Below are 71720 nucleotides of genomic sequence, written 5' to 3' on the forward strand. Positions count from 1 at the left end.
GAGTCTACTTCATCGTCATCATGAAGGCTGTGAGAATATCTCTCTCTCTCTCTCTCTCTCTCGTCTCTCTCTCTCATCTCTCTCTCGCTCTCTCTCTCTCTCTCTCCTAATTTCTAGAGTCTAACATCTCTTAAATGTATTTGTTTACGTATCCCCAGCAACAATCTTTATTGGCAAAACTACACATAATATACACAGATATACTTAGATATACTTGATGCCTTTATATTCACTTACATATACACATTATATAATATGTATGTGTATGTGTATGTATATATATATATATATATATATATATATTATAAAGATATATATATATATATATATATATATATATATATATATATATATTGTGACAGCACCTGAGAGCATTGAACTTTAGTTCTAGATAAGGATTTGAACTCATGTCTGGACTCTTTCTTGGTTACAACCACACAGGATTATTAACCACTTTTGGATAATGCCATGTGGGGGACCCAACTGTCACTGACTCTCAAGCAAAAGAAAAAAAAAGTCAGTATCAATATGTGCTTGTAACTAGAGAGCTTCCTGGATATGAGTTATTACCTGCCTAGGAAGCTGTTAGCTCAGTCTTCTCACGGCGTCAATAACCTCGTCGTTGCGACGCCAGTAAGAATTAACAAATCAATCAATCAATCAGTCCTTCTCAATTAACTGACTGTTACATAAACCTGTGTACATATTATACTTAAAATGTACCTTACAGTATCATTTATACTGAATGAATATTTGACACAAACAGCATGTGGGCAAATAGGCATCTCTGACAACCATGTGGGCCTAATAAGGGTTTTATCTTTAAGTGTAATTAGTGAGCTGAAACTAGGACCTACCTACTACATTCAAAATAAAATCCTACTTAGGAAATGAGGTTGAATTCTGTCATTACAATATAAATAAATAAATTGTTTATCTTCTTAATTCTTCTTGATTTTCTCCCCTTTAGGTATTGTTTCCTGGCGCTTATTGGGGTCTAGGCGAGGCTGTCGCGTTACCCTTCTAAGAGATGTTGACAGGGATGTGAAGATCAAATATTCGTAAGTGAAAATCAAAACTCAATTTACGAACTGGATTTGAATAATTAAGGTTTCTTTATACGTAGGCCTGATAACCTCTTCCTTAAGAAGGTTATCCATATAAATGTAAACTTTTTACATTTTCTTAACTTTACTAGACAAATGCGGTAAGTAAAAAACAACTCTAAACCATTTCAGTTCTGCGTAACTTTGTAGATTTCAATGCTTCAGAAGAGCCGAGTATAATTTGGGCAGACTTATTTCCACTTAATTATTCAATTCACAACTTTTCCCAGGTTTGACGATGACTTCAACCGGGAAGTCGAAGTAGATTATGAAGATAGGCCATGGCCATTTCTGAGGGAAGTCTTAGCTCCACTCGTCCGCCACCCTGATCCCGTCCAATTCATCCAGGCTGAGGTTGCCCCTGGACCACAGTTCAGGACGAGCATTGCGGGAGTGGAGCTACCTAGGCCTGCAGTCACTCAGGTGATTGCCGAAGCAGCATCTGCTTCTCCAGTCTTCACCTGGCAACAAATCGTCCCTGCAGTCGCACAGCCTCCAGTCTTCACCAGGCAACAAATCGTCCCTGCAGTCGCACAGCCTCCAGTCTTCACCAGGCAACAAATCGTCCCTGCAGTCGCACAGCCTCCAGTCTTCATCGGTAAACAAATCGTCCCTGTAGTCACACAGCCTCCAGTCTTCGTCACCAAGTCTAGGGTTGACAGCGAAGAAGAATAGATGCCAAAAGTCATGGAAGAGTTTTCATGACTTATTATCTCAAAAATCTTCAAAATATCTAGTGCGGTTGACTGGTCTGCTACAGAGCCCAAATCTCTACTTTGACCGATTCATTGTCAGAAAAGTTCTACCATAATTGATCCCACTTACTCTTCAAGATTCTAAACTACTATTGCTGTTTTTCTGACAATTGTATTACTTCTTCCAAGGCTTTCTTCACTTTCACTTTGTTCTTTCTTCACACGCTTTCTCTTTTAATCACTGATTGGTCCTACAATTGTAAACTATTGTAAAATTGTAAAATTACAATACAGGCCTCTAACATTAAAGATCGATAAGAGTTTTAGGTTTACTTGACATTTTTGTAACTGAATTATTCCAGTTATACCAGGAACACAAGGGAGATATCTGAATGTATTAGCAAACCTGACTTAGAGGAGCCTAGTTACTGTAGGTTAGAGAATTTATATAAAAAGTAGTAAACCCCTTCCAATCTTATAATAAAAATATTCAGAAAATAATGAATTTAAGTACAAATATTATTGTGCAATGTTGCTTCCCAAGTTACCATCCGAACCTTCGCCTTCTTTTGGATTGAACCGACTTAATATGCTCGATCATTGAGAAAAAAATCATTTCTACTTTGCTGTCCAAATCCTGTCAAATTTAGATTCTATATTTAGCACGGAACCAATTCATCCACAATATTACATTCAGCCATGTTTCTCACAAGAACTGGACTACACATGGAAACCATTCTCATAATCCTAAGTGTCAGATTAGGTCAAGTTGAGGTTAGGTTACGACCTGCTCATTTCATTAGTTAGGAAGCCAAGAGTTTTTTCTGATTCACAGCCAGTTATGCCAAATGAGGTACAGCAGTGGTGTTCTAGGTCAGGTTAGATTAATTTTGAGGAAGCTAATTAGTTCATTTTGGGTTAATTAGGATGCATCTCGGTATTTTAGTACTATTATTTTTTACCTTAAATCAGTTAGATTAAGGACTGTTACTGCAAGCAAAAGAGCACTAGTCTTCCACGTAGTTTCCCAATATTGTCAAGACCTGGACAGGCTAAAATGCAATGGAAATGTATATATTATAAAAAAAAAATAATTAAAATCGTGTTGGAACCATTTTACTTTTTCACTCAATTAGTTTTTAAAAAACATTCACTCATACTTGCATTTAAAATAATTTGGTAACATTCTACTTGATGTTATAATTGTATTTTGGATTTGAAGACATTTCCTAGTTTAATGTGAGCTTGGAATGTTTCCGATATTCACTTCATAGTAGACCCCATCATTATAGTATCCTAAAATTTGGGGGATCTCTGCAGTTAAGTGGGGTTTGTGGGGGAAGGGGGGGATGCATAACATGAGAAATACATGGAACTTAATCCCACTGATATTCTCATTCAGATTATTGTAGGTTTCTGGAATGGGGTCAAAGTAATACTATTATGCACTAGGGTCAGGATCTGGTACTCTTAGGTTAGGGTAGGTGTAGTTCAAAGTAACAAACTATATACTAGAAAGATATTTTCAAGAGCTAAATGTGATCATGGTTTAAAGTATAATAGTTTACCTTCAAAACTAATGGGACTCCATTTGTGTTCACCAAGACTTGTACACCACTCTCGGCTATCCAGCCTGATGCAATCTGGGGCACCATGCCCTACCCAACCGACATTATTTTGAAATTACACTGCTTCACAGCAGTTTGAAGCAAAATACCGATCAATTATACTAAAATCATTTTTGCCCTTATCATACAGGAAGGAAAGACAATATAAAATAGGTATCATGGAAACTATCTACTAAATATAGCTACCTGGGTATAGGCCAAAATGTGTCCTACCTAATACAAGTAGGAGTGATAATACCTATACAAGCTCCTGAAAACCTTATAAATACTGTTGCATCTTGGTAACAACTACTCGGTTGCTTGTTAATTACTACATTTTTAAACCAAAGACTCGTAGTACCTAGTAGTAGCTAGGTAACTACCTTCAAGGTTGAATGGTGAACAATGATCATAAAACACAACAATCACTAAATTAAAAAGTCGAGTAATCATATTATTTTATAAATACCTTCGTCAGTAGCGTTAGGTGACGGTTGGTGGGTAATATTTTAGTTTCAACCATTATGGGAAATCTATTATATTGATATTTTTCCCGAGTAAAGCACATGATAACAAAACACTTCTTCTCAATACATTATTGTCGCTAATGCATACTTACAGAGAAAAAAAAAGATTAAGTTTTTACCTCGAATTTTTCCTAAACTTTCTTACGCAAACAAAAGCAGTTCCAATTACTCATTATTGGCTGAGAGGTGTGACATCGTTATGACGTCATGGGTTTCATAACCAATTACGAATGACTTGAGTCGAAAACTAAGTTTCACTCAAAGACAATACACGAAAGATGGGACACTGACTATGAATACCATTAAAAAAAACATCATCCAACCCGTCAGAATGCGCGCCATCTATTGATCATGCCCTCAACTAAAACTCGGCTGTGGCGTAGCGCGGCTTTTTTAAATGTTAAAATTTATTCTTATGCTGCAATAAACTTCTCTTTATAAATTATTGAATACTAAATCGATCAATATTGCTTGTTAACATGATTATAGGGCTCTATCATAGCTTATGACTTATATATTAGGCATTTCTGAATCATTAAATAAATTCCTTCAGTTAATGTAACATTAATTGCTAAGTATCTTTATCTAAAATTGAGAGGGCAGTTAACATTAATTGCTAAGTATCTTTGTCTAAAATTGAGAGGGCAGTTAGAATGAAACAAACTTATTCTCATATTATCTTCTTATTTCACCAATATAGTATACAGTAATTATTTTCCATTTTTGGGCTTGAGTAATTATTAAACAAAATCACATGAAACACTTTCACTTAGAACAGGCACTAGTAATACTGTATATGCTAATCAAATTACAGCATAACACTTCAAGGTTTTTATAATCTACTGACATTTTACTCCTTTAAAAGCAATATTAATGAAGTAAAAATGGAAATGTGCACTGAACTGTGGCCTGTGCCAGGATTTTTCAAAAATTGCTTTCAATGTTCAGTACATGCACTCAGAGTTGTATGTTATTGCTGGTGCTGCAGATGTATCATTTGGATTACCTGTGAAAGTGGGAAAGAGTTACTAGTATAACTAACATTTTCAGTGCATAATACTGTACTATAAAAATGTATTATAAAACAAATTACAGTATATAACAACATCTTTATAGTATAGCAATAACATCCACACCAGCAAGATTTTGATCTGGACATGCATTTTTATTGAGTCTTGAGGAATCCGGAGTCACATAGTTCTTGCAGGAAAAGTGAAGACTGCATACTCTACAACAGTTGTTTACATATTTTGTACTTTTATCAAGAAGACATTTAATATTGACATCTCTAATCCACTGTAGGCATCTGCAAATACATAGACATAGATATTATGAAGCAGGGTGGCAATTCATCATTTGTCATTTGAGGGAAGTTGAAATCCATGTCTAAGGGAAGTTACAATATACAGTATATCTTAATAATTATATATCTGATATTTAGGTACTTATTCCTAAAATATTATATACTGTACATAAAACAATACATATGTGTCAGACAAATCTAAGAACCTAGAGGAATGAATACAGTTTATTATATTTTATGATTATTTATTAAGCTCTTGATCAAGTCAGAACCTATTTATAACAATTTATTAAAATCTCATAGCCCAATTGTGGGAGTTCTCAAAAGTGCATATTCAACTGGTACCCTTTTATGAAGGTAATGTAACCAACACTTCTGCCTGGTATTTTCTAGTAAAATGCCATTTCTGCAAGAAGCATGCACATTCCTAAAAAATTTGAAACAATTATTCTAATTGACTTGAACCATGTTTCTTTTTGCATCATGTACAGTACAAGCAAATATCATAGGTTTTCACAACTTGTTTTGCCAATTTATTACTACTGTATTACTGCGTACATTTGCTGCCAAATGATAAATTTACTTTGGAATACTATGTGGGGTGTTGGTACCAATTACAAGATTTCATTTTAAAAATTGAACAATTATGAGCATATAATGCAGAAACATTGATGAAACGGTAAGAATGGATCTTGTGGGAGCAGATATGCTGGTTTGCATGTAATTTTTTATTTTTTTTATTTTGAATGCTTTTATCCATACATATAGGAAAATTCAATCATAGATTAAAAGGTTAGTGAACTTGAAATTAAAGTAAAACACTCTAACTTAACTAACCTACTTATGCTCTCCCATATGAATGCTCCCACAAGATCCAGACGATGGATTGTCTTTGTAAACAAACAGACGATGTAGGCAGGTGCAGTGCTACCGCCATCTTCATTTCATGCCAGGTACTAAATTGTATGCGGCCGATGCGGCTGTGGCTTGAGCTTCCCATCTTTCGTGTATTGTCTTTGGTTTCACTAGCATTTCAGCGGAGTAATACAGTTACCTGTCTAGTGTCCACTGGTATCCTTGTTTGACTGAATACTCGAATAATGAAGCAAAAAACGGCATTTTGTCTTCCTGTACCTATGGCAGAGGTAGTGGCTGGCCCTTCTGGCATTAATTTTGACAGACCTTCGATTTCCTACTGATTGTTTGCAGTGCAATGTGGTCGTCGGGTACCTGGCCACTTCCTACTTTAAGTTGCATGTCAGGGAACCTTGCAACGGCTTCACGTTTTCCCTCAAAGCACCAGCACATTTTTATCAACCAACAGTTTAAGGTAAGCTTCATTAATTTATAGAGTATATTATAATGGTGGTAGTATAACGATGTATACAGCATACCATCACTTTGGATTTGGTTTGATGGATGTTAGGTAGTGGCCTTTAGGGTGGGGGGTCGCAGGGGGCGGGGGGGGAGGCCACCCCCGCTAGGCCCTTAGGTTAGGGGTACAGGGCCCGAGGTAAGTTTAGTTGGTTGTGATTAGGTTCGGTAGTGCCCCGAAAATCACTGTGGCCCGCCCCCCCCCCCCCCCCCCCCCCCCCCCCCCCCCTTAAGACCCTAAGTCGCAGGGGGGCGGAGCCCCCCCGCTAGGCCTAGGTATGGGGTACAGGGCCCCTAGGTTAGGTTAGGTGGGTTTGTTAGGTTCTGTGGTGCCCTGAAAATTACTGTGGCTTTAAGGGGGGGGTCGCTGGGGGGCCCTACCCCCCTCCCCCCGGTAGGCCTAGTTAGGGGTATGGGGGAGGGGTGCTGGAACATTAATTATTCATTTATTGCAAATATCATTCAATGCCCCAACACCCTCCCCCCCCTTCCCCCACCCAAAACCCCGGTTCCCAAAGGGTGTCCCCCATAATTGGTGGGATGAACTAGGGTATACATAGTAAATCTCTAAATCGGTTGGTTTGCAGTCAAAATAAACGTTAAATTCATTGAAACCACACTATTTCTGATGCAACAAATATATTTTTATTGCATTTTTCCAAATTTGGCTGAAACTAAAAATTTACCGGTTGGTGTTGGTTAATAAGCAAGGATTGCTGTAACAAAGAGAATTAAACTAAAAGTTGAATTAGGAATTCCGGCAACATCCTCTTCACTTCATCCATCCGACAGTGACACTGCGCCACTTGTCACCAGTGATGCCACGTAATCTTTTTAATTAATCTAGATATTTTCTGAAAAAAAGTCTGAATAAATCTGTATATTGCAATGAATTTATATAAAAAATATGAGGAATTGATCGCTTTTTCAGCATATGTTACTGGAAATGGCACATAATTTAGATGAAAGAAAAAATTGAGTATTTAAGTTAAATTTTTATATGTGGCATCACTGCCGGTGACTTAAGACGTAAACAAAACTGGCGTTCTTCTTCTTGAGAATCATCATCGTGATCTCTGGACTTTGGTGGTTAATTTCTGCAGATTTCCACGAGTATAACGCATATTAAAGGCTTGTCCGTCTATGGTTTTTAGTTAATATTGTGATTATTACTGTTCTGGTTTTTATACATGGGTTTCTGGTATTCCTATTAGCTGGGAATTTATATTTTTCATTTTATTTATGTTAACTTATCCATAGTTTACCTAGTCATCTGTTAAGTGTAGTACGATACCGAAAACTTGAATGTTTGTTCCGATAGTAGAAGTTTTGCAGTTCCCAAAATATTTTGCAGTTTTAGACTGAATGTATTATTATTATTATTATTATTATTATTATTATTATTATTATTATTATTATTATTATTATTATTATTATTATCATATTCAGAAGCTAAACCATATACGTATGAAACAATATAACAATACACGAGATTTATGCCCAATTTGAATTATACAGTGTTCGAATTTGACTGTCTACTGATGGCTGGAGCAGAAGTAGTTATCAGTATAATCACCTTTGGATGTTGTAAGTTAGTTCCAAGGTATAGTGATTTCGATAGCAAATGATATTTGTCTTAATATCTGTGAATCAGAATAAATAATTCAGTGATGAAACTTGGGAACTTGAAAGCAGGTTTTCTCTCACATTGCCGAGATGAGTAGGGTAATTATCCTCTTTCCACGGCTATCCGAAAGGAGGGTGTATAAACTCCTTGTGGTATCAGTGAGGTTGTGTAGGTAGCCAGTTTTCAATAGATGTGAAGTCAATTTTGACTAATTCTGTCCAATAATTAGATACAGTTTTATGGATATAAAGAGTGGTTGTGTTACTTTTTACCACCAAGGCCAATATGTAGAGGAGGACGGAATATTCAATTAATGTCTTTTATCATATTAAGGTTGAATTCTATTGCAGGAAAGGTTCTTTAGCTCTGCAAATCCTCAAAAGACGAAGTAAATACTTTTCAGAAAAAAACTATCAAAAGGGATTTCATTCAGTAACAAAGAAACAAATCTTCTATACCTTTATAGCTTTATGTGATATCATTTACTACATTTTGAAGAATATAGATAGAATCAGAGAGAAGAAAAAGGAGCGACGTGTCTTAATTTTCAAAGGTGTTAACCATTCCAGATTCCAAGTCCTCTGGGAAGATCTGTTTCGTCAAATATATATGGTCAAAGTACCAAGAGACCGAGAGCCTTATTTGTCCTCACGGCTGATGTTGTCGTCAGAGAACCTGAAGACATCCCTCCTCGGAGCGAAGAATGTAGACCTGGGACGAGAGTCAAAATCCGCACGTACTCCTCGGGCCACAGGAACTGCCACAGCAGGTTCAGCACGGACATACTGAGTGACGACATTGGCTGTGGGCGCGGCTCTCACAGGCACTACAGCCTCGGTGTAGACAGGTCTTGGAGTCTCAACCTCCACGAATTGGGTCCTGAACCTTGGCACTTCCACTTCGGCATACTGCACTGGTTCGGGTCGTCGAATGAAAGACGATGAAACTACCCTAGGCCTATAGTCGTCATCATAATCGACGTCCCTGTCGTAATCATCGTCATCATACCTGCAAGCAGAAGACAGGACTTTCTCTTAGAAACCAATACACTTAAAGCGATGGTGTAGACGATGTAGGCTGTTACCAGTAAAGAACATGAAGCTGTTCATTTATTTTATTGAGACTACTACAATCATTGTAAGCCTAGAAAATCTGGTAAATGGTTTGCATGCTGAAGTGAAGATACTGCAGTTAATGGTCATTTCTAATTTTACAAAACTTACGAGTATTTAACTTTTAGGTTATCTCCCCTCTCGAAGAAAGCTACTCTGCAGCTCGCTAGGCCTACAAACGCCAGCAACAGTACCTAAAATAGAGACAAAATCAATTTAATGACTGTAAGGCATCTGTCGAAGGTGAGCAGTGAGAATATTCACGCATGACTGGTGTAACAAGATCCATGATATAGATCTATAATCAGTCTATAACATCTGAGAAAAGATGAATATACAAATTCTATACAGCTCCTCTGAATAAATAAATATACCTGCAAAACTTGTCAACAATTCAATTATTTTCAATAAATACAGCCCATACTTTTAACCTCTCATAGTAATGGCCCTAATTATTGCTTACGTAGTCAATAACTCCAAGTCTATGCCTATAATATAAAAAAATGCCTTAAATAACTAACTATCTAAGACATACAGACATTTATCACTACCTATCCAAACAGGCCTCAACCTCCCAGATAACATCTAGATGGATGTAGAGGAGTAGTTCTCACAGAATTAATTTCGAGAATATTTATGGGAAGTGCCGTCTCATCCATGCCTTAAGGCAAATGCCTGGATGGGTGACCAACCACCTGGTGCCAGAAGCAGCAAAGTGCGCCTGAGGAGTCGAACGTTCACAAGCATGGTGTGGGGATGACAACCTCATCCCATTACCTAATGGATAAGTAACGCTTTCTGCAGCCACATTGCTAAGCGAGTAAGACCTACAGTTATAAAATAGATACATATTAAGAAAGTAAAGAGATAGCTGGACTATAGAGACTCACAGTCTTCATGTTGATGAGGATTTTGGTGGAGAGAAGAGAGAGGGAGAGACTCGTTGATGTCCAAACCAGAGGCAATTTCGAATGATGATCGTTCTCCAGATTTCCCCGTCTTTTATACCCATCTGGGCAACAGCAAGCAACAAACCTCTTTTTTTTTATCATTTATCTTTCGAAAGACAGTTATCCGAGGGAGCCCGAGGTAAGGGGGGAGGGTTGGGGGAGGGGGAAGAAGAGGTCTACGAGACGAAAAGCATCGATGAGATAATTTTATGCACCGTGGTTACCATCGACGTATTTTGAGAATAGTAATTTATTTTAGAACTAATGAAAGTTTACAGGATAAATCTTGGATGCATCAGTGGTAGAATTGATTCGTGCTTTTTAAGTCTCCTTGTTTTTTTTATATACGTGTAGACTGACCAGCTACCCCTCCCTAACAAACCCCCTCCCCATCTAAATTATTCCCCCACATCCCTCCCCCTACCTTGCCCCTGCTCGAGTTCCTGTCCTGCTTTTAAAGGTAAAAAAAAATAAATAAAGCGCTAAAAAGATGTTTATTGCTTGTTGTGTTCTCTCTCTCTCTCTCTCTCTCATGAAAATGTAGACAGAATATTCTCTCTCTCTCTCTTTCTCTCAGTAAAACCTGCTACTAAAGATAAGTGAGCAAACCATTTCTCCTCGGATGACTGATATAAGTCTTTGAGACACCCTAATCCTTGTAACTCTCTCTCTCTCTCGGAAAAATATCACTTCATAAGCGGGGATTTGGGCAGATGAGGGCATGGTTATGTGAGCTATAGGTTGGATGAAAGAGTTAAGGGTATCATTGTCTGAATGAAAAACCAATGGGGAAGATTTTGGTCTGGCTGGGCAAGGGTTGTGGGTATAACATATTTATTTATTTATTTATAGAAATTCAAATCTCAAAGAAAGATCAAACACCTTCTTCTGCACATCAGACCAGAGTACACTTATAACTCTTTATCAGTTAATAGTTAAATTTCTTTTTTTTTTTAATTGGCTATTGATATTTTTGGCTTTAACTTGTAATCATTACATTGCACGTACTTTCACTTGCAATCAGATTCACTATCACAATTATTCCTGCTTTTGTTTATATCATTTCATAAATCATATTTGATACTGTTCTTTTACACTTTATTTTTACTCCATATCGGTGTATACGCATATGTTTTACTCTCATAAAATATTTTAAAGAGCAAAGTAAAATACATTGAAATAGGTATTATAGCTTCCTAATGTATAAAACAAAAGGAGTTGACACAGCTGAAGTTATGTTTTCTTGGTATTTTATAAAACACAGAACACCAGTTCTCTTACCTTCTCGAACAAAAGCTGTCTTCATGTAATCATATAACTATAATAATTTTCTTAAATATATCAATGAATGCTATGCCATTATGTAAAATTTAGATTGATAGTGAATGGGAATATCAGTAAAATTCATAATTAACTCACACAATAAAGGTGTATTTGAAACTGTTTTTTATTTGGTTAGGTTAGGTTGGGTTAAGTTAGGATGGGTCAATTTAGTTAAGTTGGGTTTCTTGGGGGTGGGGAGATACATAACATGTGAAATAACTGGAACTTAATCCCATTGATATTCTCATTAAAATTATTGTAGGTTATAAAGCTCTATTGTATATTTGTCACTTGTAAACCATTACCTCTAAGTTAGGGTAGGTGTAGTTCAAAGCAACATTAAACTATATGGTTGCTCGTTAATGACTACATTTTTAAACTGAAGACTCGAAGTAGTAGCTAACTACTACTAGTTGTGTACTGTAGAATGGTGAACAATGATCAAACACAACAGTCACCCCATTAAAAACTCGAGTAAGAATCATATTATATTACAAATACCTTCGTCAGTAGCGTTAGATGGTTGTTCGTGTTGGAATAAGCAAGGATTTCTGTAACACAGAGATTTAAAGTGAAAGTTGAATCAGGAATTCCGCCGACGTCCTCTTCACTTCCTCCATTGCTAGGGTGACCATACGTCCCCATTTGAGGGGGACAGTCCCTCTTTTTGACTCTTTATCCCCCAAAAAATGTCGATCTTGGGGGGACGCCCGAATGTCCCCCTTTCAGCTTTTCTTTTTTATGTAATTACTACCATTTTCCTTAAAATTAGAGACTAATTTTTATTTAAAATGTCAGCAATAAATAACGTCTGAATAAACACAATGTCATTTATAAACCTGATTTATCATTACCTGTTATTGAATATACTTAAAGATCAAATCAAACCAAAAATACGCCAAAGAATGATGCAAGATTTTTTTCTTTTTAAATAGTGCCTGTAATTTTCCTTAAAATTTAAAGAATAATTCTCTGTTTAAAATGTCGGCAATAATGTCTGAATAAAAACACTAATTGATAGACCTTAAAATGTCAGCGATAATGTCTGAATAAAAACACTGATTGATAGATCTCCTCATTTATCATCACCTGTAATTGAATATACTTATGTATTGAATTTCTGAGTTTATAACGACTCAACATAAGTGCAAAGGGCTTACTATATACTTTTGTCCCCCTTTCGCAAGGCAAATAAATGGTCACCCTATCCATTGCAGTAACAGCCATGCCCGTGCCACCTGTCACCAGTGGTGACACATTAGTGTTTAATCTAGATATTTTCTGAAAAAAGCCTTGATAAATCTGTAATAAATCTGTATAAAAATATGATGAATTGGTCGTTTATATTTAGCATATGTTACTGAAAATGGCATAATTTAGAATAAATACAAAAAAGGTATATTTTAGATTGATCGTCAATGTGGTAACAATGCCTGTGACATAAGACGTAAACAAAACTGGCGTTCGTCTTCTTGAGAACCATTATCCAGATGTCTGGGTTTTGATGATTAATTTCTGCAGATTTCCACGAGTATAACGCATATTACAGGCTTGTCTCTTTACTCTTATTAGTTAAATATTGTGTTTATTACTGTTCTGGTTTATATACGTGGGTTTCTGGTATTCCTATCAGCTGGGAATTCTTCTCATTTTATTAAAGCTCTCTTATCCTTAGTTTATCTATTCATCCGTTAAGTGTAGTACGATACCGAAAAATTGAATGTTTGATCCGATACTGAAAGTTTACTGTTCCCCCAAATACTTTGCACTTTTAGACTGAACGTATTATTATTATTATTATTATTATTATTATTATTATTATTATTATTTTATTATTATTATTATTATTATTATTATTATTATTATTATTCAGAAGCTAAACCATATTCATATGAAACAGCAATATACAAGATTTATATCCAATCTGGATTATACACAGTTTTCAAAGTCGACTGTCTACTGCTGGCTGGAGCAGAAAAGTATGTATCAGATATAATCATCTTTGGATGTTGTATGTTAGTTCCAAGGTAAAGTGATTTCGATAGCAAGTGATATTTGTCTTAATATCTGTGAATCAGAATAAATCATTCTGGATTATACACAGTTTTCGAAGTCGACTGTCTACTGCTGGCTGGAGCAGAAGTATGTATCAGATATAATCACCTTTGGATGTTGTAAGTTAGTTCCAAGGTATAGTGATTTCGATAGCAAACGATATTTGTCTTAATATCTGTGAATCAGAATAAATCATTCAGTGGTGGAACTTGGGAACTTGGGAGTAGGTTTTCTCAGAGTGCTGAGATGAGTAGGGTAATCATCCTCTTTCCACGGCTATCCGAAAGGAGGGTGTATAAACTCCTTGTGGTATCAGTGAGGTTGTGTAGGCAGCCAGTTTTCAATAGATATGAATAGTCAATTTTGACCAATTCTGTCCAATAATTAGATACAGTTTTATGAATATAAAGAGTGGTAGTGTTCCTTTACCAAGCATATGTAGATGAGACGAATATTCAATTAATGTCTTTTATCATATTAAGGTTGAAGTCTATTGCAGCAAAGGTTCTTTAGCTCTGCAAATCCTCAAAAGACGAAGTAAATACATTTAGGAAAAAAACTATCAAAAGGGATTTCATTCAGTAACAAAGAAACAAATGTTCTATACCTTTATAGCTTTATGTGATATCATTTACTACATTTTGAAGAATAAAGATAGAATCAGAGAGAAGAAAAAGGAGCGACGTGTCTTAATTTTCAAAGGTGGTAACCATTCCAGATTCCAAGTCCTCTGGGAAGATCTGTTTCGTGCAAGTATATTGGTCAAAGTACCAAGAGACCGAGAGCCTTATTTGTCCTCACGGCTGATGTTGTCGTCAGAGAACCTGAAGACATCCCTCCTCGGAGCGAAGAATGTAGACCTGGGACGAGAGTCAAAATCCGCACGTACTCCTCGGGCCACAGGAACTGCCACAGCAGGTTCAGCACGGACATACTGAGTGACGACATTGGCTGTGGGGGCGGCTCTCACAGGCACTACAGCCTCGGTGTAGACAGGTCTTGGAGTCTCAACCTCCACGAATTGGGTCCTGAACCTTGGCACTTCCACTTCGGCATACTGCACTGGTTCGGGTCGTCGAATGAAAGTCGATGAAACTACCCTAGGCCTATAGTCGTCATCATAATCGACGTCCCTGTCGTGATCATCGTCATCATACCTGCAAGCAGAAGACAGGACTTTCTCTTAGAAACCAATACACTTAAAGCGATGGTGTAGACAATGCAGGCTGTTACCAGTATAGAACATGAAAGCTGTTCATTTATTTTATTCAGACTACTGCAATCATTGTAAGCCTAGAAAATCTGATAAATGGTTTGCATGCTGAAGTGAAGATACTGCAGTTAATGGTCATCTCTAATTTTACAAAACTTACGAGTATTTAACTTTTAGGTCATCTCCCCTCTCGAAGAAAGCTACTCTGCAGCTCGCTAGGCCTACAAACGCCAGCAACAGTACCTAAAATAGAGACGAAATCAATTTAACGATTGTAAGGCATCTGTCGAAGGTGAGAAGTGAGAATATTCACGCATGACAGGTGTAACAAGATCCAGGATATGGATCTATAATCAGTCTATAACATCTGAGAAAAGATGAATATACAAATTCTATACAGCTCCTCTGAATAAATAAATATACCTGCAAAACTTGTCAACACTTCGTCTTCGAGGTGTAAAACATATGACACTGGCTAAACAAGCATCCTAGTCCTTGGGACTTTGCACACATATCCTCTCTGAGTGCATAGATGAGGAAGGTAATTACCCTCTTCTGATATTCAATGAAATATTCCTAGTTGTTGTAGAAGTAATTAAGAAAAATCAACAATTCAATTAGTTTCAATAAATACAGCCCATACTTTTAACCTCTCAGATAACTCCAAGTCTATGCCTATGATATAAAAAAAATGCCTTAACTATCTAAGACATATAGACATTTATCACTACCTATCCAAACAAGCCTCAACCTCCCAGATAACATCTAGATGGATGTAGAGAAGTAGTTGTCACAGGGTTAATTTCGAGAATATTTATGGGAAGTGCCGTCTCATCCATGCCATAAGGCAAATGCCTGGATGGGTGACCAACCACCTGGTGCCAGAAGCAGCAAAGTGCGCCTGAGGACTTGAACGTTCACAAGCATGGTGTGGGGATGGCAACCTCATCCCGTTACCTAATGGAAAAGTAACGCTTTCTGCAGACACATTGCTAAACGGGTAAAGACCTACAGTTATAAAATAGATACATATTAAGAAAGTAAAGAGATAACTGGACTATAGAGACTCACAGTCTTCATGTTGATGAGGATTTTGGTGAGAGAGAGAGAGGGAGGGAGAGACTCGTTGATGTCAAAACCAGAGGCAATTTCGAATGATGATCGTTCTCCAGACTTCCTCGTCTTTTATACCCATCTGGGCAACAGCAAGCAACAAACCTCTTTTTTTATCATTTATCTTTCGAAAGACAGTTACCCGAGGGAGACCGACGTAAGGGGGGAGGGTTGGGGGAGGGGGAAGAAGAGGTCTACGAGACGAAAAGTGGGCGATGAGATAATTTTATGCACCAAAGTGATATTTTCTCGATCAGTTCAAGAACAGTAGTCTGGTTTTTCGATGTTTTCTTGATTCCTGTATCGTTCAGGGTTCCGTTGCAAAGTATTGGTAGTTTCTCTGACGAAAGATTTAGTTATTAGAATCCCTCCTCCTCCTCATTATTATTATTATTATTATTATTATTATTATTATTATTATTATTGAGAACGTGAACCCTATGCTTATGAAACAAGCCCACAAAAGGGGCTATTGACTTATTACAGTGTAGATTCCAAAGAATACTACAGTGTAGTTTTCAAAGAATACTACAGTGTAGATTCCAAAGAATACTACAGTGTAGATTCCAAAGAATACTACAGTGTAGATTCCAAAGAATGCTACAGTGTAGATTTCAAAGAATACTACAGTGTAGATTCCAAAGAATACTACAGTGTAGATTCCAAAGAATACTACAGTGTAGTTTTCAAAAAATACTACAGTGTAGATTCCGAAGAATACTCCAGTGTAGATTCCAAATAATACTACAGTGTAGATTCCAAAGAATACTACAGTGTAGATTCCAAATAATACTACAGTATAGATTCCAAAGAATACTACAGTGTAGATTTCAAAGAATACTACAGTGTAGATTCCAAAGAATACTACAGTGTAGATTCCACAGAATACTACAGTGTAGATTTCAAAGAATACTACAGTGTAGATTCCAAAGAATGTTACAGTGTAGATTTCAAAGAATGTTACAGTGTGGATTCCAATCAATACTACGATGTAGATTTCAAAGAATACAACGGTGTAGATTCCGATGAATACTACAGTGTAGATTCCAAAGAATACTACAGTGTAGATTCCAAAGAATACTACAGAGTAGATTCCGAAGAATACTACAGTGTAGATTCCAAAGAATACTACAGAGTAGATTTCAAAGAATACTACAATGTAGATTCCAAAGAATACTATAGTGTAGATTCCAAAGAATACCACAGTGTAGATTATGAAGAATACTACAGTGTAGATTCCGAAGAATGTTACAGTGTAGATTTCAAAGAATACTAGTGTAGATTCTGAAGAATACTACAGTGTAGATTCCAAAGAATACTACAGTGTAGTTTTCAAAGAATACTACAGTGTAGATTCCAAAGAATACTACAGTGTAGATTCCAAAGAATACTACAGTGTAGATTCCAAAGAATTCTACAAGTGTAGATTTCAAAGAATACTACAGTGTAGATTTCAAAGAATACTACAGTGTAGATTCCAAAGAATGCTACAGTGTAGATTTCAAAGAATACTACAGTGTAGATTCTGAATAATACTTCAGTGTACATTTCAAAGAATACTACAATGTAGATTCCAAAGAATACTATAGTGTAGATTCCAAAGAATACCACAGTGTAGATTATGAAGAATACTACAGTGTAGATTCCGAAGAATGTTACAGTGTAGATTTCAAAGAATACTAGTGTAGATTCTGAAGAATACTACAGTGTAGATTCCAAAGAATACTACAGTGTAGATTCCAAATCATACTACAGTGTAGATTCCAAAGAATGCTACAGTGTAGATTTCAAAGAATACTACAGTGTAGATTCAAAAGAATACTACAGTGTAGTTTTCAAAGAATACTACAGTTTAGATTCCAAAGAATGTTACAGTGTAGATTTCAAAGAATACTACAGTGTAGATTCCAAAGAATACTACAGTGAAGATTCCAAAGAATGTTACAGTGTAGATTTCAAAGAATACTTCAGTGTAGATTCCAAAGAATATTACAGTGTAGATTCCAAAGAATACTATAGTGTAGATTCCAAAAAATACTAATGTAGATTCCAAAGAATACTACAGTGTAGATTTCAAAGAATACTACAGTGTAGATTCCAATTAATACTAAATTGTAGATTCCAAGGAATACTACAGTGTAGAGTCCAAAGAATACTACAGTGCAGATCTCAAAGAATGTTACAGTGTAGATTTCAAAGAATACTACAGTGTAGATTCCAAAGAATACTACAGTTGTAATTCCAGATTCCAAAGAATCTACCAGTGTAGATTCCAAAGAATACTTCAGTTTAGATCCAAAGATTCCATTGAATTACAGTGTAGATTTTCAAATAATACTACATTGTAGATTCCAAAGAATACTACAGTGTAGATTTCAAAGAATACTACAGTGTAGATCAAAGAATACTACAGTGTAGATTTCAAAGAATACTACAGTGTAGATTCAAAGAATACTACAGTGTAGATTCAAAGACTAATTGTTAATATTCTAAAGAATACTACTAGTGTAGATTCCAAAGAATATACAGTGTAGATCAGAAAGAAATACAGTAGATTCAAAGAAATACTACAGTGTAGATTCAAAGAATACTACAGTGTAGAAAGTCACCGAATTACTACAGTGTAGATTTGCACAAGAATACTACAGATTTCAAAGAATACTACAGTGTAAAGAATCTCAGTTTAATACTACAGTGTCAAAGATTCAAAGAATGTTACATTGACGATTCCAAAGACTACTACAATGTAGATTCCAAAGAATACTATGGTGTAGATTCCAAAGTATACTACAGTTACAGTAAAGATTCCAAAGTATACTACAGTATAGATTTCAAAGAATACTAGTGTTCATTAGAAAGAAGTAACAGAAGGTCACAAGAGCTCTCACTCATTTAATAAGAAAACGTCTGAGAGGCAGTGATAGTTATATTACACTGTGTCCATAAAGTCCCAGAACCATTCTAAGCAATAAATACTTGAAATGGTGTTGGGACTTTATGGACACCCTGTATTTCGAAAGCACTGCAAACAATTGCTTTAGGTTGTAGGCCTATGTTGGTAGTTGTGGAATTGTTTATTTATATCTATTTGGTGATTTATTAACTTATCTGTATTTGTTTGTGTTCCCTTTAATATATGTGCATTCTGTTATAATGATAATAGTTATTTTGATAACAAGGATTCGACAAAACTATGCAATGGTTCCTGACGAATAACCTTCAGCATTTTTGCCATATATGACTTCGTTTGGTTGTCAAAGCTGGTTCAGTGTTGACATGACCTTGGGTCACGTAATCATGGCGCCATGGTTACCATTGACGTCACCCCCTCCCCTCTCCCTCTAAATCCTTCTCCCACTTCCCCCACCGCCCCCCCCCCCCCTACCTCGCCCTTGTTCGGGTTCCTGTCCTCCTGCTTTTAAAGTAAAAAAGAATAAAGCATTAAAGAGATGTTTATTGCCTCTCTCTCTCTCTCTCTCTCTCTCTCTCTCTCTCTCCTCTCATCTTTCCTCTCTCTCTCTCTCTCTCGCTCTCTCTCTCTCTCTCTCTCTCTTCTCTCTCTCTCTCTCTCTCTCTCTCTTCTCTCTCTCCCCATTTACTCACTGTTGCTAAAACAGTTAAAAAAGGCTTGCCATTATAATAATAATAATAATAATAATAATAATAATAATAATAATAATAATAATAATAATAATAATAATAATCCCTTCCTCTACCCACAACTTTCGGGGCACCCCCGAGACAACCCCCACCCCCCTTTGTCATCTGCCAAGCAAACTCAACGGATACAATCCCCCGGGTGGAGGAAAAAAAAGCCGGTGACCTTTTCGATGGATGGGGGTCACAAGCAATTCGTCGGATGTCTCATTGGCTGCTTGCCTTTAGAACGCTACCCCTCCCACACACCCCCCCCCCCTCTCTCTCTCTCCCTTCGCCCCCCCCCAAATTTGCGAGGGGCACGAACGACGCCACCGGCTCGTAACATCTGCCCGGTATAAAAGGAACTGGCACCGGGAACGGAGTCAGCAGTCGGTCTTTTGGCATCGTCTAAGTGGCACTGCTGTGTCCCTTCCTGTTTCCCGTTAATTCCGTCGTCATGAAGTTCGTAAGTTGTGGAAGATTATCTGTTTGTTGTTTATCTCCCTAAAGGAACTGATGGATTTGGAGCAATACATTCGAAAGATTATTCACGTAATCGTCGGTTCATTCGTGTTTATTGTCACGAAAAGAGTTTAGACAGTTTTATAATTACAATAACTCGCAGTCATGTTTACGTTCACGAAAACAGTTTAAGACGTAGTTTCCCAAAACGTTTGTATTTGTGTCTGATTCCAATATAGTTGGAACCCTAGATTGTGTGATTCGCATTGGAACAAACGTAATAAACCCCACTGCAGTTGTGTCACAAACAAAAATACGGTTTTGATATAACTTGTGTATATGTCTAATCATTTTAATCGCTACATTTTTAGATTTTGTTAATCCAGTTACAAACATATCATTGACTCGTTGCATCGTATAAAAACCTATTTCTTTATTATTATTATTATTATTATTTTATATGTTTTTTTTTTTTTTTTTTTTTTTTTTTTTTTTTTTTTTTTTTTTGCTCTATCACAGTCCTCCAATTCGACTGGGTGGTATTTATAGTGTGGGGTTCCGGGTTGCATCCTGCCTCCTTAGAATCCCTCCCTTTTCTTACTTTGTGTTCCGTTTCTAGGATCACACTCTTCGTGCATGAGTCCTGGAGCTACTTCAGCCTCTAGTTTTTCTAGATTCCTTTTCAGGGATCTTGGGATCGTGCCTAGTGCTCCTATGATTATGGGTATGATTTCCACTGGCATATCCCATATCCTTCTTATTTCTATTTTCAGATCTTGATACTTATCCATTTTTTCCCTCCCTCTCTCTCTTCAACTCTGGTGTCCCATGGTATTGCGACATCAATGAGTGATACTTTCTTCTTGACTTTGTCAATCAACGTCACGTCTGGTCTGTTTTGCACGTATCACCCTATCCGTTCTGATACCATAGTCCCACAGGATCTTTGCCTGATCGTTTTCTATCACTCCCTCAGGTTGGTGCTCGTACCACTTATTACTGCAAGGTAGCTGATGTTTCTTGCACAGGCTCATGTGGAGGGCTTTTGCCACTGAATCATGCCTCTTTTTGTAGTGGTTCTGTGCAAGTGCCGGGCATTCGCTTGCTATGTGGTTTATGGTTTTATTTTTCGTATTGCACTTCCTACATATGGGAGAGATGTTATTGCCGTCTATCGTTCTTTGAACATATCTGGTTCTTAGGGCCTGATCTTGTGCCGCTGTTATCATTCCTTCAGTTTCCTTCTTTAGCTCTCCCCTCTGTAGCCATTGCCAACTGTCATCGCTGGCTAGTTCTTTAGTCTGTCTCATGTATTGTCCGTGCATTGGTTTGTTGTGCCAGTCCTCTGTTCTGTCTGTCTTTCTCCTGTCTCTGTATATTTCTGGGTCTTCGTCTACTTTTATTAGTCCTTCTTCCCATGCACTCTTTAGCCACTCGTCTTCACTGGTTTTCAGATATTGCCCCAGTGCTCTGTTTTCGATGTTGACGCAGTCCTCTATACTTAGTAGTCCTCTCCCTCCTTCCTTTCGTGTTATGTATAGTCATGTCCGTATTTGCTCTTGGGTGTAGTTGCTTTGTGTATTGTCATATGTTTCCTGGTTTTCTGATCTATGGTGCGGAGTTCTGCCTTCGTCCATTCCACTATTCCTGCGCTGTATCTGATTACTGGCACTGCCCATGTGTTTATGGCTTTTATCATATTTCCGGCGTTGAGTTTTGACTTATTATTATTATTATTATTATTATTATTATTATTATTATTATTATTGATTTATTATTATTATTATTATTATCATTATTATTATTATTATTATTATATTATTATTATTATTATTATTATTATTCAGAAGATGAAATCTATAAATATGGAACAAACCCACCACCACAGGGACCACCGAATTGAAATTCAAGCTTCCAAAGAATATTAACCCTTAAAACGCCGACTGGACGTATTTTACGTCGACATTTTTTGTCTCTCAGGTGCCGACTGGACGTATTTTACGTCGACATACAAAAGTTTTTTTAAAAATTCGCGGAAAAATACTTTTAGGCCTACCAGCCGAAAACTCGTGAATCACGCGCTTGGGGGATGCTGGGAGTTCACGGATCAAGGTGTTGTTTTTGTTTACAATCGTTACGCAGGCGCGCAAGCGCGAATTTCTTTCTTGCCGCACTAAAAAGTATCTGTGACACATCTCGGAAATTATTTCGTCACTTTGACATAATTTTTTTACCATTTTAAATTAGGCCGTTACATAGAGTATTATATATGAAAATGTGCGCATTTTTATGTAGAATACAACAAAAAAATACTCATGATTGTAGCTTTTATCAGTTTTAAGATATTTCATATAAATAACGATAAGTGCCAAAATTTCAACCTTCGGTCAACTTTGACTCTACCGTAAATGGTCGAAAAACGCAATTGTAGCTAAAACTCTTATATTTTAGTAATATTCAATCATTTAACTTAATTTTGCAACTAATTGGAAGTCTCTAGCACAATATTTCGATTTATGGTGAATTTATGAAAAAACTTTTTCCTTACGTCCGCGCGGTAACTCTTCCGAAAATAATCATACATGCGATTGTGGTAATGTTTGCACCATTTTAAATTAGCCGTTACATAAAGTTTTATATATGAAAATGTGCGCAATTTCATGCACAATACAGAACTAAAAACAACCCATGGTTGTAGCTTTTATCAATTTCGAAATATTTTCATATAAAAAAATGATGTGACAAATTTTCAACCTTTGGTCAATTTTGACTCTACCGAAAATGGTCGAAAAAACGCAATTGTAAGCTAAAACGCCTATATTCTAGTAATATTCAAGCATTTACCTTCATTTTGCAACAAATTGGAAGTCTCTAGCACAATATTTCGATTTATGGAATTGATGAAAAAAATAACATTTTCTTTACGTCCGCGCGGTAAAGGTAACTCTTGCGAAAAAATCATACTTGGCGATTGGGTAATAATTTTTTGGCAACCATTTTAAATTAGCCATTACATAACGTTTTACATATGAAAATGTGCGCAATTTCATGTATAATACAACAATAAATAGTTGAAGGTTGTAGCTATTCTCATTTTCGAAATATTTGCATATAAATCACGATAAATAGAAAAAAAACCACGTTCGGTCAAATTTGACTCTACCGAAATGGTCGAAAAACGCAATTGTAAGATAAAACTCTTACAGTCTAGTAATATTCAGTCATTTATCTTCATCGTGAAACAAATTCGAAGTCTCTAGCACAATATTTAAATTTATGGTGAATTAAAAAAAAAAACTTTCCTTCCCTCCGCGCGCGGATTCTCCGCCACAAATCTCCGAAATGCGGTAAGTCCCATTCTCGGAATATTTGCTCCGTTTCATATTAGGGCATTTCATAGAGTTTTATATATGAAAATGTGCGCAATTTCATGTAAAATAAAACGAAAAATATTTTGAAAGTTGTAGCTTTTCTTATTTCCGAAATAATTGCATATAAAAAAAAATATATATAAAAAAATTCGACATTCGGTCAACTTTAACTCGTCAGATATGGTCGAAAACTGCATTTGTAAGCTAATATTCTTACAGTATAGTAATATTCAATCATTTGTCTTCATTCTGAAACATATTGGAAGTCTCTAGGACAATATTTAGATTTATGGTGAATTTTTGAAAAAAAATATGTGTTTACGTAAGCGCGTTACGAATTCATGCATTATTTTGTGATAATATTTTCTCTGTGTTGCTTTTATCGTTTTACAATGTATTATATATCAAAATGATCGCAATTTAGTGCACATTACAACGAAAAAAAAAGTAACTTGTTACCTTCAACCGTTTTGCGCACAGCGCGATTTGAATACAATTATATAGAAATTTCGTTTTTGCGCTATCATATATCGCATTATTTATATATGATAATGATAATTTTTTTCATTTCTGATGGTTGCATACTAAACTTCAAGCAATGACAAAAAAAGGAGCCAAAAAATAACTCTTAATCTTGAAAACTAAGCGCGCTGTGATTTTTTGAAAAAAATATTTTTTCCGCTTACGCGCTCACTCTCAAACCCCTCCGGCATACGGGAGTCATTTTTTATTTACCGCTCCGGCGTTTAAGGGTTAAGGTGTTCATCAGAAGTAGAAAGAAGAGATCTTCGCTAATTAAAAAATAAAATTAATTAATTAATAAATGGATAGATGGTGAAATAGTAAAATTACAAAAATAATTATAACAAACATAACTATATGTAAATCTATTCTATCTTGAACTGGTATAACTCGTAACTATTTCTTGCGCTTGATTTCAACCAGTTTAATGGAGTATTAAAAGCCGTTTTGAAAATATAAAGTGTAATATTGCAAGATCAACGATATTAGCTTATTATTATATTTTGAAATTAAAAATACTTATTCTTGGGAACACCTAATTGTAAACTAATAAACAATAATAATAATAAATAATAATAATATTAATAATAATAATAATAATATAATAATAATAAGAATATAATAATAATAATATATTAATAATAATAAAATAATAATAATAATAATAATCATTAACTAATAATAATAAAGTTTATTATAATAATTGACTGGGTGAGCTGCCTTCCTTAATTAACTAAAGTGTTTCTCTTTCTAATACCAGGTAGTGCTACTGGCGCTTGCTGGACTGGCGAACTGTCGCACTACCCTTCAGGGAGGGGACAGAGCTCGCGATGTCACCATTGAGTACACGTAAGTAGGCTGGGAGAGGTGACGTTTCTATATATTACATATAATATAGTTCAATGTTTCTTGCTGCCTTTCAATACATTGCATGAGTCATACTTTACTCTTTCTCTCTCCCGCTTTCCAGGTACCTGGACGACCATGGAAAGGAAGTGACCGTCGAGGTCAAGGCTGATAACCTGGAACTAGACCTAACCAACGACTCGAAGCTGTCCCTCAAGAAGCCTTCTTCTTCTTCTTCTTCTGTATCCAGAGCCACAGGGCCAAGTCTCCAACCAGAGCCTGCAGTTCACCGTTTCGTGGAAGTCCAGCCTCCTCAGCCTGCAGCTGCCACTAGGTCTAGGTCCAGAACAGTGTCTGTTCAGCCTCCTGCAGGGTCCAGGCTGGCGCCCTCCTTCCGGTTGGTTGAGCTGGACGATTATGACGCACCCGAGACAAGATTTGTGGAAGTCGAAGCTCCTAAACCTAAGGTCGAGACCCAGTTTCTTCGGGTCGAAGCTCCTAAACCTAAGGTCGAGACCCAGTTTGTTCGGGTCGAAGCTCCTAAACCTAGGGTCGAGACTCAGTTTGTGCGGTTCGAAGCTCCTAAACCTAAGGTCGAGAATCGCTTCGTCATAGTCGACTTCCCGGAGCGAGAATTTGAGACTAGCTTCCACCAAGTTCAGTCTCCTCGTGGACATGAGGCTTTAGGCCTAGGGCATTTTGCCCTGGCAAAGCCTGCTGCTGCTCCGAGGCGTGCCCCACCAACGACGCAGTTCTTAACGCATCGTGGATTCAGGTCTGATGCCAACAACAGCGCCGAGGAATGAATTTTTAGGGACTTCTCCTTCAGGAGTCCTCTCCTTCCTGATTTGTCGCATGAGGCGCCAAACTAGATCAAAATGTAGTCGTCTGCGACGAGAAAATCGATATTCCAGGCAAATATAATACCACAAAATCGTAAATCTGGTTTGAATGACCTTCTTTGGGATATGATGATAATAATAATAATAATAATAATAATAATAATAATAATAATAATAATAATAATAATAATAATAATAATAATAATAATAATAATAATAATAATTATAATTATAATTATAATAATAATATTGGATAAAAGAACCTGAAATGTATTTTCAGTATTTTGATTAAAGCTCTCTTTATTTTGCATATCATCTTAATAATAATAATAATAATAATAATAATAATAATACACAACTTTATTAAAAGTAATGTAGAGATTCTTCTCTATTTTCCGAATAGCGGCTTTTTCCGTGCTACTTAAACAGGCTAGTAGAGCGCCTATAGAGGTCATGATCAAATACAGTGTCAAAATAGGTGTATATATTTGAATTTTACAGATAAACTGTGATACCATATTCATCAAAGTCATTAACGATTTTCTCTCTCTCTTTCTTGAAGCGAGCTTTCGTCTGGAGCTTCCAGACATCCTCGGGCTGGAAAGCTGAGGGTGGACTGATCTTGGTGTGTTGTTGTTGTTGTTGTTGTTGTATTAGTAAGCAAACACTTCTTCTTGGCACGGGCCTTTCCCTTGTTCGGCCCGTAGGATCTTGGTGTGGTGTCCGTCCTCCTTATATTTGGGGTCGACAGCGGGGGGTCTGCCCGATGCTGATCTCCTATTGGCTGGTGGTAGTAAGTCTTCGTTTTCATTGGTGGCTTGAGCTAGGTCTCAAGCCACTTTCTCTGAGTCGATGTTTGCGATGCTGCAGGTCCTGCAGCCGTCAGGACCTCCTGAGCGGCGTGGTAACGTTGATGGGCGTTGCGCTAAGCTGCGGGACGTCACGGCTAATTTTATTTTCATCGGCTGCAGGAGTACCTCATTCGGGGGCATTGTCTTCAGAAGAAATTTTTCCTGTGTTGTATTCAGTGTAGGTTTTATTTGCTGGATGAGAAGTGCCTCCAGCAGGCGTAACCGACGGGCATCAGGGGCCTTCCTGATGATCTTCATGTTCTGTATGATGACATCCGGGGAGATGGCCTCTTGATGTTTGGTACGGGTACGATTCTTGATAACCCCCTATTGGGCGTGGCATGAGAGTCTCTTTGACAGGCACATGGTAGTCATGCCTATGTAGGCGCCGCTGCATTCGCAGACTGGGCATGTATACTGGTACACCACATGCGTCTGCTTCAGGGGGTCTTGTACCTGTGGAGAGGGGTTATTTTTCATAATAAGGTCGCGCGACCTCCGATTCTGGTAGTATATGATTAAGTCGACATTCTTGGTGTCGTCAGTCGGGGATGCACTTTCAGAAATAATTTTCTTAATGGAGTCCTCTTCTTCACGGTAATGGGAACTCATAAAGGCTTTGTAATACAGCTTGATATTATCCTGGGGGTGGAGCTGCGGGATCTCACTACCGTACCATTTCTCCAGAGCTGTGCAGACTTCCTTAAGGTAGGTTTACACCTACGCACTTTTGTATTTTGGGCTGTTACGGAGTGGGACCGCAAGAATCCGCCAGAAAATTGACACGGTGTGAGAAAAAACGACCGTTATTGGACAGCGTGCTGCGGACCGGTGCGCTGTGTTATGGGCATGTTACGGTGACATTGCGGTGTCTAGTGCAGTGTTACAGAGTTGGTGCGGTTTTATGGTGCGTGTTGCTATGCCATGGCATGTCCTCTTGCAGCTTTGTTACTCTGTGTAGCGGTGTGTTGTGCGTGGCTTGCGGTGTTGTCTGCCAAGCCATTATCGACACATACAAACCAGAAGTGATGAAATGCCCCAAGAAAGCAGAAGAATGGAACAACGTAGCAAAACGATTCGCCTCAAAGTGGAACTACTTCAATTATGTGGGAGGCCTGGATGGGAAGCATGTCACGATCAAGACACCCAAAGGTGGAGGATCACTGTACTTCAGTTACAAGAAGTTCCACAGCATCGTCCTCATGGCCCTCTCCGATGCAAAATACAGGTTCCTGTTCGTCGACGTCGGTGCAGAAGGAGGTGCTGGGGATGGAGGAACCTGGCAGAAGTGAAACCTGGCCACAGCCATCACATAAAACCGAGCAGGACTCCCACAAGACAGAAATCTGCCCAATGACGACGAACCCATCCCCTTCCACATAGTCGTTGACGATGCCTTCACTCTCAAGCCATGGATGATGAAGCCCTACTCCCACCAATCACAAGATCCTATAGAATGACTATACAGCTACAGATTATCTCGTGCTCGTCGTGTGGTGGAAAATGCATTCGGCCTGCTGCAGATGAGATAGCGAGTCTTCGGGACGACAATGCAACATGATGTACAGGTGTGCAAGAAGATAACTTTGAGCGCATGTGTCATGCACAACCTGGCACTGCAATGCTACCGATGTGCTGGCACTGACGTCGACCATGAGGACCAACACCATAACGTCGTACCAGGCACTTGGAGGTAGGAGTCGCTGAACCTCATGGAACAACTCATGGGAAGAAGAAGCGGACCGAAGTACACACATCGAGTGAAGGTCGTCGGAGATTACCTGGCCCAGTACTATTCATCGGATGCAGGCGCAGTGGAATGGTAAGAGCGAATGGTGTTTCCTCGAGGACGACCAGCTACTGAAGACCAGAGGACCCAAAGAACTATTTAATAAAACATAACCCAACCAATGTACATAGTTGTAAATAAAGATCATAGTGAATTTTTCATTGTTTTATACTCCCATACTTTTGTATTATCCTAAGAACTAATAACAATATTAATATAATAAAGAATATTGGAAAGATGATTGGTACTTATACAAAAGGATGTTGGAAAATAATGAACTGAAAGAAATAATAATATAATTCATAATAATGAGACAAATGAGAAGCAAATGATGGACATAACAAAAACCCTTATTAAACAAACATGAAAAGCATAGCAAGTAAGAAAATGAAGATGAAAAGCATAGAATGTAAGAAAATGAATATGAAAAACATAGCAAGTAAGAAAATGAACATGAAAAGCATAGAAAGTAAGGAAACAAACATGAAAAGCATACAATATAAGAAAACAAACATGAAAAGCATAGAATGTAAGAAAAAGAAAATGAAAAGCATAGAAAGTAAGAAAATGAAGATGAAAAGCATAGAAAGTAAGAAAATGAACATGAAAAGTATAGAATGTAAGAAAATGGAGATCAAAAGCATAGAATGTAAGAAAATGAAGATGAAAAGCATAGAATGTAAGAAAATGAAGATGAAAAGCGTAGAAAGTAAGAAAATGAACATGAAAAGTATAGAATGTAAAAAAAATGGAGATGAAAAGCATAGAATGTAAGAAAAGGAACATGAAAAGCATAGAATGTAAGAAAATAAACATGAAAAGCATAGAGAGTAAGAAAATGAACATAAAAAGCATAGAGAGTAAGAAAATGAACATGAAAAGTATAGAATGCAAGAAAATGAACATGAAAAGCATAGAAAGTAAGAAAATGAACATGAAAAGCAAATAATGTAAGAAAAAGAAGATGAAAAGCAAAGAATGTAAGAAAATGAACATGAAAAGCATAGAAAGTAAGAAAATGAAGATGAAAAGCAGAGAAAGTAACAAAATGAACTGAAAAGCATAGAAATGTAAGAAAATGAAGATGAAAATCATAGAATGTAAGAAAAGAAGATGAAAAGCATGAATGTAAGAAAATGAACGATGAAAAGCATAAGAAGTAAAGAAAAATGAACATGAGAATGAATGTAGAATGAACATGAAAAGCATAGAAAGTAAAGAAAATGAAGATGAAAAGCATAGAAGTAAGAAAAGAACATGAAAAGAATAAAAGAAAGTAAGAAAAATGAAGATGAAAAGGCATAGAATGTAAGAAAATGAAGATGAAAAGCATAGGAAGTAAGAAAATGAAAGATGAGCATAGAAAGTAAGAAAAGAACATGAAAAGCAATAAGAAAATAAGATGAAAACAAGATGAAAAGCATAGAAGTAAGAAAATGAAGATGAAAAGCATAGATGTAAGAAAATGACATGAAAAGCATAAGAAAATGTAAGAAAATGAAGATGAAAAAGCATAGAAATGTAAGAAAATGAAGGAAAATTGAAAAGCATAGGAAGTAAGAAAAAGAAAGATGAAAAGCATATAGTAAGAAAAGGAAATGAAAAAGATAGGAAGTAAGAAAAATGAAGATGAAAAAAGCATAGAAGTAAGAAAAATGAAAAGATTTTGTTGAAAAAGATAAAAGAATAGAAAGTAAAAAAGAAAAAGGCTGGAAAAAATAGAAGTAAGAAAAGAACATGAACATGGATGTCATAGAAGTAAGAAAAGAAAATGAAAAGATGAAAATTGAAAAAAAGCATAGATTAAGAAAATTTGGAAGATGAAAAAGCATTAGAATGTAAGAAAATGAGATGAATATAAAAGCGTAGATATAGAAAGTAAGAAAATGAAGATGGAAAAGATAGGAAAGTAAGAAAATGAAGATGAAAAGCATAAGGAAATAGGAAAGTAGCGAAAAAGAAGAAAAGGAACATGAAAAGCAAAATAGGAAGTAAGAAAAATGAAGATTTAAAAAGGGCATAGAAATGTAAAGAAAATGAACATGAAAAGCATGCGAACGTAAAAGAAAATGAGAGGAAAAGCATTAGAAAGTAAGAAAATGAACATGAATGAAAAAAGGCATAGGAAGTGAAGAAAATGAAGATTGAATGAAAAGCATAGATAGAATGTGAAGAAAATGAAGAATGATAGGAAAAAGCATAGGAAAGTAAGAAAATGAAGACTTTGAAAAAGCATAGAAGAGGTAAAGGAAAACATGAAGAAATGAAAACGCATAAGAAAGTAAGAAAAGGAACAAAATGCCGGAAAAGTATATGGATAGTAAGAAAATGAAGATGATGAAAAGCATAAAAGCAATGTAAGAAAATGAAGAATGGAAAAGCATAGAAAGTAAGATAAAATGAAGATGTTGGAAAAAGCATAGAAAGTAAGAAAATGAAAGATGAAAAAACATTAAGAAAAGTAGAGAAAAGGAAAGGAAACATTGAAAAAAGCATAGGATGTAAGAAAATGAACATGAAAAGCATAGAAAGTAAGAAAATGAAGATGAAAAGTATAGAATGTAAGAAATGGAACATGAAAAGCATAGGAAGTAAGAAAATGAACATGAAAAGCATAGAATGTAAGAAAAGGAACATGAAAAGCATAGAAAGTAAGAAAACAAACATGAAAAGCATAGAATATAAGAAAATAAAGATGAAAGCATAGAATGTAAGAAAATGAAGATGAAAAGCATAGAATGTAAGAAAATGAAGATGAAAAGCATAGAATGTAAGAAAATGAAATTGTTACTTGTTTTATATTATAACATTTTCAACTACAAATATCATATATTATCAACTGAGGTCAATATGTCTTAGTCTGTTACTGATTTTTCATTGTTCCCCTGTTAATAACCATGTCCAGTCAATGTTAATTATTGTTTCATTATTATTTGTGTGTTCGTGTTCATTTGATCATGTTCTCAATATTATATTATTGTTCTTTATCTTGTATGTTATTATATCATTTGATGGCAATATGTATTCCATGTTACATTTCATTTTATAGTTCAAGTTATTTTCCGAGTTCTATTTATTTCATATTTAATAATTCATGTTAGATTTCCTGTTATATTTTTTCATGTTATTATTCTTTATGGCCATGCTCTTTCATTATTTAATTGCATTTTATAGTTCAAGTTTTACTCATACATAATGTTTTAAACATAAAAGTAAAATACATTAAAATAGTTGTTATAGCTTCCTAATGTATTAAAAAAAAATAGGGGTAGACACAGTGAAAGTTATGCTTTGTTGGCATTTTATAAAACACAGAAGCTATAATATTTTAAATATTTCAATGAATGCTATGCCATTATTCAAAAACCAGATTGGTAGTGAATGGGAAGATCAGTATAATGCATAATTAACTGACATAATAAAGGTGTATTTGACACTGTTTTATCCTTGGTCAAGTTAGGTTAAGTTAGGATGGGTCAGGTCAGGTTAGGTTTAACATCTCGTGAAAAAATGGGGGCCAACGCCCCTCGCTGGAAAACACGAATTCACCTAAATCATTTTCACGAATCTATAATCATTCAAATATTTCTATTAAGTTTATAACTGCAGTCTGTGAGACGGCAGATTACACAAGCAAACAGTCAGTAAATTAATATGTGGACAGGTCGACGAAAAAGGTGAGTAGTTTATTGCCTAGTTAAAAATGGATTTAACTTCAGTAAGCCGGAGTATTTTGTTGCCTACAAGAAATCTAACATCGACAGAGAACAGTTTTTTGTTTTTGGTGCAAGACCATTTTTCTTACAAACAAATGAGCATCGTTTTTCAATAAACAAAAGAACGTTCATCTATCATATACGTCAGTTACAAACTCAAAAAATAAAAAAAGTACATAAAACGCATAAACATCAGATGAATCACGATTTCGAAGTCATGAAAAAAGACTGACTGACTGACTGACTCTCTTAAATGACTTCACTAACAAAACATCAGATTTGGTGGCATGACTCATGGGATCCTGTTTGATTTCCTTTGCTCCACCCTCTCTCTCTCTCTCTCTCTCTCTCTCTCTCTCTCTCTCTCTCTCTCTCTCTCCTATTTACTCAATGTTGCTAAAACAGTTAAAAAACGTTTGTCATACTAATAATGATCATAATAATAATAACAATAGTCCTAATAATAATAATAATAATAATAATAATAATAATAATAATAATAATAATAATAATAATAATAATAATCCCTTACTCTACCCACAACTTTCGGGGCACCCTCATCCCCCCTTTGCCATCTGCCAAGCAAACTCAACGGATACAATCCCCCGGGTGGAGGAAAAAAAAGCCGGTGACCTTTTCGATGGATGGGGGTCACAAGCAATTCGTCGGATGTCTCATTGGCTGCTTGCCTTTAGAACGCTACCCCTCCCCACCCACCCACACACCCCCCCCCCCCCTCTCTCTCTCTCTCCCTTCGCCCCCACCAAATTTTGCGAGGGGCACGAACGACGCCCACCGGCTCGTAACATCTGCCCGGTATAAAAGGAATTGGCATCGGGAACGGAGTCAGCAGTCGGTCTTTTGGCATCGTCTAAGTGGCACTGCTGTGTCCCCTCCTGTTTCCCGTTAATTCCGTCGTCATGAAGTTCGTAAGTTATGGAAGATTATCTGTTTGTTGTTTATCTCCCGAAAGGAACTGATGGATTTAGAGCAATACATTTCGAATGATTATTCACGTAATCGTCGGCTCATTCGTGTTTATTGTCACGAAAAGAGTTTAGACAGTTTTATAATTACAATAACTCGGAGTCATGTTTACGTTCACGGAAACAGTTTAAGACGTAGTTTACCAAAACTTTTGTATTTGTGTCTGATTCCAATATAGTTGGAACCCTTGATTGTGTCATTCGAATTGGAACAAACGTCTTAAACCCCACTGCAGTTGTGTCACAAACAAAAATACGGCTTTTGATATAACTTGTGTATATGTCTAATCATTTTAATCGCTACATTTTTAGATTTTGTTAATCCAGTTACAAACATATCATTGACTCGTTGCATTGTATAAAAACCTATTTCCTTTATTATTATTATTATTATTATTATTATTATTATTATTATTATTATTATTATTATTATTATTCAGAAGATGAAATCTATAAATATGGAACAAACCCACCACCACAGGGACCACTGCACTGAAATTCAAGCTTCCAAAGAATATTAAGGTGTTCATCAGGAAGTAAGAAAGAAGAGATCTCGCTTATTAAAAAATAACATTAATTAATCAATAAATGGATAGACGGTGAAATAGTAAAACTACAAAAATAATTATAACAAACATAACTATATGTAAATCTATTCTATCTTGAACTGGTATAACTCGTAACTATTTCTTGCGTTTGATTTCAACCAGTTTAATCAAGTATTAAAAGCCGTTTTGAAAATATAAAGTGTAATATTGCAAGATCGACGATATTAGCTTATATTTTGAAAACAAAATACTTACTATTGGGAACACTTAATTGTAAACTACCATCATTAATAATAATAATAATAATAATAATAATAATAATAATAATAATAATAATAATAATAATAATTGACCAGGTGAGCTGCCTTCCTTAATTAACTAAAGTGTTTCCCTTTCTAATACCAGGTAGTGCTACTGGCGCTTGCTGGACTGGCGAACTGTCGCACTACCCTTCAGGGAGGGGACAGAGCTCGCGATGTCACCATTGAGTACACGTAAGTAGGCTGGGAGAGGTGACGCTTGTAATTATATATATATATTATATATGATATAGTTCAGTATTTCCTGCTGTCTTTCAATATATTGCATGTGCATTATTGTCATACTTTTCCTCTTTCTCTCTCTCGCTTTCCAGGTACCTGGACGACCATGGAAAGGAAGTGACCGTCGAGGTCAAGGCTGATAACCTGGAACTAGACCTAACCAACGACTCGAAGCTGTCCCTCAAGAAGCCTTCTTCTTCGTCTCTTCTGTATCCAGAGCCACAGGGCCACGTCTCCAACCAGAGCCTGCAGTTCACCGTTTCGCGCAAGTTCAGCCTCCTCAGCCTGTAGCTGCCACTAGGTCTAGGTCCAGAACAGTGTCTGCTCAGCCTGCTTTAGCGCCTGCCTTCCGGTTGGTTGAGCTGGACGATTATGACGCACCTGAGACGAGATTTGTGGAAGTCGAAGCTCCTAAACCTAGGGTCGAGACCCAGTTTGTGCGGTTCGAAGCTCCTAAACCTAAGGTCGAGACCCAGTTTGTTCGGGTTGAAGCTCCTAAACCTAGGGTCGAGACCCAGTTTGTGAGACTCGAAGCTCCTAAACCTAAGGTCGAGACCCAGTTTGTTCGGGTCGAAGCTCCTAAACCTAAGGTCGAGACTCAGTTTGTGCGGTTCGAAGCTCCTAAACCTAAGGTCGAGAATCGCTTCGTCATAGTCGACTTCCCGGAGCGAGAATTTGAGACTAGCTTCCACCAAGTTCAGTCTCCTCGTGGACATGAGGCTTTAGGCCTAGGGCACTTTGCCCTGGCAAAGCCTGCTGCTGCTCCGAGGCGTGCCCCACCAACGACGCAGTTCTTAACGCATCGTGGATTCAGGTCTGATGACAACAACAGCGCCGAGGAATGAACTTTTAAGGACCTCTCCTTCAGGAGTCCTCTCCTTCCTGGTTTGTCACATGAGGCACCAAACTAAATCAAAATGTAGTCGTCGTCTGCGACGAGAAAATCGATATTCCAGGCAAATATAATACCACGAAATCGTAAATCTGGTTTGAATGACCTTCTTTGAGATATAATAATAATAATAATAATAATAATAATAATAATAATAATAATAATAATAATAATAATAATAATAATAATAATAATAATGTGGAACACAGAAAGAGATCTGTTATTAGTAAAAAATAAATTCTTTTAATTATTTAAAAATAACAAAAAAAACCGCAAAATCCTCATTGCTAAACCTTGATGGGCAGTTATGGAAACAAATTACCTACATCTTCCTCAGAAACTTTGCTTTAGTCTGTTAAATCCCCTGTTAATTAACTCGTACTATTCATATAATTTAACATCATCTAGTATATTGCTCCTGCTAACGACCACCACGCCAGTTGATACAATCGAATCAATTAATCCACCCTTAGTTGCTATGACAGTGAATCCTAGGTTGGGTTAGTATAAGCAATGGCAGCAATGTCTACTAATAATATATTGCTTTTCTTATTTTATTGTTTCATTTTCTTCTTGATTAAGTGAGTTTTCTTGTCTCTGCAATTCCATTTGCAAATAAAGTATGAATTGAATAAAACGATGTAATAGCTGAATGCAATGCAAATGATAGGCTACAGGTGCAAAGTTTTAATGAACATCTAAAAAAAGGACGACTTTTACAGGCTAAACGAGATTAGACTATACATTGGTAGAGCTTTGTCAAATAAATAACCTACCAATAACACCATATAACTACAAAAAAAAAACCATAAACATAAGTTAAAAACAAAATATAACAAATTTACACAACATATGATTATGTTAATGATGGTTAGATGGTACCATGGGAGAAATACGTGCAAGCACTCTATATATGGTACTAATTAATATAATAAAAATTAATCTACATGGCGTTATCCAATGCATTGGAATACATCAGTTCCTCGCATGTGAGAGGACCTGGACGCCATGCTCTTATATATGTATAAATATATACCACAGCATAACGGGCTGAAGTGTATCACCCGTTAAATCTAGACCTAAACAGTCAGACACTAAAGCAGAATAAACGAGAAAGCACTCGTACTACTGAACTAATCACACTGATTTGAACACTTTACACGTCGCCAGAACCTCCACCCATCACCCCCCCCCCCCACACAAAAGAACAGTTTGAGCATTGGCAAAGAAAATGTATATATCATACCAGAACGCACAATGATCTACAACATGAATTATGACGAATAAACTTACTATATTCTAAGTGCTTGCAACCAGGTCTTGCTTTTGGAATAGATTAAGTTGATACAGAATTCGGGAGTGGAATTCCTTATCTCACGTGAAAATTCACTTAAATTAAACAGACGAACACAAAGGCTCCAGGACAACTGAAAACTTAAAACAAAAGCTGACAAACAGAGTCATCTATGGGCGCGATTATCAACATCTGCATTAAGAGCACCACCACCTGTTAACTTTATTGAAAGAAAAGTCAGGGTAAAACAACGAATAATATCTAAGTTCTCTTATGGTGCATCTATGTGTTTTTATTTATTCCTTCTGTATATTTGTAATGTAGTACCAGAATTTTCCCCATAGCAGAGAGATGGCATTTAGCTAGACCCTGACGAGTTTTGAAACAGGAAAGGTTAAGGTTTTTCTTGGTGTCTATGATAGGTGGTTGTGATATCATAGCAACCATCTCTCTCTCTCTCTCTCTCTCTCTCTCTCTCTCTTATGTTACCTGGTTCGTTTACCTACTTAAATCCTCGTCTCCTTCTGAACATGACTGACGTTAGCTTCAAATTCTAATCGCTTGAACTCTAAACTTAGGCCTACTGTCAGGAGAAATGTTCCAATAAACGAACACTTCCCATATGTACCTTTTTTGTTCCTTGTTTGTAAACGATCGAGTTTTTTTATAGTTTCCATAGATCGTATTTGTTCCTTGTTTGTAAATGAGCGAGTTTTTTTTTTTTTTTTTTTTCGTTTTTTTTTTCCTTTTTTTTTGCAGTTTCCATAGATGGTTTTTGTTCCTTGTTTGCAAATGAGCATTTTTTTGCGCTCCGTCTAACCCAAACGCAGACGATGAAAGTAAAGTTTAAGGTGCAACAGTGTCATCAAGAAACCTTTAGAGCAGCTCAGGGTGCAGAAGATGTCCTTGGCTGTGTTCCTTCTTGGGGAGCTTCTCTATATAATAGGAGAGCTGCCGTAGGTTCACTTAGTACTAGACGGTGTTCCACCGCTAAAGTCATATATACACTTCCTCGAGAGGTCGCCCTCTGTGTTTGGATTGTCATCATGAAGTTCGTAAGTAATAAGCGTGGAGGTTTCTCAGAAACGGCTTGAGAGTTAGTTTTCGAAGTCTTTCAGTGTTTGGAAACGATAGAAATAATATAAACAATAACATTGAGCTCAAAGGTATTTAATAACGAGCTTCAAGTTTTATTTCTGCAGTATTTGAAAACTTAAAACCTACGACAAGGATAAAAAATCATGTTTGTATTGTCAAAAAGTTTGCGTCAAAAGCAAATATCTATCGGTTTTTTAGGAGGCTTATTGATTGACGTTAATGAAAGCTTACATTGCGACCATCTTTCCGAAGTGTAGACTTGAAAGTTTAGTGAATATTTGGATGTGAATGGTCATAGGTCTAATGAATCTTAAAGATGAAATTTCTGATTTATACGATGAATTTATAGTGTAAATTTATATGGCTACTGACTTGCTTTTAACAGAAGTCTTGAAGGCTTAAAAGCGAAGCCTGAAGCTTGTAAAAATAGACTTATGTGTAGGCAACGATAGAGATTACTAAAATGCAAGCAAACACAGTAAAGTGCCTGGGTGGAGACTCAAAAGTTTATGACAAAAAAACTTAGTGCCATCTAAGCAAGGTATTGGAGGTCTGAAAATAAGGACTTGTCTGAGGAAATCTTTCTGTCTTCTTCTAATAATCCGGTGAGATTCAACTGACCTTCCTTCTTTTCAACCAGATTGTGTTGCTGGCGCTGGCTGGTCTAGCGAGCTGCAGCACTAGTCTCATAGGAGGGGACCAGGCCCGTGATGTCAAAATCCAGTACACGTAAGTATGTCTCATCACTCAAATCATACCACAGCTTCGATGAGCAAAGAAACATGGGACATTTGGCCTTAAGCTGGGTGCTTGTACTAAGATTTCAGAAAAAACATCAGCTTATAGATACAAAACAGTTACTTCATGCACTTATTTCCATACTGAAGAGGTTCTTCTATAGTAAAGCTGTTTTCGACCAAGATATTTTTCACACTTTTTATCCAATTCTCAAAATGATCATGATAAAACAATTTTCTGCTCGTAAAGAACATATTAAATTCTCAGGTATGTGGACGAAAATGGAAAGGAAGTAAAGGTGGAGCTTGAAGCAGACCGTTTGGGGCTTGCCCTGGCGAAGGATGGTCTACGCCCAGTCAACAGGAAGCCCGCCCAAGCCGCCCCAGTTCGCTTCGTGGCAGTGGAGCAGCCCGAGCCCAAAGTTGAGACCCGGTTTGTCCAGCTAGTCGAAGCTCCACAGCCCAGAGCCAGGCCACAGCTTCTGAGGTTGGTCCCTGCTCCAGAACCCAAACCCCAGGCTGTTGAGACCCGTTTCATCCAAGTGCCCGCTGCTCCAAAGCCAGTGGCCCAACGCCGGTTTGTTCAGGTACAGGCTGTCCCAAAGCCAGTGGCCCAGCCCCGTCTCGTTCAGTTACAACAAGATGCTGCCCCCAAACCTGAGCCAGCAGTGGTGAAATTCGTTCCTCTGGAACAAGAGATCGAAGTGGAGACGAAATTCATCAGGGTTCCAGTACCTGTGGGCCAGACTGCACCGGCACCAGCTGTGCCTGCACTTTTCACAGCAGAAGTCGAAGAGGAAATCCCGGTGGTCCTCCGGGCTACCTCGCCTAGAGCTTCCCCAGTTCGGCGACGCTCCCAGGGTCCTGGCGGAAGGCAGGTATTCAGAAGGGTTGTTGATCTGGATTCCAGCGCAGAGAAATAGTAGATGCTGCAGGACGCTGCATCAACCGCAGCTTCCATGAAGTGATGTGACCTACTCAATGTAGATAGTTCCTAGGGGAAGTTTAAATTATAAATCAAACAAATAAAGAAATTGTTTCTCTGCCTCCTTTGACTAACAATTGTTTTTAAATGCATTAGCCTGCTGAAATATAATATATTACGGTATATATATTATATATAGTAATATATATTATATATTAATATAATATATTAATACGATAATAAATATAGTATATAAGATATATATATAAATATATATATGTTATTATATTATATAGATATATATATAATATATTATATTATATTATATATATTACATCTTATATATATATAATCTATATATATATGTATATATATATATATATATATATATATATATATATATATGATAAAATGAGCAAATAAAAACACCAAAATATAGAGAGAAAAGTAGTATATTTCAGAGACTGCTGTCTCTCTCTTCAGGTATATGAATGTGCATCTAATAACGTATTTTCATTCGGGGAATCATTCTATAAGCAAAAATTCGGGTGTAGTATGGGTAGTCCTTTAAGTCCTGTTTTAGCCAATCTGTACATGGAATACTTTGAAACTACAGTAATAAATGCAATAAAACCCAAAAACATGCTGTGGATGAGATATGTAGATGATATTCTAAATTTTTGGGATAATAGGTCGGGAAATTTTCATGAATTCCTTTCAAAATTAAACGCATTAGTGCCCAGCATCAAATTTTAAAGTTGAATGGGAAACAGACAACAAAATTCCTTTTCTTGATGTTTTAATAATCAGAGACACGACAGAATACCAATTTACCATATACAGAAAACCAACTTTCTCACTTTCATACACTCACAACTTTAGCTATCACAACATTGCTATCAAGATAGGTGTAGCCAGCAACCAGTTCTTAAGAGCCTTACGATTGAAAAAACTTCAAATTATTAATCTGAATAGTTCAGTATTTATACATTTGGCATACAGAAGTGTCGCTAATTGCCCCTTTGCTTTTAAATAGTAACTACTTTACAGTATTTATATCTGCCTGCCGCTAATGTCTTTGTGAAGTTTTTTCACACAGTTAAGCAGTCTTCAGCATAACCTTACACGGGAGTGACGAGGAGCGACTCTCTTTCCCTCTCTCATTATTTAAGTGGATTTAAGGATTTATACACTCACGCTGGATTTATGACTCCGTCCTGGATTACTACCGTATTTAGTGCTGGATTAATTACTATGGATTTTTTCTCTATCATGGACATAATTACACACTAATTCATCGAGGATGGGATCCGAACGCTGCTTAGCGATGATCGTCTATTGAATGATTTTTTCCACACTCGCCAGAACTGTTATCGTAACAGGGTAAGCATAAGGGACTTTAATGCTTGTTCTTGCGTCACATATTCTATATGCCAGTGTTTTGAAAATTATTTCAAGTATTTTAATTTATTAAATTATTGCTAGATTGAACCTATGATTTCAATGCAGTCTATAATTTTATTTCTTAGGTATTTGACTACTCGTTGATTTTGCTATTAGTTTTACTGATAATTTGAGAGCTTTTGTGATTTAGTGTTGATTTGAGTAAATATTTACGTAAGGTGATTTTCGTGAATAGTTAATTGCTGTTTTCGGTGATTCATTGATTTCAAGATTTTATTGATTTATATGAAAATTGTAGATTTTAGTCATGCGATTGCAGTAATTGATATTTTGATTCGTGTTGATTTTTTGTTGGTTTATTTTAGTTACTTTTTATTAGTGTTGTATCTTTTGTTCTGATTTTTCCCGTGGTTGATTCTCCTTTACTTTGTATTTTTTAGCGGATGAGTGAAAGGAAGAAGGTTAAGCCCTCGCAGTTGTGAACCTTAATCTCTCGTACAAAAGTGCTTTTCTTCGTCCTCGCTGGACATTCTTAATCATTCGAGGACTCGTTTACGTCATTCCACCACCAGCTGCTACAGTGAAATTTATCTCATTTTAAATTATATGTATTCATAAATGTCTAACCATTTAAATTTAAATTTATTAAATATTTAAAATGCATTTTTTCCATCTCTACCTTTTCACTTAAAAATGCAAAGTTTAATTATATGATCCTGGTCATTTCATATTGATTTTATATTTACATATTCAAACCACCCCTAATTTTTACCGCTTGGTCCTTCGAACTATTGGATTAATATTTTTAAGCACTGGTGTGGAATGTTGGTCGTGTCTAGTTGGGCGGTGTCCGGGTCCCCCTCCTCTCGCGTTATACGTGTTAGTTTTTATTTGAAAGTTGATTTGTGTGTGGTGTGTTGTCTATTAGTTAAAGATGGCGGAATCTGAAAAGCGTGAACGTACTACTATACGCCGTAAGGTTAGTGTATTGTATACTAAATTGTGTAATGCTGTTGATTCTTTGGATAAAGCTGAATTGCAAACAGAGTTGAGTTTTCTGAGTGAGTACAGTCAAAGATTGCAGAGCTTAGATGATTTGATTTTGAGTAAAGTTAGACTGGACTCCTTAGTTCCGCAGGAGGATTTGGATAGGCAGGATGCTGAATGTGAGGAATATTATCGTAAAATTAAATTACTGTCAAACAAAATGCAATCTAGACTTGATAATCTCTCCTTACAGATTGATAATAAAACTCCTTGCAGAGCTAGAATTGATTTGCCCAAGTTGAATCTGCCTCAGTATTATGCAGATTCTAAGGAAGATAAATTTACATGCAAGCGATTCTTTGAAGTTTTTGAACATTTGACTGCTCCGTATAATTTAAATGAAGTCGAGAGGTATAATTTACTTGAGCAGCAATGTCATAGTAGAGCAAAGGCTATGATTAGTTCAATAAAGGTGTCCCAGCAAACTTTTGGTCAGGCTCAACAAATTTTGATCGCAGCATTTGCTGATGAAATGCCTCAGAAGTTTGTCCTCATTAAAGAGTTAACTGACTTGAGGTTTGTTTGGGGCAAGGATGATCCATATATTTTTTATGCTCATATTAAGAAGCTGATTGATGCAGTGAAAGATAATGCTATTGATTTGGACACTGTTATGCTTATTTTGTGTGGTCTTCACTGCCTACTAAATTTCAAGATATCATAGTTGCGATCACAAATAAGTCTCATCCTACTTTAGATGATGTCACTGGTAAATTTTTGGAAGCTTGCAGCAGATATAACGCTCAATTAAACACTAGTAAAGGAAGTCCATGTAAGACCGCAGTATTGGCTACTAGTTTGAATACTAGTTTAACAAGGAGCACATGTATGCTTTGTAATGCTAAAGATCACAAAATTGCCAGTTGTACAAAGTACTTGGAAGTATCTGATAAAATAAAGCGATTGAAAGAATTGCACAAGTGCTTTAAATGCTTAAAAGTAGGTCATAATAGTAATGGGTGCAGATTTCAAACATCAGGTGTATGCTTCAAATGCAAAAAGGGTAATCACTGGAGTTTTTTGTGTAGCTCAAAGCCAACAGATTCTAGTAATAGTAAACAAACTACCACAAAGGTGGTTAATATTGTCGAGAGTGTTAATGAAATTCCATCAACTGTTACAGCATCCAGTCATTTGGATATTGTTGATTCTTCATTGCCATTACTAACAGTGACAACTGAACATGATCGCGTAAAAGTGGATGCAGTTTTGGATTCAGGTAGCCAGAATTCCTTTATTGAGGAAAGTTTAGCACATTTCTTGAACTTAAAGGTAGTAGATCCTAAGATACATTTGAGTATCAAGGGGATTAATACTAATCAAAAGATTTGTACCAAGTCAGTGAGTTTTCCTTTTAAGATTGGTGATGTAAGTTATGAAATTACTTGCATTTGTATTCCTAAGATTAAAATTCAGATGAAAGCTCCTTATATGTCTAAATTAATAGAACTGCTAAGGCAGAGTGGTGAAGAGGTTGCTTATGATAAATTCAATGGTGTAAACAGAATTCATGACATTGATGATATAAAGCTACTGATAGGTGCAAAGGATTGGCATTGTGTGATGAGCATGGAGAGTGGAGTATTAGGTCAAAAAGACAGACTGACTTCTTTTTACAGAATTGATGATAAACTAATATTGATTGGTTCTATTTCTGACTGGATAAAGAATCTTTCCGATGCAGTAGATAAATCTTTGATGTCTGATAGGAAGATTTCTGAAGAAATAGAATCTACTACTTCATACATTGGCACTATGGAGATTGATTCTGATGGATTTGACTATGAAGTGCCAACACTTGATGGAATATGTAATTTTGAAAGCATGCCAGATATAGCAGAGGTTGCGGATTATTCTCAGTTGGATCATAATTGTAAAATATTCATAAATATGGAAGAACAGAATTGTATTGAATGTGTTACTAATGAAACTGAGCAAGAAGTGACGGATTTTATTTTACGCAACATTTCCAGAGATTCTGAAAGATATTGTGTTGTACCAATTCCTTGGTTGACTAGATATAAAGATCTTCTTGGATCAAATGAGAGACTTGCTTTCAAGGTTCTGTGCAGTCTGAAGAAGAAATACATGAACAGTAATGTTCTAAAGCGAGTTGATGAAGTTTTCCAGTCACAAATTGATTTGGGAATCATTGAGAATGTTGAAGATTTTGAAGAATATAAAAGGAAATTTCCAAAATATTTCTTCATTAGCCACAGTCCTGTAATTAAAGAAGAAAGAGATACTACGAAAGTAAGAGTTATTTACATGGCGAATCTTGCAGAAAAGAGACCTGATGGTAGTAAAGGCATTAGTCTGAATCAATGTATTCACCCAGGTTACAACAAGAATTTCAAAATAAGTGATGCATTGACCATGATGAGGTTTGACGAGTTTGTACTTGGATTTGATATTTCAAAAGCCTTTCACAGATTGGCCATTGATGATGAGAATTCCTCACAATTTCTATTTTATTGGTTAAAGGATGTTGAATCCAGAGATTTTACACCAGTTGTGTATCGCTCAAAGCGAGTAATATTTGGGATGTCTGTTTCTCCATATCTGTTGCAGTGCAGTCTTTATAATATGCTAATATTGGAGACAGATGGTGATGCTGAAGAAATTCAGGAATTGAAAAAAAAGAATCTACCAAGGCAGTTATGTTGATAATTTTCTGATTGGCTGCACAGATGAAGATGAAGTTGAAATGGTTCACAGGGAAGCCAGTACAATATTTGAGCAGCATAAATTTCCATTGCAGCAGTATGTTACTAATTATTCTCAATTTTAGTATGAGATTGACTGTAAAGTTGGCACAGAGACTCCACAAGAGGTTAAAATTCTTGGCATGTGCTGGGACAGATATAATGATGTACTAAAGGCCACATGTGTAAAATTAAATGTTGAAGCCGATACTCCTAGGCAGATTTTGAGTTCAGTAATGAGTATATTTGATTTGAATAATGCTAACTTGCCTGTTTTAAACAGATGTAAGATTTTCCTCAGGCAATTACAGTCGGATTATGTAGATAAATGGGATACTACTCTTCATGGTGCTCAGCTAAATGAATGGAGAAACTTAGCTTCACAATTCAATAATGGTGAAAGGCTAGAGATACCAAGATATATTGGTAGCAGAAAGTCTACTTTTGATGTAATTGTAATGAGTGATACGAATAAAAACTTTATTGGATGTGTTATTTACTTGCAGGAGAGAGATTCAAAGTTGGTATCCTTCGTATCTGCCCATAACAAGATTCTGAATAAAAATCTGCAAGGGCAAACTATGCCTGTACTCGAACTCACTGCAGTAGAGTATGCATTGCAAAGGGCTTTTGAGCTGTATAAAATGCTCACTTCTTGTATTGTGCCTATTGCAGTTAATGACATAATGTTGTTTTCAGATTCTACGATTGCCTTAAGTTGGCTAGCTGATTATGAGAACTTGAGAACAAAGCTTCAAAAGAGAAGTGTGTATGTGAATAATAGAATCACAAATATTGTCGACCTCTGTAAGTCTATACACTCGGTGAAGTTAGCTCATGTAGGATCAAATGAAAATGCTGCAGATTTCACTACTAGATTAGTATCTTTCTCAAAGTTGAGAAACTCTTGTTACTTGACCGGACCCAAGATGTTACGGGAAGATTTCCTGGAAAAAGAATTTGAACTAATTTGTAAGCAAATTTCGTCTTTAAAATGTCCTGACCATATAATTGAGAAAGCAATTCACAAAGCAAACGTAATTTTCTACCGACCCCCTCATGACAAGACCAGAGAGACACCCAACAATTCCTCACCTGGACAGGATTAAGACGGTGACTCAGACCCTCGGAAAATCTAACTCTTTTGCATTTACTTACCCAAACACCTTAGCCAAATCCCTGACAAATCCGTCTAACAAAAGACATCCCCCAAGGAAAAGGGGGTTTATGAAATCCCATGCCAGGACTGTGACCAATCTTACATCGGATTTACAGGAAAATCACTTCCCCAGAGATTAATACAACACAAACGGTCAGTTAAGTATGGACAACAGAATTCAGCTATTTTCAACCATATAAATGACCATAACCATAGAATAACCTGGAATTTGTCACGTATAATTTATAGCAGCAACTGCCGGTACAAGAGTCAAATGATGGAATCGGCCTTAATAAAAGAGAGGCAGGTAATTAACATCTCAAAAGGAGCATGGGATTCAGATGTGATAGACAAGATTTTCATTCAACCAATGCTTAAGAAGATTAAAGGAAAATTATCAGCGGGGGTGACCTAAATTGGCTTACCTGTGGATGGATCTCTTGGTATAAATACCACCTTTTCTTTAAACTTTTCCCATTCATCTACCTGAAGAGGGAGACAGCAGCCTCTGAAATGTAGTACTTTTCTCTCTATATTTTGGTGTTTTTATGGGCTCCTTTTATTAGATGGAATTCTGTTTTAACAGAACATTTTTACCAGTCATATATATATATACACACACACATGTCATATTATATATATATAGATATATAGTATATATATATATATATATATATATAGATATAACTAAGATCTTATGATGGCTTGAGTTTTAAAGAATATTGATTAAAAACCAAAGAAATATCACAAAGACAGATGTTATGGGGAAAATATGACATGAAATATCTACAATATCAATCGAGTCTAATTAAACTACTCCAGCCAAGTATAAAAAAAAGTCTTGTTCAAGAGACAAGAAAAAATATAAGCCTATAACAATAAGGCATTACATTAAATAATAGACACTTGAACGACCTATTACGGAATTCTTCAGTCATGAAACTTCACGAAACTCTTTGCAGAGGCCTGGAAGAGTCACCAAGAGTTCCCGTAGGCCTAGTAAAGTTACTCTTTGCAGAGGACTAGGAGTCACCAAGAGTTCAATAGGCCTAGTCAAACCTACTCTTTGCATGAGCCTGCGTGAACCAAGAGTTCACGCAGGCCCAGACCTTTCAAATTAAAATCGTAAATTCAACCACTACAGAGTTGCTTCTTTAACATGTTAGTAATACAATCGTTCGTAAAACACTATCTGATTCTGCGTTTTATGACTTCCCGGTTCTTTGATATTAATAATTAATTGGCTTTTCTGTATTATAAAAGACAACCTTCATCGTAAACTCACTCACAAAATAAATAAATAAATACTTTACTTAGTCTTGCACATTAACGGCTTTGCAAAAATGGCTCTTTCCTTAACCACTTCATGTTATGCTGCTAGAGCAAGTGGTTCTCAACCTGAGGGTGTCAACTATTTCCAAGGAGGGTGTCGGAGGGCTGGGGGGCGAGTCCTATGGAAAAATGTTAAATTCTCTGGTACTGGTCTACAGACCTGTATGCTATTCAGCTATGTTACTGGTCTACAGACATTATATTTTTCAAATCTGTTCTGTTCTACAGACCTGTATATTGCCAACCTTATTACTGGTCGACAGAACTGTGTATATTATATATTCTCCATGTCAAGTACCTGTGCCATTTAATCAATTACTCTTGCAATATTTCCCAGAAAAGGTTTCTTCACCATGAATAATTTTCAAAAGTATACAAAAGGTATTTGTAAATATCATCGTATGGTATTTCATGGGCACACTATCTAAGCCAGGCTCTTAATCTTTAGTGTACGACGAATTAGCTGTTGAAAAATCTCTTTTCCATTTGTACTTATTCATGAAGTCTTTTATCAAAGGAGGAAGTTTGTATTGGGTGTCTTTCCTGCTGAACCGATTTCGAAAATTCTGTCAGATATGATGCAGAATTAATTTAGTCTTGCTGTTATCAGAAGGTCTTATCTTGGTCATTTTTCTGTATTTTGTAGCAAACACAAGACACAAGCCAATGAACACTTCATTTAACACATCCAACCAAGAAGACTGTTGCTTGAGAACTACTTTCCTTTTCGTGCCCATAGATCTAGCAAACAACAAAAAATCATACATAAAAAAAAAACCTGTTTTTAAGTGGTACAAGTCGATCTCAGTTGCGACACCTCGCATCAAATCCACTTTTTTTCTCGAAACTATTGGTCACCTCTGTTGTCCTTGACCATTTTTTTCGTTTTTTATTAACTTTCTTGTTTACAGAACTTCTCCCAAGCCAGCTTTGGCTAGTTGCTATGAAGTCGGTGACCCCTACCCCATCCCTCCACTCTCCCCACCACCCTAATCTCATTACTAGATGGGGCTTCAGAAAAACGTCTACGTACCTAACCCCCCCAAAACCACACCCATAGATAACGCCAAGGTATATAAGATCCAGAGGCTGCCCAGGGAAACCATCAGTTCTCAACTCGACGACGAACTTTGTGGTGGTCTCCCTCCTCAGGAATTTGGGAAAAATGAAAGTGGTGAGTGGTTGTCCCAAAGGGGAGTTCCTCAAGGTGGTGTTCTTGGGCCTTGCTTAATAACGCCACTATGAGGTGTTCCTCAAGGTAGTGTTCTTGCGCCTTGCTAGACACCAACAGCAGTGATTCAATGCAATGAGCTCCTTCCTTTGGAGACGACCTTAGCAAACTGGCGCTTTAGATGTTCGTGTCTCCAAAGTTGCTTAAATTGCTTATGAGACTTTTGTTTTATTTATTATTCTTCTTATTTACTCTTTTATTTGTCTCAGGCCGTACTGTTGGCGCTGGTTGGTCTGGCGAGCTGCCGTATGGCTCTCATCGGAGGGGACCGAGCCAAGGACGTCACCATCAAGTACTCGTAAGTAGGACCTCGAGGAGGACCTCTCTCTCTCTCTCTCTCTCTCTCTCTCTCTCTCTCTCAACCTTGTTGTTGTCCTTGTTATTCTTATAACTTTAATACCTCATTCTTATATTACCTGTTCATATTCTTCCCGTACTGCCATAACTTCGACTTTGACGAATCTAGAGGATTGGAACTTGAAAAACAAAGAATGAAAATCACTGCATCAAAAAAGCTGAAAAAATAGAGTTTTCGGGATATTTTCTCATTTCCTGCGTGTTCCCTTTTTATTCAGTCAGTAAGATAAAATGATCAGCATTTAGCTTTATTTCTTCTTTGTTTATTCTAATTTCCTCAACCTTGAATTTGTTTAGATTTGGTTTATTTTTGTGGCTGAGTTTGGTGACTGATTCTTCGTCCATTCCCTGACCCCCTGAAGGTACTTGGACGAAAATGGCAAAACCGTCGAGGTCGAGGTCGAAGCTGATCGCTTGGGACTCCAGCTGACGCCCAAGGCAGCTCCTGCTCCACCTGCTGTTCCTCTTCAACCCACACCTGTTGCTGTTCGTTACGTCCAACAGGCAGCTGCGCAGCCAGCAACACCTGTCCTGACGAAGCGGTTCCTCCAGGTGGCTCCGGAACCCGTGTTCGCCCCCAGCTTCTTTGTTCCTCAGCCTCAGGTGGTGACTCGCTACGTCCCGGTGGCTGCTCCTTCTGCGCCTGCGCCTCGTTACGTCAAGGTCGACTTCGATGACGTCGAAGACGACGACGATGACGTCAGGAGGGTCGTCTACCGTCCAGCCAGCAGCAGCAGGACCGTGGCACCTGCAACTGTTGCTGCTGCTGTGCCCGCAAGAAGGGCATCGCGCCCAGCTGCTCGCCCCAGGGCATCTGATGACGACAGCGCCGAGGATTAAATGCATCGTCAGCCTTTGGAGATTCCAAGCTAAAGACCGTGAAAATGAATGTTGTAATTCGGAGGAGAAATTAAACTATTTTGATAAACATCATCTTTTTCATTATCTTAATAAAAAAATCAATAGCTGTGACCCAGATACCGATATGAATGTTTTTATTAAGTTAATAGCGTTGTTAATTAAAGGATCTCGGAAACGTTCTAAAAATCGATAGACAAAGAGTTCAGGAAAGACGTTTAATTTTTGAAGGCTCGACGAAAGGTCACTAAAACAATAGTGCGACTTCGAAAAGTCTCGTTCGTTGTGCCAAACGGAACGTGACGTACCTCAAAGAATGCCTTGCGCAGGTTTTCATTCAGTCGAGTAATCCATTCATAATGCATCCAACAGTCACCAAATGGATACCATCTTGATTGGCAGTTTCCTTAGACGTAGCGAAGGATCCCAGTTACAGCCCATCAGTAAATACGAAAGTAGGGACGATTAAACTATTTCAGCATACAGAAAGGCATACTCATGAAATCTAAAAAAATAAGTCCCTTTAATCTTACTGCATACGTAGGTGTTAGAATTCAAGGAAGCTAGAATTAAGACGAAAATAAAATAGAAAAACGAAGTTCGTTAACATCATATTTTTCTTTCTATTTCACGATCTATGTAAGATGACCAACTTAACTATCTTCAATGTGCATTTGCCTCTCTCTTCTTTTAGTTAATAAAGTAAATAAATATATATATACCATATAATATATATATATATATATATAATATATATATATATATATATATTATATATCAAGGTTTGCTTTAAAAAATCACAGTAGATGCACGTGACTTCATGAAATAAGCGAAAACCACAGGAAAATGATAGTCAGAAATCCAAGCGCTTTCGTCTTTACTAAGACATTGTCAAGGAACGAATGAAATACAATTGGAGAGAAAGGTCTCAGGTAAACAACAAGATCAAGAATACCAGATGGTTAATTTAAAAAAAAAATTCAAGAGATAATCCAGGATTATCGGATATCACACGGTCACAAACCTAAACATAGATTTAACCCTAACCGAAATTACAAAGTATCCGTCCAGTCCAAAATACGTGAAAACTGAATATAGTTAATTTTGTTGCTTATATTTGTCTACAATATTTTTCATTATGAAGGCATCAAGTTTAAATAAACCAAGACTTAGATTTAGAATATTTCCATTATTTGATTTGATGAAACAAGATTCAATGATATTCCTTTTAACTGTGTCATTACATGGGATGAAGGCTCTTGCTTGACTCCAGTTATAGGATGATCTAAATCTCTCAGATGTACGAATAATGCATTTGATATTTGCCCAGTTCTCACAGAACATATTGGTGCTGTTTGAGACGTTTGTGAAAGAAGATTTACCGGTCTGTCCATAATAGACTTTATCATACTTTTTTGCAAGGAATTTCATATATGCAGCCTGGAAGATCTTTAAGAGAATTTTTTATTACCAAACTCTTGACATCTAAAAACCTATCATCATAGGGTAAGTTTAGAATGTTATGCTTACTAAATTTAAGTTTGTCATTAGTTGAATAAAATATTTTTCTAGCTCTTTTCCATGCCACATCTACAAAAGTCCTTGGGTATTTAAGTTTCAATGCAATATCATAAATAGTTTTAATCTCATCACGTCAATAACTGCGGCTACAGACATGTAAAGCCCTTAGGAACATCCCAGAAAAAACAAAAAAAAGAGAATTTAACATTTTGATGGTGATTGGAGTAGTAATGAACAAAAGAGGCAATGTTAGTTGATTTCCGAAAGACTGAAAAGGTGAAATTTCTATCACTTCTATGGACAGTTGCATCAAGAAAATTCAAATTACAATTTCTGTCTTCTTCTACAGTAAATTTTATAGAAGGGACTAAATTATTGAGATTATTAAGGAATCCTGCAGATTTTCGTGAACTGGCCAAATACAGAAAATATCATCCACATACCTAAACCATATAAATTTTTTGTGGGACAAAATTCTTGGTAAGAGTTTTGTCTCAAAAAATTCCGTGAAATATTGCTAAAGGTTAAATCTATGTTTAGGTTTGTGACCGTGTGATATCCGATAATCCTGGATTATCTCTTTAATTTTTACCCTTTTGACAATTAACCATCTGGTATTCTTGATTTTGTTGTGTACCTGAGACCTTTCTCTCCAATTGTATTTAGTTCGTTCTTTGACAATGTCTTAGTAAAGACGAAAGCGCTTGGATTTCTGATAATCATTTTCCTGTGGTATTCGCTTATATCAAGGTTTGTATAAAAATCGAGTATCATAAAGTATCGGCGGAAGCGTAGATGTCAATATATGGAGAGATTCTTAACCAACTTTCCACTATAGCAGTACAGTATCATTTTAATTGCCAAATGAAAGGAAGAAGGCTGAACCAACCCTCCTCTAAAGCAGTACACTATCATTCTAATTCCCAAAATGAAAGGGAGAAGGCTGAAGCTGTAGAGATGAAACATTACTCGCATAGTTTCTGTGGTGTAGGAAAAATAGAAGTGGTTAGAAACAAGGTATATAGAAGTGGGTGGGGTGGGGGGAGTTTACCGTATGGGAGAGGTTGGTTCAGCGCTTTTAGAGGAAGGAATGCCTACTTACAAGAAACACTTGCCAAGTGTAAACAAGTGTTGATGACACTTGCCTTGACTACTTGCCTCCCAAAAATGAGACTTAGAGCAACTTGCATAGTTGCCTCGCCTTCCTTCCTACTAGACCTTCGAGAATGTGGCTCCAGTTATCACAAACCCTAGACTAAGTTCCACTTACATTCAACTGGTCAACTGGTCTACCATACAAGAAAAAAGTGGTTCCAGACTACTTATGCATTAGGTGAGATTGCTTTAGTACTTTGGATACTGGAAAAACTGGTGGTTTTTCATTTTATTTTTTTTTATTTATATATATTTTTTTTTACAGGAAGGTAAAGTAGTACTTTATGCAGCTGGATTCCTTACCCTTGAGACTGGCAATGTGTGAAAGGGAGTAGGAAGGCTGGTGTGTATCTCTGGATTCTGACCGACCTACAGAAACACAAGGCAACTTCTCTCTCTCTCTCTCTCTCTCTCTCTCTCTCTCTCTCTCTCTCTCTCTCTCTCTCTCTCTCTCTCTTAGCTGACGCAGACTTCGACGTTGGGAGGAACTCATGGAAACTTATCTGTCACTATAAATACCACTGAAGTTAATTGCTTTTAAAAACTTCATTTATCAAGAATGCGTCAATCAGTGAGACAAGCGTCAAGCAAACTTCATCAAATTGATTTTGAACTTGAAAAAGAAATCAAGCCTGATAAATACTTATAAAGCTGATGGCACTCAAATGAAGTATTAATGAGGGAATATGTCAAAATAAATCATGAGTAATATTAATAGACCACACGTACACAAGACAGGTATTATAATGCAGTATATAGAGCAATGTTATTTCAGATCTCTTGTTTAAAAATAAGGAACAAAATAAGACGAACACTTGGTCTAATTCACATTCTCTTTCAGCCAGGAGGTTTCTGAACACTTGCTTGAAAATACTCTCACTTTCGTATATGTCAAATTGACTGACACAACAACAACAACAAAATAATCATAAAAACTTCTCTTTTTAATTAGCCAAAGTTGTTCTCGGTAGAAAGACCTGCTATCCAATTCAGTTTATTTATTTTCTTTTTACTTGGTGGTTCATTAACTCAGTGGTCCCTCAACCATATACATTTTTTTTCAACATTTTTGTTTATAGAACTTCCCTATTCCCTAGCTTAGTTGCTAAGCAGTCGACGACCCCCATACCCCATCTCTCTCTGGCCTAAGAGGGGCCCGCCCCCTTTATCTCTCTAGTTGCCACAAGAGAAGTGAGAAAAAACTCCTCACCTCACCTCTAGAACACCTACTGAGGAGGACACAGAAGTATATAAGATCCAGAGGCTGCCCAGGGAAACCATCAGTTCTCAACTCGACGACGAACTTTGTGGTGGTCCCCCTCCTCAGGAATTTGGGAAAAATGAAAGTGGTGAGTGGTTGTCCCAAAGGGGAGTTCCTCAAGGTGGTGTTCTTGGGCCTTGCTTGACACCAACAGCAGCGATGGGCAATGCAATGGGCTCCTTGCTTTGAAAACGACCTTTGCAAACTGGCGCTTTAGATGTTCGTGTCTCCAAAGTTGCTTAAATTGCCTATGAGACTTTTGTTTTATTTATTATTCTTCTTATTTACTCTTTTATTTGTCTCAGGCCGTACTGTTGGCGCTGGTTGGTCTGGCGAGCTGCCGTATGGCTCTCATCGGGGAGGGGGACGAGCCAAGGGCACGTCACCATCAAGTACTCGTAAGTAGGACCTCGAGGAGGACCTCTCTCTCTCTCTCTCTCTCTCTCTCTCTCTCTCTCTCTCTCTCTCTCATCCTTGTTGTTGTCCTTGTTATACTTATAACTTTAATACCTCATTCTTATATTACCTGTTCATATTCTTCCCGTACTGCCATAACTTCGACTTTGACGAATCTAGAGGATTGGAACTTGAAAAACAAAGAATGAAAATCACTGCATCAAAAAAGCTGAAAAAATAGAGTTTTTGGGATATTTTCTCATTTCCTGCGTGTTCCCTTTTTATTCAGTCAGTTAGATAAAATGATTAACATTTAGCTTTATTTCCTCTTTGTTTATTCTAATTTCCTCAACCTTGAATTTGTTTAGATTTGGTTTATTTTTGTGGCTGAGTTTGGTGACTGATTCTTCGTCCATTCCCTGACCCCTTAAAGGTACTTGGACGAAAATGGCAAAACCGTCGAGGTCGAGGTCGAAGCTGATCGCTTGGGACTCCAGCTGACGCCCAAGGCAGCTCCTGCTCCACCTGCTGTTCCTCCACCTACACCTGCTGCTGTTCGTTACGTCCAACAGGCAGCTGCGCAGCCAGCAACACCTGTCCTGACGAAGCGGTTCCTCCAGGTGGCTCCGGAACCCGTGTTCGCCCCCAGCTTCTTTGTTCCTCAGCCTCAGGTGGTGACTCGCTACGTCCCGGTGGCTGCTCCTTCTGCGCCTGCGCCTCGTTACGTCAAGGTCGACCTCGATGACGTCGAAGACGACGACGACGATGATGACGTCAGGAGGGTCGTCTACCGTCCAGCCAGCAGCAGCAGGACCGTGGCACCTGCAACTGTTGCTGCTGCTGTGCCCGCAAGAAGGGCATCGCGCCCAGCTGCTCGCCCCAGGGCATCTGATGACGATAGCGCTGAGGATTAGATGCCAGAAACCGCTTTTTTTCTTTTCTTTAGGTTCTTCAGTCATTGACCTTTCTGAAGGTCGCTTCTTTCACGAAACTGTCTGAACCTTTAAGTGTCAGCAACTTCAAGCTTTTCTTCCTTTGAAATGTGATTTATATTCTTTTAAAGATGGAAATTAAACTGAATATTTTGGTAAATATTGTCTTTTTGTTACTTGTTTGCCTCTGTGTGATTTGAGTCTGTAAAGGAATTTTGAGAGAAGGTGATTTTGCGAGTTTAATATTTACGGTGAAAATGTTACCAAAAAGCAAAAGTACAAAGGGATAGGGGGGTTTAACTTGGATATCTATATTATTACGGTTTATTCCCACTCTCTCTCTCCTCTCTCTCTCTCTCGCTCTCTCTCTCTCATACTGTCTTCATTCAGTGGTAAATGGTACTATCTCGTCTGCTAGATTTCACCAAATTATGAAAATCGAAAAGTGAAGATAATCTCTCTCTCTCTCTCAGTCAGCTGCAAGATGGAGAGTGATGATCAAGGAAATTATGAAAAACTAATTAATATCTTTTATTATTATTATTATTATTATTTTATTATAATATTATTATTATTATTTTTTTTTTTTTTCTTTTTTTTTTTTTTTGCTCTATCACAGTCCTCCAATTCGACTGGGTGGTATTTATAGTGTGGGGTTCCGGGTTGCATCCTGCCTCTTAGGAGTCCATCACTTTTCTTACTAGTGTGCCGTTTCTAGGATCACACTCTTCTGCATGAGTCCTGGAGCTACTTCAGCCTCTAGTTTTTCTAGATTCCTTTTCAGGGATCTTGGGATCGTGCCTAGTGCTCCTATGATTATCGGTTACGATTTCCACTGGCAATACCCATATCCTTCTTATTTCTATTTTCAGATCTTGATACTTATCCATTTTTTTCCCTCTCTTTCTCTTCAACTCTTGTGTCCCATGGTATTGCGACATCAATGAGTGATACTTTCTTCTTGACTTTGTCAATCAACGTCACGTCTGGTCTGTTTGCACGTAATCACCCTATCCGTTCTGATACCATAGTCCCAGAGGATCTTTGCCTGATCGTTTTCTATCACTCCTTCAGGTTGGTGCTCGTACCACTTATTACTGCAAGGTAGCTGATGTTTCTTGCACAGCTCCAGTGGAGGGCTTTTGCCACTGATCATGCCTCTTTTTGTACTGGTTCTGTGCAAGTGCCGGGCATTCGCTTGCTATGTGGTTTATGGTTTCATTTTTTCGTATTGCACTTCCCACATATGGGAGAGATTATTTCCGTCTATCGTACTTTGAACATATCTGGTTCTTAGGGCCTGATCTTGTGCCGCTGTTATCATTCCTTCAGTTTCCTTCTTGAGCTCTCCCCTCTGTAGCCATTGCCAATTGTCATCGCTGGCTAGTTCTTTAGTCTGTCTCATGTATTGTCCGTGCATTGGTTTGTTGTGCCAGTCCTCTGTTCTTTCTCTCTTTCTCCTGTCTCTGTATATTTCTGGGTCTTCGTCTACTTTTATTAGTCCTTCTTCCCATGCACTCTTTAGCCATTCGTCTTCACTTGGTTTTCAGATATTGCCCCAGTGCTCTTTTTTCGTTTTCATGTTGACGCAGTCCTCTATACTTAGTAGTCCTCTCCTCCTTCCTTTCGTGTTATGTATAGTCTTGTCCGTATTTGCTCTTGGGTGTAGTGCTTTGTGTATTGTCATTTGTTTTCCTGGTTTTCTGATCAATGCTGCGGAGTTCTGCCTTCGTCCATTCGACTATTCCTGCGCTGTATCTGATTACTGGCAATGCCCATGTGTTTTATGGCTTTTATCATATTTCCGGCGTTGAGTTTTGACTTGAGTATCGCCTTGAGTCTCTGATATATTCTTTCCTGATCGTGTCCTTCATCTCTTGGTGTTTTATATCTCCTCCTTCCATTATTCCCAGGTATTTGTCCTACTCCTCTCATCTATGTGTTTGATGTTGCTCCCATCTGGTAGCTTTATCCTTCAGTTCTCGTTACTTTGCCTTTTATATGTTGACTAAGGCGCATTTTTCTATTCCAAACTCCATCCTGATGTCCCCAGATACATCCTTACAGTCTGGATTAGGGTATCTATTTCCTTGATGCTCTTACCATACAGCTTGATGTCGTCCATGACATCAGATGGTTGATTTTGTTGCCTCTTTTCTTGAGTTGGTACCCGGCATCCATCTTCTGTAGTACTTTTGTCATGGGAATCATGGCTACTACGAAGAGTAGTGGGGACAGTGAGTCGCCCTGGAAGATCCCTCTCCTTGATATTTAACCTCTGCTAGTCTTATTCCAGAGCTTGTAAGTATTGTATTCCAGTTGCGCATTGTACTTTTGAGGAAGCTGATGGTATTTCCTCTGCCCCCATATATTTTCAGGCAATCTATTGCCATGTGTGTGGTATCATTATTATTATTATTATTATTATTAATTATTATTATTATTATTATTATTAATTATCAGAAGATGTAGAACCCTATTCATATTTAACAAATTTAACAAGCCCACCACAGGAGCCACTGACTTGAAATTCAAACTTCAAAAAAAAAATAAATAAATAAAAACCACTATGGTGTTCATTATGAAGAGGTAAGATGAGGTAAAAGGAAATAGAGAAATAAAAGACCTCACTTATTAAAATAGAAAAGATAAATTTTAATAAGTTAATAATTAGATAAATACATTAATCAAGGTAGCCATCATCTTCCTTAAATATCCTGTACTTGCTTAGTGAGGTGACAAGAACGATGAATATTCATAAAGTTAATATTTTCATTCATTATTTATTATTTGTACTAACAATGGGTTTAATCTTATGTGAATGATTAAACGTATAGAAATGCCAGGCTTAGCAATTCGGTGATGCTGTGCGGACATTACCAACATCAGAGTCAATCGGTTCTGAATATCCGTAATTCATACATTTTCTGAATCATATAACCTACTTCTCGTCAAGATTCCCTCGTCTGTCCGTCCGCAGTTTTTCCGTCCGCCCTCAGATCTTACAAACTGCTGAGGCTAGAGGGCTGCAAATTGGTATGTTGATCACCCACCCTTCAATCACCAAACATACCAAATTGCAGCCCTCTAGCCTCAGTAGGTTTGATTTTATTTAAGGTTAAAGTTAGCCATGATCGCGTATCTGGCACCACAACAAGATAGGCCACCACGGCCGACTAAGAGTTTTATGGGCCGGTTCATAAAGCATTATATGCTGTACAGAAAACTTCATTGCCCGAAGAAGCCTTTTTTTTTTTTTTTTTTTTTTTTTACTTTTTTCTTTCATTTCTCTTTATCTACAATGAAATAACCAAAGAGTATCCAGTGCAAAGAAGTAATAAGTCAGTGTGTTTTAGAAGATGTTAATCCAATCAAAGATAAGTTAAACTGTATTAGATTTACTCGTTGCAAAAAAGCCAAGAAAACGCTTAAGGAATTATCGAAGAGGAGGAGAAAAGGATAGAGAAATGAGAAGAAGTATGAATCTACGAAATAAAGGGTCAATAAAGGATTTAATAATAGATTTCCAGTTTATTGATTTTCTCCACTGACAGTCGATAATCATTAATCAGACATGACAAATCCAGGGAGAATCTTCCCCCCATATTGACCCAGTTATCTGTTAATTTCATCTCTACTCCTTCTATGTCCCTTCCCTTCTTCCCATTTATCCTCCGCCTCCTTTCCCGCCCCATTTACTTCTCTTCGCTGTCGTCATCATCATCGTCGTCGTCACTATTCCTGTACTTATGCACGACTTCGATATTGCTGGCTCCAGCGATCGCTGCCTTGAGAGTTGGCACTGGGGCGGCGCGAAAAACAGCAGTAGGGGAAGGCTGCTGTGGCACCACAGGGACAGCAGGAGCTGCTCGGGTCACCAGAGGGGCAGCGGCCACGCGGGGTATCACTGGGGCAGCAGCAGCAGCTAAGCTGGGTACCACAGGGGCGGCAGCTGAGCGGGGCATCACCAACGGCTGGCTGACCTCCATGTAAACAGCGTCATCATCTAAATCGTCATCGACGTAGACGTATCTTGGCACCACTTGGGGGGCAGGGGCGGCTTGGGCAGGTGCTGCCACATGGACGTACTGGGTGCTGACGGGCGTGGGCATGTAGGGGAGGGCGGCTGGGACGGTAGAGACTGCCCTGTAGAGGGAAGGGACGGGAGAGGCCCATCCAAGACCCAGGTAATCGTCCGCGTCGTAATCGACCTTGACGATGCGTCCTGCCGCGTCGACGTAACTGGCGATAAATGGACGGAAATAGACGTATTCACTCCTGAGACTCTTATTAAATTAACGTACATTGCCTATGAAGTACTGCAGACACGGGCTCTTAAGTCAAAATACGTTATATGTAAACTATTTTCGACAGGGAGGCAGAATTAAAAGTCCTAACGAGTCTCAGACCATTGAAAATATTAAAATATATTACCTATAAACTATTAAAACTCCTTATGAATCTATTATATATAAAAAAAAATATATAGCCTATGAAGTACTTCAGACACGGGCTCTTAAATCAAAATGTATTAACCAGGAAATATTTCATATATATTAAAAATATTATGAGTTCAATTCTACTTGAGAATAGATTCTTGCTAATAGAGATACCTGCGTAGATTATATATATATATAATATATATATATATATATATATATATATATATATATTATATATATATATATTATATAATATTAATATATATATATATATATATATATATATATATATATCACATTCAGTAAAAACAGAAATCGTTGGAACTAATCAACGAAAAAAAATATGATTTCATTAAAGTCATTCTTACGAATATTCAACGTCGTCCCAAAGAGATGGTCTACAGCTTGCCACACCAACTAAAGCCAACAGTACTGCCTGAAAGATAAAGAAGAAGAATAAATATATTATATATATCAATAAGAAAATATTTATACATGTTTATATATATTACCACATGCAATTCTAGTTGGGTTTTGCCACGTCAGGGAAAATCAAATGTTGACTTAACTATTATAAAAAAAAAAGCTCCCATATACCATTTCTAAAAAACACTCTACCCCTTCACTCAAAGTCATCAATACCAAACAGATTCTGTAGAAGCTTAGTTTAAGTAATTCGTGGCAATAGCTCCCATATCCCACTAATAATGACATCGATAACAAAGTCAAACACAGTTCTGCCATGTCCTTGTTCACGCCATTCAGAATATCTCAGTTGTATTTTTCCGTTTAAGTTATTCACTCACAAACTTCATCCTGCCGAAGTTGAGACGGTGTCCTGGAGAAGAAGATGTCCTGGAGAAGATGTCCCACCGCGAAGAAGGGTCCTACTGATGGTACAGAGGTCCTTCAGATCCTTTATATACGAAACATGCCAAGGTCAAGGATTAGGTAAGAGAGCCCCAGGACATCAACGGAAAATATATATAAAAAAAGGGCATAAAAAATCAGGGCGATTAACTATTGGTCCAGGGATCCAAAAGTATGGGTATGAGGGGCCATAAAAGATACCACCGTACATCTGGCATGAAGAGGTAGGGACGATGCCCAGGGCATTGTTACTAAGAGGCGTGTGTGTAAGTGTGTGTGCGCCTTTTTTTTTTTTTTTTTTTTTTTTTGCTTGAAAGGGAAATCGTTTTCTTACGTAAAATGGGTTCAATTTTATTGGGGGGTGCTCTGAATTAGTGGGAGAATACACACACGTAAACTTACAGAAATACATATATACATACACACACACACACACACACGCACGCACACACACACATATATATATATATATATATATATATATATATATATATATATATATATCTATATATATATATTTAATATATATAACTATATATATATATATATATATATATATATATATATATATTTATATACATATGGATGTAGATAGATGGAAGATTATCGGCGACAACATAACAGTTATCAAATCACAAGCTTGAATTGATCGTTTCCAACAAAAGTACATCGAAATGCACGTATAAATAACTTCAGAATAATAAAAAAAATACCCTAAACTAGAACACTGAAACAATGTTATATAACATCTCCAGTATTTTCATTTTACAATTAAAACTTCAAATGCAGCCAGATAGACGAGCTTTACTGAGCGTAGCTAGTGGCTGTAGTGATGTTCGCCACAGGGGTCTCAGAGACCTTGAATTGCAGAATGATGACGAAGTAGGTTGCAATGAAGCTTAGGACTGGGGCAGGAGGAGATGTAATAGGGAGATTAGTAAATGGGAGATTATTATTATTATTATTATTATTATTATAATAATAATAATAATAATAATAATAATAATAATAATAATAATAATAATAATAATAACAATAATAATAATAATAATAATAATAATAATAATAATAATAATAATAATAATAATAATAATAATGAAAAAATCAAAAGAACAGAAAGATATAGATGGAAAAGGGGTACATTCTGAAAAGTTATGGACTGGGTCTTTTTTTCGAGAAAGTTCTGATATATAACAAAGCAAGGAATTGCAGAAGTTCTCTTACAAGGAAACGTTACGTTATGCAACATGAAGTCCGAAAGCATAGTATTTTATCCTTGAAAGCTTTCAAAATGCAAAAATTCAGTAGCTAAAGTATAGTCGGACATGTGTAAATGATATTCTATCGTTTAAAGTAATTTTCAAAGAACTTGGATATATAAACTTGGCACCAATCACTAATATATATAATATACCAGTGGTTCTCAACCACGGGGGAACTGTGACCACAGGGTGGCAGGTTTAAACACTCTGGGACCACGTAAATCTGATTCCCAGTGTGCATTGGTCCCCACTAGAGAGTAGTCACGGTGGGCTTTCTCTTGGCTACCTTGTGCGTTTGTGTTAATTTGTTGCATATTTGTCATGCACCTTCTTAAGCAGACAATTTTGGCAACGTTGTCGGTGGGAGTGGCTCTCTGGCATATGGTGAAAGGGTGCATGGGACTAAAAAAGTTTGAGAACCAGAGTTCTCTAGACCAACCGGTATGACGCAGTGACGCCCCATCGTGAAGAGACCAAAAGGGCTGAATGCGACTTCGTTCTCAAGATGATACGCCACCAGCGCCATCTGTGTTTTGGAAAATGAACTCCGATTAACTGAAGATCATTTGGTAACTGAAGTGTGAAGTGGTGTTACAATAACAGTCCTAGATAGGAGGGTACTATAACACCAAAGCAAACCGTTTATATCTCTCATCAAAGGTGAGATTGCTGCATTGTGTGTAGGACTAGGGTTTGTAGGTTCAGAGTGTTACCTGATCTGATATGTTTCGACAACGTATCGTCTTCGACTCCAAACGAAGCTTCCTCAGCCAAAACCGCCTCTGCAGAAAAGGACGTTGTTCTCAATTGAAGGTTTTCTTATGCTAATCAATTATATTCAGTCTTGTGTATGATTTCAGAAACATTTTAAGACGAAGTTATGCCCACACCTACGGGGGGGGGGGGGGGGGGGGGGGGGGGTTTGGGGGGGGGGGGGGGGGGGGGGGGGGGGGGGGGGGGTGGGGGGGGAATTAACAAAGAAACTCCATACTGCGTGTAATGGAATGTCTGGGGACTAACCACGAATTTGAACGCAAAATTTGCTTGCAATGCAGAAACGTTGCAATTATTCACTCCTTATATCCTTCCGTGCAACAATGGTAAAGTATCGCAAATCTACTCGTAAAGCTTCACAGAAACAAGTTAATTTTTGGAAAACTTGACAGTCAATAAGATTAGTGCAAAGTAAAGTATTGGATTTGAAAGCTTAGCGAGCATTTAGTGGAAGTTTGAGGAAATGGTTTCAAGCCTTAGCTTCACCTTGATATTCAGAGCATCTGGCGACACAAGACGAACAGAACTACGCTCAGGTATTCTGCAAAAAGAAGAAAGAACATGATTGCCATACGATTAACACAGCATTGTACAAGATAACCGACCAACGACACGAGATGCAAGGGCATGGTTAGGACTATCAGACCACCTTCGTACGCCACCAGAGCTTCGGTGATCTCGTCGATGTATATGATCAAGTCTACGATGCATTTTAGATCTTGTTTGAGAGGACTTTTAGACGATTCTCCCTCCTCAAGGGTAACGAAACAGGTTGGGTTAAGTGCTTTGTTATTGCTCCTTTTTGGTGGGAATGCTCCAGGCCCTTCATATCTCGCAGCTTGTGTCTCAGAGGTTGTAAGTGAACTTCCATCCCTGAACGTTCTCTTAAGCAGGTCAACTTTCTCCATGAGATCCTGCATTGCCACCTCCAGTCTGACAGACATCGTCGCAGAAACTGAATGAATCACGCCCCTGTGGCGACGAATGGAGGGCAGGAAAAAATATGAAGACTGGGCCTTGAGAGAGGATTTCTAATTTACCTCTGGTAGAGTCCTCCAGGTTGATGTAGCCAATAAGTATAATCAGGGACAGCAGGCAAAAGCCCCAATGGATCACAATGAAAAGGTACAGTGGAGAGAAAAGATAGAAAAAACCAAACCCTCTGGTCCTTCGAAATTCCATCTTCCAGAAGCGTAAACATCTCTGGAAAGAGTTTGCAGTAGATATTCATGTATGCATAGAATGCAAATGCAGTAAGTCCATGGCATAATGTTTCATTGTATTCATGGATTAAAGCATTGCTTGGGCTATTGGAGTCAATATTTTTTCATTGGGAGTTTGAAGCCTCAGGCAGCCTGAAACAGCTGTTAGTGAGAAGATTGCAACACAGACCAGGTAGTCCAGCCAACGCTTCTTTTAGGGGAGTTGAACTCTTTCATGAAAATGGGCTGATTCTGTCCCCCTTCTTTTTTCATTCTTAAAGTGAAGGGAATCCTCCCCATATTTTAGTCAACAGCAACACGAAAGCGATTGGCCTTTTGATCAAGAACCATCATCTTTTTTTCTTGTGCTTGTGTAGACAACTAACCTGAACCAAACCTCCATCATGTAATCCTCATGTAAACATCATTATTGATTTAACTGCACCTATATTAGTTTTTTCGTCTTTTGTCGATTAGCTGAATCTGTGAAGAGCAACGCAGGTGATGTGTGAACAAGCCACTTTCCTTGTTTTGTTATCAAATTATTCTTGGAACTATCAATGCCCACAGCACTTTCAACTCCTCAGAAAGCTGCAGTTGACCCCAGAGCATATATGTCTCTCAGTCCTATGCCAGGTTGAATACTGAGAACCCAAGCTTCTGAGCATTGTATATGCATCAAGTCAACTTAGGGGAATGTCGTTGTTTAATCAGCAATCATAAATTCCATTAGATAATTGTTTACTGACCAAACCAATTCTATCAGGAAAGCATTATGGCTGCCCAGAATTACTTGCAGCCATTCTTCATATTCTTACTTCTCTTTTTTTCAAACTATGTATACCCAACAGCAGGTCAATATGCTTATAATCAGCGGTATTGATGAGGCCTTGCAAGAAGTTCCAACAGCCATGCTTTTAGAAGAACCAAACTATTCCTAATAATCGTTATTTGTACCTTCATATATATATGCATCTGACCTTGATCCTCCTAGAAACTATTATTGATTGGAAGGTAGAAGTGCATAAACGGGCCTTTGAATAAGGACTTACTGTGTAACTTCGTATAAGACTTGACACACTAAACAAGCTTTGTAACCGACTGGTATGGTATGTTATTTCTTGTTAAAAACGTTTTTCTTTGATAAAATTTCATCAACTGTGCTTCTTCATTATTATATGTCAGGTAATGTAGGCCTATAATCAATGTAGAATCGAGACTTTACCAATTTCCTCGTTGAAGTGATAAAGAAAACTGAACGGAGTTTCTGATTTGTCAAAGCACCTTACTTTTCTTCTGCACCTCAAAACTCACATATATTCAGACTAAAAAGGAAAAGAAACAAAGGTAGGTATTTTATATCAAAATCTTGTCATTTCCAAAGTTTACAGAACTCTGCACTAGAATCAGAGAGCATCCTCCTTTTCTCACCACTCTCGCTTACAAGCTGCTACTGAATGAGTAGGACATTTTGCAGCACTGCTAACCTGTCGTCATTCCAGTCATCATCATAATTTGTCGACCTCAAAATACACATATCACTGCAGCAAGAACCTCGACATGCTCCTACGTCTTCATAATTGCTTCATTTCTGACACTGGTGCTTACATGTCAGTGCACTGAGTACCCACTGAAACGTCCAATGATATAGCCTTGAGCTGCACAGGGAAGGTGGTCTGCAGAAGTACGTTTTTCACAGAAGCTGCTGAAGGTACATTCGATGTACTGAAGTCAGATGGTACGACTCCAGTTCTACATTGTCTAACTGATCCTTTTGACTTGACACCAAGTCCCTTTAATCTTACTGCATACGTAGGTGTTAGAATTCAAGGAAGCTAGAATTAAGACGAAAATAAAATAGGAAAACGTACGACAAGTGCAGTTCTTCGTGTGCCCTTCTTGCATGCACTAATAAAAATGGCCAGACCGAAGGAAGAGATAAAAAGGAAAACTAAAATCAAGAAGTTGCATCGAGAAATGTGCTGAGGCAAACTTGTCTCCTCTATAGGAGTGGTTCGTTAACATAATTTTTTTCTTTCTATTTCACGATCTGTGTGGTTGACCAACTTAACTATCTTTAACGTGTATTAGCTTCTCTCTTCTTTTAGTTAATAAAGTATATATATGTCAGATGAAAGAGGGGCTATGATTAATAATATGTTTAAAATGCCAGTGTGAAGTGCTATGTAATGTTGAGTGAAGTCACATATCACTTCTTGCTTGGAGACAAGCGAAGCTGTAGGGCCAGCTTACTTGGGCGAAGGAATTTGATACACAAGCAGTTTAACCTAGAGATCACTCACCCGGTCGTGAGGCCTGTACATTCGTTTGTACGGGTGTTACAGGCCTAATAGTCCAAGGCACTTGCCAAAGACACATTCTTTCAGGTGAACGCTAAGAGGTGAGGTGGAACACGCCGTGTGTCGGGAGAGAAAGCCCATCGTAAAAGGTAGGACATATTTTGAAAGACATAAAACCTTTACCTTTGGGAAAGAGAGAGAAGTGTGAAATACTCTCTTACATGAATACTTTGAAAAGAGTGATGTGTGTGATGTATCTTATCCATTATTATCTTTATTACAGATGGGTCCTATTCCATGGCTAATTTAGAGACGGGATTCTCTAACCTGACTAATACGATGAACTTATTGCAATTTTGGGTATGGGAGTGAATCCTTAGTCAGGAGGATAGAATGTTAACTTACTGGTTTCTTTATGGGCAGTTTTGGGTCTTCTGCCATTATGACTTGTTAATCATTTTTGTTCTATTTTATAATCAACTGCTTTGGGTAATAAATAGTATATTTTTGTACTTACGAGATCTTAATAGCCTAATGACATGATTGCAGACAGAGGGCACCATTGACAGCAGGTATATATATATATATATAGATATATATATATACATATATATATATATATATATATAATATATATATTATATATATATATGTGTGTGTGTGTGTGTGTGTGTGTGTGTGTGTGTGCGTGTGTGTGTGTGTGCGTAGCAAGGTTTGTACAAATATCGAGTATCCTGAAATGTCAGGGGAAGCCTAGATGCTAATATATGGAGAGATTGTTAACCAAGTTTCCACTATAGCAGTACAGTATCATTTTAATTACCAAATGAAAGGAAGAAGGTTGAAACAACCCTCCTCTATAGCAGTACAGTATCATTCTAATTCCCAAAATGAAAGGGAGAAGGCTGAAGCTATAGAGATAAAACATTGCTTGCATAGTTTCTGTGAAGTAGGAAGCATCGAAGTGGTGAGGGATAAGGTATATAGAGGTGGGGGAAAAGTTTACCGTATGGGAGAGGTTGGTTCAGCGTTTTTAGAAAGAGAAAGGAAAACTCGCCAAGAGTACAGAGCAAACAGAAGGAAAGCCTACTTACACGAAACACTTGCCAAGTGTAAACAAGTGTTGATGACACTTGCCTTGACTACTTGCCTTCCAAAAATGAGACTTAGAGCAACTTGCATAGTTGCCTCGCCTTCCTTCCTACTAGACCTTTGGGAAGGGAATGTGGCTCCAGTTATCGCCAACCCTAGACTAAGTTCCACTTACATTCAACTGGTCAACTGGTCTACCATACAAGAAAAAAGTGGTTCCAGACTACTTATGCATTAGGTGAGATTGCTTTAGTACTTTGGATACTGGAAAAACTGGTGGTTTTTTCATTTTATTTTTTTTATTTATATATATATTTTTTACAGGAAGGTAAAGTAGTACTTTATGCAGCTGGATTCCTTACCCTCGACACTGGCAATGGGTGAAAGGAGTAGGAAGGTTGGTGTGTATCTCTGGATTCTGTCCGAGCTACAGAAACAGCAAGAACAAACTTTTCTCTCTCTCTCTCTCTCTCTCTCTCTCTCTCTCTCTCTCTCTCTCTCTCTCTCTCTCTCTCTCTTAGCTGACGCAGACTTCGACGTTGGGAGGAACTCATGGAAACTTATCCGTGACTATAAACACCACCGAAGTTAGTTACTTTTAAAAACTTCATTTATCAAAAATGCGTCCATCAGTGAGACAAGCGTCAAACAAACTTCATCAAATTGATTTTGAACTTCTTGAAAAAGAAATCAAGCCTGATAAATACTTATAAAGCTGATGGCACTCAAATGAAGACTTAATGAGGGAATATGTCAAAATAAATCATGAGCAATATTACGAGACGTCAAGTACACAAGACAGGTATTAATAAAGCAGTATATGGAGCACTGCTATTTCAGACCTCTTGTTTTATAAATAAGGAACAAAATAAGACGAACACTTGGTCTAATTCACATTCTCTTTCAGCCAGGAGGTTTCTGAACACTTGCTTGAAAAATACTCTCACTTTCGTATATGTCAAATTGACTGACAACAACAACAACAACAACAAAATAATCATAAAAATTTCTTTTTTTAATTAGTTAAAGTTAGTCTCTGTTGAAAGACCTTGCGTCCAATTCAGTTTTTTTTATTACTTGGTGGTTCATTAACTCAGTGGTCCCTCAACCATATACATTTTTTTAAAAATTCTTGTTTATAGAACTTCCCTATTCCCTAACTTAGTTGCTAAGCAGTCGACGACCCCCATACCCCCATCTCTCTCTGGCCTAAGAGGGCCCGCCCCCTTTATCTCTCTAGTTGCCACAAGAGAAGTGAGAAAAAACTCCTCACCTCACCTCTAGAACACCTACTGAGGAGGACACAGAAGTATATAAGATCCAGAGGCTGCCCAGGGAAACCATCAGTTCTCAACTCGACGACGAACTTTGTGGTGGTCCCCCTCCTCAGGAATTTGGGAAAAATGAAAGTGGTGAGTGGTTGTCCCAAAGGGGAGTTCCTCAAGGTGGTGTTCTTGGGCCTTGCTTGACACCAACAGCAGCGATTCAATGCAATGGGCTCCTTCCTTTGAAAACGACCTTAGCAAACTGGCGCTTTAGATGTTCGTGTCTCCAAAGTTGCTTAAATTGCTTATGAGACTCTTGTTTTATTTATTATTATTTTTATTTATTCTTTTATTTGTCTCAGGCCGTACTGTTGGCGCTGGTTGGTCTGGCGAGCTGCCGTATGGCTCTCATCGGAGGGGACCGAGCCAAGGACGTCACCATCAAGTACTCGTAAGTAGGACCTCGAGGAGGACCTCCCTCTCTCTCCCTCTCTCCTTTCATAACCTCACACTCATATATAATTGCATTCCTCATTCTTATTTAGTGTTAGTTTTGGGTACTTTTGGGCAACTGGGTCCTCACAAATCTTTTATATACAGTTGTTGGATGCATGAATGTTTCAGAAATTTAACCGAATAAGAAAGAACCATATTTCATCGAGTCTATTTCTTGTGATCAAAGAAGAGAACTGAATACCTTTCCCATTCCCTGACCTCCTGAAGGTACTTGGACGAAAATGGCAAAACCGTCGAGGTCGAGGTCGAAGCTGATCGCTTGGGACTCCAGCTGACGCCCAAGGCAGCTCCTGCTCCACCTGCTGTTCCTCCCCAACCCACACCTGCTGCTGTTCGTTACGTCCAGCAGGCAGCTGCGCAGCCAGCAACACCTGTCCTGACGAAGCGGTTCCTCCAGGTGGCTCCGGAACCCGTGTTCGCCCCCAGCTTCTTTGTTCCTCAGCCTCAGGTGGTGACTCGCTACGTCCCGGTGGCTGCTCCTTCTGCGCCTGCGCCTCGTTACGTCAAGGTCGACTTCGATGACGTCGAAGACGTCGACGACGACGATGACGTCAGGAGGATCGTCTACCGTCCAGCCAGCAGCAGCAGGACCGTGGCACCTGCAACTGTTGCTGCTGCTGTGCCCGCAAGAAGGGCATCGCGCCCAGCTGCTCGCCCCAGGGCATCTGATGACGATAGCGCTGAGGATTAGATGCCAGAAACTGCTTTTTTTCTTTTCTTTAGGTTCTTCAGTCATTGACCTTTCTGAAGGTCGCTTCTTTCATGAAACTGTTAAAGATGGAAATTAAACTGAATATTTTGGTAAATATTGTCTTTTTGTTACTTGTTTCCCTCTGTGTGTTTTGAGTCTGTAAAGGAATTTTGAGAGATGGTGATTTTGTGAGTTTAATATTTACGGTGAAAATGTTACCAAAAGCAAAAGTAAAGGGATATTGGGTTTTAACTTGGATATCTATATTATTACTTTATTGTCTTCTCTCTCTCTCTCTCTCTCTCTCTCTCTCTCTCTCTCTCTCTCTCTCTCTCTCTCTCTCTCTCTCTCTCTTCATTCAGTGGTAAATGGTACTCTCTCGTCTGCTAGATTTTCACCAAATTATGAAAATCGAAAAGTGAAGATAATCTCTCTCTCTCTCTCTCTCTCTCTCTCTCTCTCTCTCTCTCTCTCTCTCTCTCTCTCTCGCCACCAATTTCCAGCAGTGCAAGAGGGAAAGTGATCAAGGAAATTATGAAAACTAATTAATATCTTTTATTATTATTATTATTATATATTATTATTATTATTATTATTATTATTATTATTATTATTATTATTATTCAGAAGATGAAGAACCCTATTCATATTTAACAAATTCAATAAGCTCACCACAGGAACCAATGACTTGAAATTCAAACTTGAAAAAATAAATAAATAAATAAAACCACTATGGTGTTCATTATGAAGAGGTAAGATGAGGTAAAAGGAAATAGAGAAATAAAAGACCTCACTTATTAAAATAGAAAAGATAAATTTTAATAAGTTAATAATTAGATAAATACATTCAGCAAGGTAGCCATCATCTTGCTTAGATATCCTGTACTTGCTTAGTGAGGTGACAAGAACGATGAATATTCATAAAGTTAATATTTTCATTCATTATTTATTATTTGTACTAAAAATGGGTTTAATCTTATGTGAATGATTAAACGTATAGAAATGCCAGGCTTAGCAATTCGGTGATGCTGTGCGGACATTACCAACATCAGAGTCAATCGGTTCTGAATATCCGTAATTCATACATTTTCTGAATCATATAACCTACTTCTCGTCAAGATTCCCTTGTCTGTCCATGCACAGTTTTTCCGTCCGCCCTCAGATCTTACAAACTGCTGAGGCTAGAGGGATGCAAATTGTTATGTCGATCATCCACCCTTCAATCACCAAACGTACCAAATTGCATCCCTCTAGCCTCAGTAGGTTTGATTTTATTTGAGGTTAAAGTTAGCCATGATCGCGTATCTGGCACCACAACAAGGTAGGCCACCATGGTGGGCTGAGAATTTTACGGGGCGTGACTGAGAGTTTCATACAGCATTATACGATATACAGAAAACTTCATTGCCCGAATAAGCTTTTTTTTTACTTTTTTTCTTTCATTTCTCTTTATCTACAATGAAATAACCAAAGAGTATCCAGTGTAAAGAAGTAATAAGTCAGTGTGTTTTAGATGTTAATCCAATCAAAGATAAGTTAAACTGAATTAAATTTATTCGTTGCAAAAAAGCCAAGAAAACGCTTAAGAGAAGGAGAAAAGGATAGAGAAATGAGAAGAAGTATGAATCCACGAAATAAAGGGTCAAATAAAGGATTTAATAATAGATTTGCATAACGAAAACCCCAATTTATTGATTTTCCTCACTGACAGTCGATACCTCATTAATTAGACATGACAATTCCAGGGAGAATCTTCCCTCCCATATTGCCCAGTTATCTGTTAATTTCATCTCTCTCTTCTATGTCCCTCTTCTCCCATTTATCTCCTCCTTCCCCATCTACTTCTCTTCGCTGTCGTTATCATCATCGTCGTCGTCACTATTCCTGTACTTATGCACGACTTCGATATTGGTGGCTCCAGCGATCGCTGCCTTGAGAGTTGGCACTGGGGCGGCGCGAAAAACAGCAGAAGGGGAAGGCTGCAGTGGCACCACAGGGACAGCAGGAGCTGCTCGGGTCACCAGAGGGGCAGCGGCCACGCGGGGTATCACCGGGGCAGCAGCAGCAGCTAAGCTGGTTACCACAGGGGCGGCAGCTGAGCGGGGCATCACCAACGGCTGGCTGACCTCCATGTGAACAGCGTCATCATCTAAATCGTCATCGACGTAAACGTATCTTGGCACCACTTGGGGGGCAGGGGCGGCTTGGGCAGGTGCTGCCACATGGACGTACTGTGTGCTGACGGGCGTGGGCGTGTAGGGGATGGCGGCTGGGGCGGTAGAGACTGCCCTGTAGAGGGATGGGAGGGGAGAGGCCCATCCAAGACCCAAGTAATCGTCCGCGTCGTAATCGACCTTGACGATGCGTCCTGCCGCGTCGACGTAACTGGCAGAAATGGACGGAAATCGACATAATTCACTCCTGAGACTCTTATTAAATTAACGTACATTACCTATGAAGTACTGCAGACACGGGCTCTTAAGTCAAAATACGTTATATGTAAACTATTTTCGACAGGGAGGCAGAATTAAAAGTCCTAACGAGTCTCAGATCGTTGAAAATATTAGAATATATTACCTATAAAGTATTAAAACTCCTTATGAATCTATTATATATAAAAAATATATAGCCTATGAAGTACTTCAGACACGGGCTCTTAAATCAAAATGTATTAACCAGATATATAATATATATATATATATATATATTTATATATATATATATATATATATATTATATATATTATATTAGATAATATATATATATATATCTATATATATATATATATATATATATATATATATATATATATATATAACATTCAGTAAAACAGTTGGAACTAATCAACGAACATATGATTTCATTAAAGTCATTCTTACGAAT

The 71720-nt window shown here is 37.5% G+C and overlaps 8 protein-coding genes and 1 long non-coding RNA gene across 9 annotated transcripts in view; 5 read left to right on the top strand and 4 right to left on the bottom strand.

Moving 5' to 3' along the window:
* The first annotated feature begins 1006 nt into the window (after positions 1–1006).
* Positions 1007–2122, top strand: LOC135205290 (uncharacterized). The gene is made up of 2 exons (XR_010312510.1): positions 1007–1061; positions 1337–2122. It is a non-coding gene; the product is annotated as an uncharacterized LOC135205290 (long non-coding RNA).
* Positions 2123–8689: 6567 nt separating this feature from the next.
* Positions 8690–10326, bottom strand: LOC135205218 (uncharacterized). The gene is made up of 3 exons (XM_064235576.1): positions 10242–10326; positions 9463–9545; positions 8690–9247 (listed from the first exon to the last, which is right to left on the bottom strand). Exons 1-3 carry the CDS (start codon positions 10248–10250, stop codon positions 8878–8880), a joined length of 462 nt encoding a protein of 153 aa, XP_064091646.1. The 5' UTR covers positions 10251–10326; the 3' UTR covers positions 8690–8877.
* A 3952-nt stretch (positions 10327–14278) lies between these two features.
* On the bottom strand, positions 14279–16086 carry LOC135205291 (uncharacterized). Its single transcript, XM_064235685.1, has 3 exons — positions 15964–16086; positions 15053–15135; positions 14279–14836 (listed from the first exon to the last, which is right to left on the bottom strand). Exons 1-3 carry the CDS (start codon positions 15970–15972, stop codon positions 14467–14469), a joined length of 462 nt encoding a protein of 153 aa, XP_064091755.1. The 5' UTR covers positions 15973–16086; the 3' UTR covers positions 14279–14466.
* Positions 16087–20005: 3919 nt separating this feature from the next.
* On the top strand, positions 20006–25786 carry LOC135205219 (uncharacterized). Its single transcript, XM_064235577.1, has 3 exons — positions 20006–20110; positions 24760–24848; positions 24970–25786. Exons 1-3 carry the CDS (start codon positions 20102–20104, stop codon positions 25649–25651), a joined length of 780 nt encoding a protein of 259 aa, XP_064091647.1. The 5' UTR covers positions 20006–20101; the 3' UTR covers positions 25652–25786.
* Positions 25787–37237: 11451 nt separating this feature from the next.
* LOC135205220 (protein TonB-like) lies at positions 37238–39183 on the top strand. Its single transcript, XM_064235578.1, has 3 exons — positions 37238–37360; positions 38044–38132; positions 38409–39183. The coding sequence occupies exons 1-3, from the start codon at positions 37352–37354 to the stop codon at positions 39061–39063; spliced, it is 753 nt and encodes a 250-aa protein (XP_064091648.1). The 5' UTR covers positions 37238–37351; the 3' UTR covers positions 39064–39183.
* Positions 39184–47814: 8631 nt separating this feature from the next.
* On the top strand, positions 47815–49230 carry LOC135205221 (uncharacterized). The gene is made up of 3 exons (XM_064235579.1): positions 47815–47886; positions 48153–48241; positions 48663–49230. The coding sequence occupies exons 1-3, from the start codon at positions 47878–47880 to the stop codon at positions 49138–49140; spliced, it is 576 nt and encodes a 191-aa protein (XP_064091649.1). The 5' UTR covers positions 47815–47877; the 3' UTR covers positions 49141–49230.
* Positions 49231–58113: 8883 nt separating this feature from the next.
* Positions 58114–59750, bottom strand: LOC135205222 (cuticle protein 16.5-like). Its single transcript, XM_064235580.1, has 3 exons — positions 59672–59750; positions 59234–59301; positions 58114–58665 (listed from the first exon to the last, which is right to left on the bottom strand). The coding sequence occupies exons 1-3, from the start codon at positions 59678–59680 to the stop codon at positions 58119–58121; spliced, it is 624 nt and encodes a 207-aa protein (XP_064091650.1). The 5' UTR covers positions 59681–59750; the 3' UTR covers positions 58114–58118.
* A 7958-nt stretch (positions 59751–67708) lies between these two features.
* On the top strand, positions 67709–68855 carry LOC135205223 (uncharacterized). The gene is made up of 3 exons (XM_064235581.1): positions 67709–67777; positions 67993–68081; positions 68354–68855. Exons 1-3 carry the CDS (start codon positions 67769–67771, stop codon positions 68835–68837), a joined length of 582 nt encoding a protein of 193 aa, XP_064091651.1. The 5' UTR covers positions 67709–67768; the 3' UTR covers positions 68838–68855.
* A 1654-nt stretch (positions 68856–70509) lies between these two features.
* The window catches only part of LOC135205224 (cuticle protein 16.5-like), a 1764-nt gene continuing 553 nt past the window's right edge, over positions 70510–71720 (bottom strand). Inside the window, exons 2-3 of the mRNA XM_064235583.1 lie at positions 71717–71720; positions 70510–71222 (exon numbers count right to left, since the gene is read on the bottom strand). The exon at positions 71717–71720 is cut by the window's right edge and continues 64 nt beyond it. Of these exons, the coding sequence (XP_064091653.1) occupies positions 70676–71222; positions 71717–71720 (551 nt within the window). The 3' untranslated portion in view covers positions 70510–70675. The remainder of the gene's footprint in view (positions 71223–71716) is intronic.

This window comes from Macrobrachium nipponense, chromosome 49 (assembly GCF_015104395.2).
Source record: "Macrobrachium nipponense isolate FS-2020 chromosome 49, ASM1510439v2, whole genome shotgun sequence".
Lineage (NCBI taxonomy): Eukaryota > Metazoa > Arthropoda > Malacostraca > Decapoda > Palaemonidae > Macrobrachium > Macrobrachium nipponense.

Excerpts from the sequence above, each read along its gene's own strand:
- LOC135205221 (XM_064235579.1), top strand. Across the intron at positions 48,242-48,662 it reads GACGTCACCATCAAGTACTC|GTACTTGGACGAAAATGGCA; the intron begins GTAAGTAGGACC and ends GACCCCCTGAAG.
- LOC135205223 (XM_064235581.1), top strand. Across the intron at positions 68,082-68,353 it reads GACGTCACCATCAAGTACTC|GTACTTGGACGAAAATGGCA; the intron begins GTAAGTAGGACC and ends GACCTCCTGAAG.
- LOC135205219 (XM_064235577.1), top strand. Across the intron at positions 24,849-24,969 it reads GATGTCACCATTGAGTACAC|GTACCTGGACGACCATGGAA; the intron begins GTAAGTAGGCTG and ends CCCGCTTTCCAG.
- LOC135205218 (XM_064235576.1), bottom strand. Across the intron at positions 9,248-9,462 it reads AACCTAAAAGTTAAATACTC|GTATGATGACGATGATTACG; the intron begins GTAAGTTTTGTA and ends TTCTGCTTGCAG.
- LOC135205222 (XM_064235580.1), bottom strand. Across the intron at positions 58,666-59,233 it reads TGGGACGACGTTGAATATTC|TTACGTCGACGCGGCAGGAC; the intron begins GTAAGAATGACT and ends ATTTATCGCCAG.
- LOC135205220 (XM_064235578.1), top strand. Across the intron at positions 38,133-38,408 it reads GATGTCAAAATCCAGTACAC|GTATGTGGACGAAAATGGAA; the intron begins GTAAGTATGTCT and ends TTAAATTCTCAG.
- LOC135205291 (XM_064235685.1), bottom strand. Across the intron at positions 14,837-15,052 it reads GACCTAAAAGTTAAATACTC|GTATGATGACGATGATCACG; the intron begins GTAAGTTTTGTA and ends TTCTGCTTGCAG.